The 72,089-nt window shown below is 33.5% G+C and overlaps 5 protein-coding genes and 1 long non-coding RNA gene across 10 annotated transcripts; 5 read left to right on the plus strand and 1 right to left on the minus strand.

The window, feature by feature from the left end:
* Window positions 1–2,402: 2,402 nt before the first annotated feature.
* LOC112767303 (glycerol-3-phosphate acyltransferase 5) lies at window positions 2,403–5,588 on the plus strand. Its single transcript, XM_025813176.3, has 2 exons — window positions 2,403–3,048; window positions 4,486–5,588. The coding sequence occupies exons 1-2, from the start codon at window positions 2,506–2,508 to the stop codon at window positions 5,398–5,400; spliced, it is 1,458 nt and encodes a 485-aa protein (XP_025668961.1). The 5' UTR covers window positions 2,403–2,505; the 3' UTR covers window positions 5,401–5,588.
* A 1,270-nt stretch (window positions 5,589–6,858) lies between these two features.
* LOC140181102 (uncharacterized) lies at window positions 6,859–9,289 on the plus strand. The gene is made up of 4 exons (XR_011875760.1): window positions 6,859–7,011; window positions 7,104–7,158; window positions 7,247–7,375; window positions 9,146–9,289. It is a non-coding gene; the product is annotated as an uncharacterized lncRNA (long non-coding RNA).
* Window positions 9,290–16,188: 6,899 nt separating this feature from the next.
* Window positions 16,189–20,162, minus strand: LOC112766705 (vesicle-associated protein 2-1-like). 4 transcript variants are annotated; one of them, XM_072222455.1, is made up of 14 exons: window positions 19,867–20,162; window positions 19,711–19,775; window positions 19,551–19,621; window positions 19,387–19,468; window positions 19,190–19,305; window positions 18,910–19,010; window positions 18,554–18,656; window positions 18,164–18,397; window positions 17,961–18,083; window positions 17,772–17,880; window positions 17,608–17,707; window positions 17,397–17,523; window positions 17,060–17,310; window positions 16,189–16,758 (listed from the first exon to the last, which is right to left on the minus strand). In XM_072222455.1, exons 1-6 carry the CDS (start codon window positions 19,962–19,964, stop codon window positions 18,978–18,980), a joined length of 465 nt encoding a protein of 154 aa, XP_072078556.1. In that variant the 5' UTR covers window positions 19,965–20,162; the 3' UTR covers window positions 16,189–16,758; window positions 17,060–17,310; window positions 17,397–17,523; window positions 17,608–17,707; window positions 17,772–17,880; window positions 17,961–18,083; window positions 18,164–18,397; window positions 18,554–18,656; window positions 18,910–18,977. The 4 variants fall into 4 exon arrangements, with proteins under 4 accessions (XP_072078556.1, XP_072078555.1, XP_072078554.1 ...); XM_072222454.1 differs by lacking the exon at window positions 17,608–17,707; XM_072222453.1 differs by lacking the exons at window positions 19,190–19,305; window positions 19,387–19,468; window positions 19,551–19,621; window positions 19,711–19,775; window positions 19,867–20,162 and having other exon boundaries at window positions 18,910–18,956.
* Window positions 20,163–35,979: 15,817 nt separating this feature from the next.
* Window positions 35,980–39,536, plus strand: LOC112767356 (E3 ubiquitin-protein ligase RDUF2-like). Of its 2 annotated transcripts, none has more exons than XM_072222456.1 (2): window positions 35,980–38,159; window positions 39,272–39,536. In XM_072222456.1, the coding sequence occupies exon 1, from the start codon at window positions 36,657–36,659 to the stop codon at window positions 38,073–38,075; it is 1,419 nt and encodes a 472-aa protein (XP_072078557.1). In that variant the 5' UTR covers window positions 35,980–36,656; the 3' UTR covers window positions 38,076–38,159; window positions 39,272–39,536. The 2 variants fall into 2 exon arrangements, with proteins under 2 accessions (XP_072078557.1, XP_029150211.1); XM_029294378.2 differs by lacking the exon at window positions 39,272–39,536 and adding an exon at window positions 38,841–39,248.
* Window positions 39,537–44,307: 4,771 nt separating this feature from the next.
* LOC112762850 (uncharacterized) lies at window positions 44,308–46,461 on the plus strand. Its single transcript, XM_025808676.1, has 3 exons — window positions 44,308–44,890; window positions 44,984–45,081; window positions 45,943–46,461. Exons 1-3 carry the CDS (start codon window positions 44,308–44,310, stop codon window positions 46,459–46,461), a joined length of 1,200 nt encoding a protein of 399 aa, XP_025664461.1.
* A 22,117-nt stretch (window positions 46,462–68,578) lies between these two features.
* On the plus strand, window positions 68,579–70,458 carry LOC112766466 (aspartic proteinase PCS1). The gene has a single exon (XM_025812363.2). It carries the CDS (start codon window positions 69,128–69,130, stop codon window positions 70,424–70,426), a length of 1,299 nt encoding a protein of 432 aa, XP_025668148.1. The 5' UTR covers window positions 68,579–69,127; the 3' UTR covers window positions 70,427–70,458.
* The last annotated feature ends 1,631 nt before the right edge of the window (window positions 70,459–72,089 follow it).

Here is a 72,089-nt window from a genome sequence, read left to right on the forward strand (position 1 = left end):
TTGCAGGATAAAATCATACCCGAGCACAATCATCCACCGTTTCGAGCTACTCCACAGGAGAACTCTGAATTAATTTATTCTCATAGAATTCGAGCAAAGTCAAAGAGTGAAGTAACTACAAGTGAAGGAAGCAAATTTTCAAGAACTTCAAATTCGAAGATGAAGAAGAAGAAAATTCTAGAAGGAAGATGTCACTAGGTGAGTATGTTGTCTTGTTGGAATCTTTGATGGTTACTAATTCTGGAAGATGATTTATTCGTTGCCTCTCTTCGAAGGTATGAAACATTATTTATGATAGTTAGACAAGTATAGGGTTCCTCTGTATCTCTGGTATTTCGATTTTTTGACTTCTGTAGAGTCGAGATTGTAATTATTTTGTTTGGGTTGATAAAATTGATGGAGGATAGCAAAGTTTGGCAAGATGTTTGATTAGAATACTCAATAAGTATAAATTTGGGGTTGCTAATCAAGATGTGACGATTGCTCCAATAGACTACGGGAAGAGGAATGTTAATATGGCCATGAAAGTTGAGAAAAAAATTAAAAGTGAAATCAAAGTTATGAAAGTATAGCTTGTGTCTGTGGTTATTTTTGTCAAACAAAACTAATCAATTATGGATATATAAAGAGTTATAATTACTTTTGTCAGCAAATCAATTTTTCATGGTTAGTTTTAGTGGTTTAATCATACTTTTATGTTAAAATAATTTGTGCACCCTCAAATGGGCTAAAGCCGTGTATATAATTAACTCAAATATTACACATCACATGCACTTTACCACCCTAAAAAAACATATATGGTTAATTATTTCCAAATTTGGTTTATAAGTAATATGTTAAATTTCGTACCATGCACAAAGAACAGACATTGATATACGTAGGACGATGAAAAGTAATGTATCTTAAATTAGCTTATTTTTTTTATACAAAAATACCATTGATCGGACAAGATACGTAGGCTTCACTCTTAAGTAATGTAACAAGTAAGTAACCAAAATACTCAAATATGTATGAGGCGCCAATTTTAGTTAGGTGTCCAAAACCAGCCGTTTACTACCAATATTATTACTTTTTAAGTTACTATTTATTATTATTGTTATTGTTATTGTTGGAGTTAAGTCATCAATCTCTGCCAACACACTCCCTAATAGTTCTCTTTTCTACGCTGGTAAATTTTTGAAAAATATAATTAATAAATTTCCTGATTTTAGATGGTATTATTATTATTATTATTATTATTATTATTATTATTATTATTATTATTATTATTATATATATGCCAAAAATAAATTTTGTTAATTGAAAATAATAAATTACAAGATAACCACTAAATTAAATTCAATTATATTATGTTCACATAAAAAAATATCATTCATATAATATATATATTAAAATATAAATACAAATTAAAAATATGATAATTTACATTAATAAAATAAATAGAGTTCAAAATTACAAAAATATCTTAAATTAGGATTGATTTCCTAAATATTTATATATAAATCAAATTAAATTGACTTAATTAACGCTATTTATATCGAATCAATTTGATTTGATTTATATAGAAATATTGGAGACAAAATGTATAACTAATTCTGATTTAAAATATTTGCATAATTTTAAAATTTATTTATTTTATTGGCACAAATTAATAGTGTTGATTTTTTGTGTAAAAATTATATTTTTTAAAATAAAAATATTATTTATACATAAAAATTAATCACTATATATTTGTATATAAATACATGCATAATTTAATTTATTTTTAATATATATTTTATATTTTAATATATTTTATACCAATAACTAATTTTAATACGCACCTAACATAATTATTCTTAAAATTCATAACATAACAAACAGAAAGTGAGATTCTCTAAGTTACAATGAACATTCAATTTTTAAATCTTAAAAAATGAGAAAGTAAAATTAAAATACACATTTGATGCTAAATAATGAATACGGAGAAAATCGTAAATTTTTTCTTGTTCATCTATGGAGATAAAACTTGAAAGTTGAAACTATATTTGAAGGTCAACTATATCAATTTATTTGACACTTCTTAATTATATTTTCATATAAAAATACTTTTATGCAAATATTTAGTGAGATAAAAATAAAAAGTCCAAATATAATAAATTAAAAGATACAATATATAATTAATAATATCACTTAATCTCATTCCTAAGGAAACTAAATTAATTACATTTACCAATAAAAAAATAAATGAGAGAGAGAGAGAGAGAAATGACAAGTGGAGTAGTATATGATGTGGCGACTAGAGTTAGTTGTAAAACTGATAAACTGCCTCATGCATAGTCCAAAGCATATTAAAGACTTTTCAATAATAATTTTTCAAATAATATAAATATTCGACCCCCTAACATATGTTCCCCAATCTTACAAGTACAAAACACTACAATTTTCCATTCAACAAGAACCCAAAAAACAAAAAACAAAACCTTAACAAAAAAAAAAATCATCAAAAATTCCAAAAATCCAATCATGGAATCTGTTGTATCCGAACTAGAAGGCACGCTTCTGAAGGACTCAGACACATTCTCATACTTCATGTTAGTAGCATTCGAAGCATCCGGTTTGTTCCGATTCGCCTTGTTGTTGATCCTATGGCCTCTGATTAGGTTAACGGACATTGTTGGCATGAAGGACATAGGTCTTAAAATAATGATCTTTGTGTCCTTAGCTGGGGTACCCAAGTCAGAGATCGAATCCGTGGCAAGGGCGGTGTTGCCAAAGTTCTACATGGATGACCTTCATATGAAGGCGTGGAGGTTGTTTAGTTCCTACGACAAAAGGGTGGTGGCAACGAAGATGCCGAGGATAATGGTGGAGAGGTTCGTGAAGGAGCATTTGCGCGCGGACGAGGTGGTTGGGACAGAGTTGTGTTTCAACAGGTTTGGTTATGCAACGGGCTCTGTTCTTGATGATACCATATCTCAAAGGGTTGCTCACATTTTTGGCCAACAAGGTGCACCTACTTTGGGTATGGCAAGGAGTAGCCATCATTCCTTCATGCAACTTTGCAAGGTAAATATTCAATAATTAATATCAAATTAAATAATATTTCACAAAATTTATGTTAAAATTAAAAAAAAGTCATGATATTTAAAAAAAATATAACATACTACACATCAAATTCAGTATAATTAACTATCAATGAGTGTTAAGAAGCCAGCAGATTTTGTAATTTATAGCCATCAATTAATTATTATTAGTATTTTTAATAGTGTAAGATTAAATCTAATGACGTAGAATTATTCACTTTTTTTTTTCTGGTTAAGTGTTGACAAAATTTTAATAAAAATTCTGACTTCTTAAATTTTCTCTTAACTATCTTACAGATCTGTCTTGTTAAAGATAAAATTGGACTTGATCTGATTTATTTCATCCATACTAACTAAATTTTTTTTATTTAATTTTTAAATTACTTTTGGACTAATTATTTTAATTTCTTCATTGGTATATCATTTTCATGATTAAAGTCATACAACATAAACAAAGTGAAAACCCTATGTGTGAGAATTTTTGTATGAAAAACTTAAAAATTGTAGTTCTCAGACAAAAGTTACGAAAAAAAAAGTTTTCTCATATGATTTTGAATTTCTATAGAGAAAAATAAACATACTAAACAAGGTCAATTTTGGTGAGATTGTCATATTTCACAACATTTCGTGTATATTGTTGTTATTCAACAACATATTAATTAATTAAGGACACAGTTATGAAAGACAAAGATGGAAATAAATTTGAACCTGCCCAAAGTAAGTAATTCATCATCAAGGATCTGTAAACAAATGTGAAAATAAGTAATACTAATTAAAAATACTAAAAATAAAAAATTTCAAAAAATTTTATAAATCTGTAATTTTTAATGCATTAATAATATGTTAAAGAGTAAAGTTTCTATTTTAATTTCTTTAATAAATATTTTTAAATTATTCTTTAGCTAAATTTTTAATTTAACTATATTATTATAATTTCAAAAATATTATATATCCACACAAAAAAATAACTTTTGTATAAATATATATTTAAAAAACTTATAAAGACCAATAATTTTTAATATTTTTTATTATTATTTGACCAGCATAAATATTAAATTGTCTTCTAATAAATAAAATTTTACTAATTTATGTGTGTAAATTTTAAAAAATATGGATATAAACTGTATTAATTCATATAAAATTCTGATAAATATAAATACAAACTATATACTTCTTATATATAAAATTTTTATAAATATAAATATTATTGCTGACCAAATACTTATCAAAAACAATATTTACTGTTGATATAATATTGCTTATACATATTTTATTTAATTGACTTTTAATATTTATTTTGTATTTTAACAAAATTTTTATACCAATAATTAATTTAATAGCTATTTCTTTTAGATTTAACATGGTGGTTATAATTAAGATAACTTTTATTTTTGTGACATAAAATTGAATTTAAATGCAGGAACAAATTGTTCCTCCCTTTGTAACAAGGCAGAAGCAGGAGCAGGAAGCGCTCCGGCCACTGCCGGTGATCTTCCACGACGGCCGTCTAGTAAAGCGGCCGACAGCATCGACCTCGCTACTAATCCTTCTATGGATGCCAATAGGCATTATACTTGCCATAATTCGCATCACCTTGGGGTTCACACTACCCTTTTGGGTGATACCCTACGTTTCAAGGCTCTTTGGAGGCAAGGTGGTAGTGAAGGGCACACCACCCCCTCCTCCGTTGAATGGCAACTCCGGCGTGCTATTCGTGTGCACTCACAGAACCCTAATGGACCCGGTGGTCCTCTCCTCCGTGCTCCACCGCCAAGTCCCCGCAGTCACCTATTCCATCTCTAGGTTAACAGAGATACTCTCTCCAATCCCAACGGTTAGGTTAACAAGAATAAGGAACGTAGATGCTGAGAAAATCAAAGAGCAATTATCAAAGGGTGATTTGGTTGTGTGTCCAGAAGGTACTACATGTCGCGAACCCTTCCTTCTAAGGTTCAGTGGGTTATTCGCTGAGTTAACTGATAGAATAGTCCCTGTGGCCATGAACTATAGGGTTGGATTCTTCCATGCAACCACTGCTAGGGGTTGGAAGGGTTTGGACCCCGTTTTCTTCTTCATGAACCCTAGGCCGGTTTATGAGGTCACTTTCTTGAACCAGTTGCCGGTTGAAGCTACTTGCTCCTCAGGTAAAAGTCCTCACGATGTGGCTAACTATGTTCAAAGGCTTTTGGCTTCAACTTTAGGGTTTGAGTGTACCAACTTTACAAGGAGAGACAAGTATCGGATCTTGGCTGGGAACGATGGTATTGTTTCTTATACTTCGTTTGCTGAACGAATGAACAAGTTGGTCAGAACTTTCAAGCCATTTTTACATTGAAAATTATTCTTCTTGTAGTTAATTAAAAATATATTTATTCAATTGTTTTATTCTGTAGTTAATTATGGTGTGTATTGAAAACCATAATTTTGTGTGTTTGTTTTTTGTCTTTTTTAGGTTTTCCATGTAATACGTTGATTGTTTTGTATATTCTTTTGGTTTTATTAATTAAATAAATTATTCAACAATGATATATGTCTTCACCATAATATGCAGTAGCTATTACTTTTATTACACACAGTATAAAATAGGTAAATTCTACGTATCCAATTCTCTCTAAAATAAAAAATAAGAACAAGTTTAACGATTTGGTCTCCAAACATTTCAAATTCACTTTTTTTTGATAAAAAAGGAATCAGTCATTGGAGAAGAGAAAAGAAAAGTCTCTATACATTTTGAGAAGAAAGAATTCCTCCGAAGAGTGTAAAATAATAATTTGTCACGTGATAAGTTATTATAAAAATAAATAATTATATAAAATAATATTTAATTAACTATATTAAATAATTATATATCTATTTAATTAATTATTTATATTAATAATTATTTATATTAAATCATAATTAATATAAATAATTATACTGAATCAATATTAAATATTGTTTATCTTGTGATATTGAATGATAATTAATTAAATTTGTTTACATAAAAAATAAATTTAAATTTTATATATTATAACATAATTTTTGGTTGAGTTGTTTATTTTTATCTATAAAATTTAAAATGTTAACTAAATTTAAGTTGTCTATTTTGAGTGTTGCATATTATATGTTATATATATAGATAATTTATTCATATTTTATCCATATTTTACCTTTTTATCGAAAATGTTACTTCAACATTTTTGTTATTTCTAACTCAATTTAGTGCATCGAGACATGACTCGTTTGGTGTTCCAAATTCGCAATATTCATATTTTGTCAATCCTGGTAGATTAGATGCTATCGACCTCAATAATGATGACATTGAAAATTATAGCAATATAGTATTCAACATTGGCAATGGAAAGAGGATGAGATATTGATCAGTACATGCTTGAATGTTTCAATTGACCTTATAGTTAGTACCAACCAAAAGGGTGAAACATTTTAGAATCGAATTCACAACTATTGTGTAGAATTTAGTACCAACATAAAAAGGGGGCAGTTGCATGTAAGAAACAATGGTATAAGATCAACAAGGCAGTTGCATAATTTGCTGGTTATTATTGTAAATCCCGTTAAATTAGTAAATAATTAGTTGATAAATTAATTTTTAATAAAGAATATTAGAAATGCAATTATAATATTAAATTAGGATAGAGTTCATCAAAACGAGAATTTTGACATTAATTTCGAAGAAATCGGTCAAAAATTGGGCCGAACGGACTAAACCAGGCCCAAACCGGACCGTGGGCCCAACCGGTTCAGCATTTAAATGAGCCTAAAGCTCATTTCCTTCACCAACATAGCAGAAACAGCAGCGTACTAGAGAGGAGAAGAGAAGGGCACGAAACCCCTGCGTCAACTCCCGAACGACGTAACTTCTCCGTTCGAGCTCTGATCGCCGCACCGTTTGCGGCCACTCGTCCACGGCGTGAAGCTCTATATTTCTACCGGAACAATTTCATTGGTAACTTGTTTAATCACTCTCAGCCTCCTCTTCCCCCAAATTTTCAAAAATTGAGTAGGAATGTTGAATTTTTTTGATTTTTAATGTTTTAGGATCCAATTAGCTTGAGGAAAACGTTCACTCTTGCTTATGTGAAGCTTGGGTAAGGTGAGGATACCATAATTCTATTTTAATTCCATTGAATTTGAGTTTTGAGTATTAAATTGGGTATATATATGTTATAAATGTGTATTAGGTTGTGAATAAATAATTGGAGTTTGAGATTGTGAATACCGAAACTTGGAGGAAGCTGTGCAGTTGAGGTTTTGGGGCTGTGATTGGTTTTAAATAAATTGCCTTGATCGTTACGTGGGAATCGGCCAAGGTATGGTTTAGGTTTCTTGCATTTAGTATATAATGTTCTGTGAAAACTTAGGCTAGATGACCGTAGGATAAGTTAGAACGTATGTGTATATATGGTTTAGTGTTTTGTTATTAAATATGGATTGATGTGGTGCTGATTAGTTGAATTGAAAAATTGTTAATAAGGGATTTGGGGACACAAATATGTAATTCATGAACTATGGTTTGGTTGTGAGATTTGGCATGTGTATATGCAATTATTGATGGTGGATTTGGCATGTGTATATGTGATTATTGTTGGTGTGAAGGGTGATTTTCATGGTGGTTATGGTGTTAAGGAAGAAGGATTTGTTGATGTTAGCATGTGTAGGTTATTGTGTTGGAAACATGGAAATTGTTTGAATGAGGAAAGAGGTTTTGCAAGTTTACCAAAGTTGGTTTTTGGCCGAACTTCGACGAGGCATAACTTAGCCTTCGGACCCTCAATTTGCTCCCAACTTGTTTTAAAGTAAAAATTGGGTTCGTGAAGTTTATGCCATTCGAAGAACAGGAGAAAAATATTTTAAATTGAAGAAGTTATGGTTGTTGGAAAATTGTATCTAAAAAATTGTCTTCTACTACCATTCTACAGCTTTTGCTACTGATTCTGTATTTTTAAAAGAATGTACGTCCACGCATACGCGTGACCCACACGCACGCGTGGCATGGGTTTTGGCGATGCGTACGCGACTGGTCCTATGCGTACATGAAAGGAGCCAACAAGCACGTCCACGCGTACGCGTGACTAGGGGACGCGTGCGCGAGCTGCAGTTTTATATTTCCACGCGCACACGTGAGCCACGCGTACAGGTGGCCCCTGTTCTAGCAAACATGATTTTTGAGTTTTAAAAACCTTATTTCAAATCTCTAAACTTCTATTTCCTTTCTTTTAATCATAAATAGTGGTATTAAACCTGACAATTAGATGAAGCTAGGAAATGGGGATAACTTGGCGGTGCAGTAAAGCTAAAAAGGAAAGTGATGAATTGATTATGAAATGTTACGGATGATTATGTATGATACTTGGTTTGATAATCAAATGAATGATCATGTATGATATTTAGCTGGAATGATTAAATGATCTGAGATATGAGATTTTCTGGATAAAGTACCGTGGCTTGCCACCACGTGTACCAGGTTGAAAACTCGATACTCTGTTGACCCTACGACATAAGGGTGACTGGGCACTTATAAATTCGCAGGAATGTTAACCCCCATTGAGCAATATTGATTATTTAAGAAAAGCTATGCATAGACTCTTGGGGATGCACTTCGAGGGACAGTCTAAGGTTTTCGGACTTGTCGGGTTGGCTAGATAACCGACAGATGAGCCTCATCAGCCAAAGGACAGGCATGCATCATTTGCATACTACTTTAATTACTTGTTTGTGCATTAACTGGGTGTGCTTAAATGTACTTGCCATGTTAATTGTATATTTGTTACCTGCAGTATTTGTAACCTTCTTGTGCTTACATTTATCTGTTTATTTGTCTGTGAAATGCTGACGGAGATGGAGGTATGGAGGAATGGCAGTATGAGACTTAGGTTTTAAGGATAAGTTAAGTTAGGCTTAGAAACTCTTAGAAAACTACCTTTTATAGCTTTTGTTTAATACTTTAAGCTCTATAATCTGAGTGTCGGCGTTTTAGGATTGCCTCTGGCATTCCTAGGACCTTATATATTATGTGTGTGGCACCTTTACCATACTGAGAACCTCTAGTTCTCACACCATACTATGTTGTTGTTTTTCAGATGCAGGTCGAGAGGCGTCTCGTTAGGCGTCTGGACTCTTGAAGCGAAGTGGTTACTGGTTATTTTGTTGTACAGTGATGTGTATATGTGTACTTAGCTTTCTCTCCGCATAACTTGTTCTTTTTTATCCTCCTAGAGGTTTATGGAGAGGCATGATTTTGTTTATGTATATTTGGATTTTGGATATGTATATGTATATATATATATATATATATATATATATATATATATATATATATATATATATATATATATATATATATATATATATATGCGTGTATATTCTCCGGCCAGTCTTGACTTCGCGGGCTGAGTTAGGAGCTTGCTATTCTGTATCTTTGGCTCTCTATTCCTACTTTTATTATCTTATAATTGACATTTAAAGTTTTCTTGACACGCAAGTTATTCCGTTTCTGGAGCGTTGCGCTTTTCATTTCGTGATTTTGTTTTACCCATTTTTCAAGGCTCCTAGTTTATTACATTCTTTCTACTATTATATGTATGTATTTTAATTTTTAGAAGTCGTAGCACCTCTCCACCTCTATTTTACATCCTAGGTGTAAAGCTCTGTGTGCTCGGGTGTTACAGTTGTGATCAAGCTAGTCGAAACATAAGGAGTGGTTTGAACACTGATGATATAAAGGAGTTGGCCTATAAACTTTATTTCACAAATTATGGTCAAAGTTTACTTTTGATCTGAGAGGCATTGGAATATGTTTCGTTTGGAACAAAAATAGAAAAGCCAACTACCTGCATAAAATAGAGGCTCAAAGAGAACCAATGTCAGTGCAATTTGAGCATACTCATCATCATCAAATTTAAAACACCGTTAGTTGAGAAAACCGGTGTGAACTCTCCCGTTCACCCACAAGGATCAAAGAAGAGCAAGAGAAAGGATAAGAGAAAAGCACAAATATCTGAAGATCTTAGCAAAAAAATCATCGATTGTTAAGAAACTATCTCTCATAGAAGATATTAAAAATCTTAGAAAAAAAAAACTAACAGATAGGGAAAAAGAAAGAGAAGAGGAGAGGGAACATAGAGAAAAGATTATGGTAATCAAAGAAAAGGATTTACAAATTCAAACGGCGACGAAAGAACAAGATTACAAACTTAGAAGTATATTAAAAAAATGGAGATAAATGCAAAAGGAGAAAAATGGAAAGAATGGCTAAGGAAAGAGAAAGAAAAATGGATATGTAAATACTTAATGCCGACATTATACGTCTACAATGAGTGAAAAACGACGAGCTCTTCATGAGATTGCATGTGAGAAATAATTAATAAGTGGTTTACTTAATAATTCCATGTATTCATAGAGTTAAGTAGTTTGTTTTATTTTTATTGTGTATTACCGTATGTGATGTAGTATATTTTATTCATTTGTGATGTAATTTTTAAAATATTAGTCAATGTTATGATGTCTTTATATATTGTTTATGATAATAACCATTGCAAAACTAGTCATTTTAAAATTATACGAGAAAAAAATTAGCCATTAAATTATTAATTTTTTAATATTAATATTTTTTAATATATTGTGTATTATTGTTATATATGAAGTTATTAATTTTTTTCGAATATTAATATTTTTAATAGTGAATTATTTTTGAATTTATAAATTTTAATAATATTATTGTAAAAAAAAGTAACTACATTAATTTTAATTATTTTAATTAATTAATTAAGAGATATCACAATTGGGACTAAAATTAGTTTATCCTAATGGAGAAGGGCGAGATGCTTTGAGTTCTTATTTATTGTTTATGACGCAAAAGTTGATGTAGAGTTACTTTTTATGACAAGTGGGCCATCACTCCAAGAAATATACTGAGTACCGTCGGATTCATCAAATAAATCTGCAGGTAAAAAGGTTACCGTCTGATTTACCATTGCCCTTGAGTTGACGGTATAAACGTCGCCGAAAAGTCGGAAATTGCTTATCGGCAGATTTTTTTCGTCCGACACTAATTATTGGCGAATTTTTCGTTGATTTTTTCAATGGATTTGGCGAGATTGTGTTGATGTCCGACGGTAACTTTGGCGCTATTTAACGTGTTTAGGCGCCAAGTTACCGTCAAATTTATTCGACGGTAATATTTTTATTATTTTTTTTATTTTTGGCACAATTAAGCCACAATTAGTAGACTCTTGTTAACAAAATTTTTGGCAGAAATTTAAAGTTAGCAAAAATCAACAAATTATTTTATTAAAAAATAAATGGTCTGAATACAATAAAATGTCACAAATGTAGAATACAATAAAGTAGACAAACAAAAATGCACAAAAGTATAAAACCCTAACACCTACAGATCTCGGTAATCTTCATCATTGTCGTCGGCATCGTGGTCCCCTTCTGAGGCGGCGGAGTAGGTGCTGCCGTCGGTGCCCCACCAGCAGCGTTGCCATTGGAACTAGCAGTACCGCTGCCTCCAGTGCACATCTACTGGCTGTACTCCTTCATCTGCTGTCGCAACCAATTAATCAAGCTACTCCAGCTTCTCCGTCAGGTCCGAACTGACGACAACGCGTGCAAGAAGCTTTCAATACCTCTGCTCAGACTGCTCTGCTTGCTGGCGAAGCTCCTGTGTTAGCTTCTACACCTTCTCTCTCTAGTCGACAACTTCCTAGGGATCAGCAGGAGTGGTGGCAGAGGCAGTGGCAGAGGAAGCCGCCAACACAGAAGAGCAGAGGCCACTGGCGAAGAACGACTCCAACCCAAAGCGGCGATTCTTATGGGGTTCAAAGTGTAATACCCTTACTATCAGAATGTCACGCTTCTAGCTGAGCCACTCTGATAGTAAGGGTGTTACATTATGGTATCAGAGCAGTCTTTCCTGAAGAGCTTGAGGAAATGGACTGACTAGGATTCATGGCATTCTCTGAGAGATCCCTCATGCTGGTGGTGGTGATGCTGAGGGTCGTTTCCTGATGTGATGATTTGATTGTTGATTTGATTATGTGTTGGGCCGAAGGCCGTGATTGTGTTTGGACTGGAGGCCGTAATTGGTTGGATCAGTAGTAAGTTTTGGTTAAAATGGTTCCTTAGTAAGCGGTGAAATGTATGAAATGTTATTTTGCGTGAAATTTTTATAAAAAAATATGAGCTTTAGATTTGGATAGTGAACTAATGACCACTGTGATTGAAAATAGTTTTACTTAAAACATCTTCTTATGACAATTCTTAAAAACCCTCTACTAAGAACCAGCGAGGATGATGTTCTCACCCCCTACAGACTTCCCTGAGGACAAGGAAGCTGATGAAGTTTTTGCTAAGTCCTTAGCTGTACTGTTTCTGTTTGTATATATATTAGTCATAGTTTTCCCTCGCCTTTGTTATTATAATTTTGTAAGAGAGATAGGAGTTGTATAGTTTGTATGTATATAATATGTATAAGTTACTTGTGTAAGAAGTTTTGTATATATGTATATGCATGATAGTAGTAAAAATTTAAAAGTATTTCCAGTTTTTCCAAGAAAACAGCGATACGGTTTCAAGTTAAATGCTCATATCTTATTATTAAATATATGAAAGTCGTCGTAATATTCTCGCTATCAGAGTGGCACAACTAGAAGCGTGATATTCTGATAGTAAGGGTGTTACACAAAGGCAGTCTCGCGCCAAACCCTATCAGGATCTAACACTGAAGTCTCAGATCCGGCTTCGTCGTCCCCACTAGGCGGCTGAGATTGCTGGGTCGCAACCTCCAACCTCTGTGTGTACTCCTCCTACGTCACATACGTTAGTTGTGATTAGGATAATAGTTAAATAATTGACTTTAAACCAAATAAAGTTAAAACTTAGGATTAATTTAAACTCACATAATGGGTCGCAGATCGCTCGTCAGTAAATCTCTCCTTGTTTGCCTTCAAAGTATGGGTATACTTAAAGGTCTCCGTCAGTGTCGCCTTACGATCCAATGACTTAGATTACAAATTAATATATCAACCAATAAAATAAACAATCAAATTAAACAATGACAGACAAATATATATGAACCAAAATACAGGAAATCAAAAAGTATGTTAAATCATCATCCTTGTTTATTATTATGATAATCTAAAATTCAACAACTAAGATCATCATCATATAATTCCCAAACTACTGACGATATATGGTTATAATAAATATCATCATCAAACTCAATAAATATTTCAAACGCTTAACATACTTATAGATAGATATACATAATATTGCTCACGATCTCACATTAACAACACCATATAACACCTAATAGATTAATGATATCTGAAATTAAACAAGTTAGAAGAAGATTAAACTACTAGAAATTAAAATTAAAAGAAGTAGATGAAGTAAGAAAAAGAACAATAAGAAGCTTTGAGTGACAAATACCCTTTATCTTTGGTCCTAGATATGAAGTATTGTTTTCTTTCTTGACTATTATTCTATTCTTCATCATCATCACCCCATCATTATCACAAAATTCAGTTAAATAATAGCAAACTTTGGTAAATGAATTCAGGTTAGGAAGTTGGGAAGCTATAATACAAATGCTAAATGTTTTGGGTAAAATACTTTCCTATTACAATTCCAAAGACACCAACCATCCTACATGCTTACAATCTAGTTTAACCATTCTAAATTAAAACAAATCAATATTTTTACATATTATAAACTAGTCAAGCCGTATCAGAATTAGTTCAACTATGAACCCATTTTGTATATTATTCAAACATTCTCTCATCATCAACCACACAAATCAACCAATTAAACTAACGAAATAGTTCTATCTCAGCTCAGCTCAGCTCAGTTCAGTTCATATAGGACTATATAAATATATATCAACAGAGCAAGGCTAACACCAAAGATCATATTCAAAATAAGAATGCTTATAAATCACTTACATGCTTATAAAATAAATGAAATTAAAAAAATAATTCAAGTAACTACTAAAACATTAAACAATGCCAAAATTTTTACTAGTCTGCTCTTCGTCTTTATAAAGGTCGCCGACTCACCCGTATATCTCGACGACCTGGGTGAAGTCCTGTTAGTGATGTTTGTTAGACGGTGACGCTTGAACCCCTTATTATCTCTAAAATAGGTCTCCAGTTCCTTCTTGATGTTTGGACGGATCCATGATGTTAGGTAGTCTTTTCCCTAACGAACGTCGCTAATCATCGGCTGAAGTCATTTAGCTGCTCGATAGTCGTAGATCTTTCTGATCATGAGATTTTGTTCTGCATCCCATATAAATTTCAACTGCACAAAGTGATTCACCAAGATTAGTTAGTCGGAATAAAATACAGTTCAAATACAGTTAATTAATTTAAACCAAATTGGGTTTTTACCGTCCATTTCTGAAACCATCACTCTTTGGTCTCAGTCGAGATCTGCGTGTAAGTCGACCACGGGTGTTCGTACATGGACTTAATGACCTCGGTGATCTCCTGTGTGCAAGTATTGGAGTTTGAGTAAACTTGTCACACAATAATAAACACATAGAAACACGAAAACTTAAAATAAACAAACTTAAGATTAAAAAATTAAACTCATGACTGCATGCCATCAGGCCAAATCCTCAGCCAGATGACAGGCGGTGGTGGAGGGATATTCTGCTGGGAGCACTGAAGGAATCACCCACCGCGGGCTCTGTCGACATTGTCGCTACATCTGCAGGGGGGCGTAGCAGAAGGAGGCACCCAGTTCGGGTTTAGGACCATGATGAATTGCTAGTCTACTGGACCCGCCTGTGACGTCACAGAGGTCAACGGGGTAGAGGGTGATGACTGGGTAGCCTTAGGGAATTCGATGGAAGCCTGCCCTTTACCACGACCACATGATCCACTCGACCTACCTCTGCTACCTGTTGTAATGTCTGTACAACAAATACATTAATAATATAATAAACACCAATAAATAATAACATAAGAATAAACTCAAGAAATAACAAATAATTCTAAAAGTGTTTTAGTTTAGTAAATTAACCAAAAAAAAAAAAAAAGAAATCACATAGTATTTTAGATTCAAAATAATTAAATTAGAATGAATAAATGTTTTGGTTAGTTTAGCAAACTAACAAGTGTTTATAGAGCAATAAAACACTAATTAGTAATTACAGAGGAGAAAATTTTTTTCATTAAAACCAAAATGAATATATACATATATAATATAACAGTATGTGTCAAAAGCTAACACATGTACATTAGTTTATATTAGTTCTATTGTAAATGCTATAAATATCTATCATAATACTAACTTAACAAAATCAAATAGCCCAAAAGCTATGGATAACAAAATAATTCAACAAATAACCCAAAACACCTAAAATAAGAATTTTAAAGAGGAACATATTCATGTCACAATTAACACAGATATCTATCAACCCTAAACATAATTCTAAGATTTTTAAAAATATAATTTTAATTTTTTAATTTCACTGAAAATCTTATAAAATTTTCGACAAAGTCTTCCCTTACACTACAAGAAACATCGTTAAAATCGACGGCCAAATCGACGGCTAAGCCGTCGATAATATTAAATATCGACGGCAAAATGGACGGCGGAGGTGGTCGCTATTAAGCTTGTCGATTTTTAAAAATTTTAATAAAATCGACGGTTTGCTTTGCCGTCGATAATAATGTAATAAAATCGACAGCGTTTTTGTCTATAATATGAGTTTTAAAATTCTACACTCTAACTAAAATCGACAATGTTGCCGTCGATATTATTATATAAAATCGACGCCATTTCTGTCGATATTTGATTCAATTAAAATCGACAACAGTTTCGTCTATAATATGCTTAATAAAATCGACAACATTGCCGTCGATATTTGATTCAATAAAATCGACACAGTTGCCGTCGATTTATTAATTTAGATACCGACAAATTCTTTGTCTGTATCTTGTTTGTTTTTGTCTATTTTAAATTTAAAAAGCGACAACTTTTCCGTCGATTTTAATAATTATATGTTTTAATTATTTTTTTTATTTGAAAAATAGTAAACAATTAATGCAAATAAACTTTTAAATATATAAATAAAATTTATACAGAATATTAGATAACAAGACAAATAAACTTTTAAATATAAAAAAAATTATACTGAATATTAGATAATGAGTTTACAAACTTATCAAAATAATAAATAATCCTCTAACATAAAGACTCAAGATAAGATAAATAACTAAACTTAGACTTATATTCGTTTAAATTGCAATCCCCTAATAATCCAAAATATTCAAAGTAAAGTAATTAAATAAGATTTTCGGTTGCCTTTGCTTCCCTTATACTAGACCATATAATTCATATAAGATAGATGATAGGAGTGAATCTTGTGTATTTCTTAGCTATGGCCTATGGCCCTCAACACAAGGGATACAAATGTTTAACTACAGCTAGAAAAACAATACTCAGCACACATATTTTCTTTAATTTGATGAGACTAACTTCCCTTTCAAGACATGTTTTAGTGCTAAATATTCTGACAAGGTCATTGCTAGCTCTTATTCACCAAATCCTTCTCTCATTATTCTCTCTAATGGTGCTAAACCAGTCTTAGATCATCCCTGAAATGTCTCATCACCATTGGGCACCTTGTTTGGATCACAAATTCATCTTCAGACTTCAAATAGTCCATCGTTTGTAGAATCTGCACCAATTCAAAATGAGATCTTAAACACTAAAATTTCCCAAAAGCATCTACTTAATCGAGATTGAGTAGCCAACAACTCAAAATTGTCATCTTATGACAACAAGGTTGAAGAATAGAATAAAATTGTCATCTACTTAATTAAATATTCAAAGTAAAAAATACTCCTCAAAATAGCCACGGTTTTCTTCGGAACCAAAGCAGCAAGTATATCGAAAATTCAAAATCACTTCAGAAAGCAACAACAACAACAACAGATGAAACGAAAGAAAAAGAAAGAAAGGAAAGGAATGGCGCCAACCTTGCAAATGAAATCCAGGGAATGAAAGTGGCGGGATTAGAACAGAACTAGAAATGCTGAGATCATAGCCTAGATGCTGCCAGTACATTCAACAGAACGATCCACTCCTCCATTGGTCATTTCAGCAATTAAGTAACTAAGGCAACAGCTCTGTTCTTGCAACAGCAATTAAACTCAGAAAACGTACAAATATAAGCGCTCACGTTTGTCTAGCGCTGTTCTTGCTATGCCTTTTTCTTGCAGTTGCTCACCTAATTCCCAGAATCATTAAAGCAAGAAAATTAAAGACAGTATTCAAAGAAACTAAATTTCTATAGAATGGCCCATAACATAATACCTCTTATTTTAGACTCAATATCTAGTTCTAAGCTTTGCTTCCTGTGAATATGCCTCAGAACAGGCAAGGCTTTATAGAGTAAGTAGTGCAGTCGATGTAATTTGACACTGGAATTTACCTCTCGGTCCTGTTAAAACAAAGAAGATAGTTACACAAGGACATAAGGTAAGCAAGTTTCAAAAGTTTCCAAATTTCATCATATGCCATCTACCCTAAGCACTGGAACCTCCCGCAAGCAGGCTTTGCAATTGAAATTGCCTGAACAGAATGGACATGCATTCTCAACTTACTTCCGGGTTTTACCTGGGTACCTAATTTAAGACGATCAGTGAGAGGCTGGAAACTCTAAAGTAGTAAAGGTAAAAGGCTATTCACCTTATATCAAAATGGGAAGATTATCAATTCCTTCAAGATGGCTGCATATAACAGTTTTCAAGGTAAAAGGCTTTGGAAATGCATTCTTTGGCATTCCATCTTCGTTATCCTATTCAATTAAATAATTAATTAATTAAGTAATATAATAATAATAATCAACTCAATTTAATTAATTAATTATATTCTCACCTTCAACCATTTGTTAGCTACGCTTTTATATCCAGTGGCAAACACAATTGCATCAAATTCCTTCTCCGTGTTGTTTCCAAATATCACTTTGTTCTCAATTCTCATTATATGAGAAGGAATAACCTGTTATATATGTTTTGTTGGTATAAGAAATTACATAAATTAATTAAAAAAATAATATTATTAATTATTTAAAAACATACCTTGATTGCACCGTCTTTAATCTTGGCAATGGTTCCAACATCAAGAATTGGAGACCTACTAGCAGCTTCCTTCAGATAGAATGGTCCCTTATTTGGACGACGAATTCCAAATTGAGAGAGATCACCAAATTTAATGTTTGCTACAAAAGTGATCACACTTTTCACAATATTTACTGGCAAATATTTCAGCATGCGCATACCTTGATGGATTAGTTCTTTGGTGACCACATGAACCTACAATTACAAAATCAAAATCACTAATTAAATTTTTATTTTACAATTATTTTGTGAATTTTTACTGTTGAAATTCAACATTATGGAAATTAATAAATAAATAAATCTGTTAGAAAGACATATAGACAGAAGACTAGTTGTCAAGGCATTCATAACTGTAGTGTTTTCTGTTGCACTTTGAGCAAAAGACAACTCCACGCTTATCATTCCTCTGGCACTGATGATACATCAAACTTCCACCCTCCTTGCTTTTGCTACCCTGAGGAGGCAACATTGTAGTGAAAATAAAAGTTAAGCCTTCATCATTAACATAAAAAATAATGATCGTGAAGATTAATAAATGTGAATTTTCTAAAAAATTAAAAAGCCTTCATCATTAACATCATTGTTACAGCAACAGCAACAATAACACAACAGCAACAGCAACAAAGACACAACAAATTACAAAAAAAAATAACTAAGGCAATAACAACTAAACAAGACAGCAAAGGATAAGAGAACAGAGGACCTACCGAAATGACACAGTGAAGCAACAGGCAAGACGGCGCGACGGGAGGTGTACTAACCTTTTAACAGCAGCTTACATCTGTTCAGCTCCTCTTAAGTTAGTCACCTGCAAGCATTAAACAAAACAGCAGTCCAAATAAACATCAAGCTGGAGAATAATTAATCTGAAAAAGCTTGAATGGAGAGAGCATAATAATGGGGAAATAAATGCAGAAATATATGCCAAATGTTTAGAAGAATAAATAATTAAAAATTTTGGAGAACCAAGTGCGAAAACTAATTAACCATATCAGAGGTGATGTCATCTTCAGTAGTTCCGAAGGGGACAAGTGTGCTCTGAATGAGAAATTTGTCTTTGCATTGCATATCAAGTGGTTCTGTTCGCTGAGCTTGCATAGTAACTGCATCATCCAACACAATACATGTATATAACACAATTATGCATATACAAGGGTTGTAGAACTACAAGAAGAAAAGAATACCAGTAAAATCACATGTGTCCTTTGGCTTGATGATGCCTAAGTTAGGTCTAACACAATATTTCTTTGGAGACGTTGTTTTCACCTGCACATTGATTCGAAGTTGAGGTTTTTTACTTTTGCATATTCATTCAAGATTGGTTTAGAAAAGAAAGAAACGAAAGTACCTTGAAATCAACATACTGATCGGACTTGTTTACAATGTGAACCTGGCACGAGCTTTGTTTCTTTAATTCAACTACACCGCAAAGAAGAAAGAAAGAAAGAATGTGAATTAAGGAAGAGTAGATATACAGAAGAAGCTGTTGGTGAAGAAGATGAACTTACATAGAAATCTGAGTTCGGGTGGTTGGATTTGAAGAAGCTCGGTGGCCGGCATGGCTCTGGTGTTTCTACAAATGATAAGAACAAAAAAAAAGAGCGTCAAGACTGAATTGAATGAATGTATGTAGAATTGAGCATTGCAAATGACGGTAACCGTACGTGGAATGGAACCCTAAGAAAAGAGAGATGGAAGATGAAGAAGAATTGACGAGGATGGTGTGATGTGTGTGCAGAGAGAGAGAGAGAATGGGATTCATATGAATGAATTATGAAATGAGTGAGAATGATAGAGGAACGACGGCAGCGAAGAATTACGGCGGCGCAACCGTGAATTTGGGGTAGAATAAGGGAGAATTGTGTTTCTGGTGATTGGGGAATTTGGGGATGAAATGGGAAATTGGGTTTCTCAAAGTTGGAGGCGGGAAGAGGACGCGGGTAATTGTGTTTTTAGTGATAAAAATCGACGGTATATTTGTCGATTTTAATTTATAATAAAAGCAACATCTTAAACGTCTATTTTATATTTTAAATTTATACCGTTTATTTGATTTTAGAAAGCGATCTAGACCGTTTAAATTTATCGACGGTAAACGTTGTCGATATTTTAAATAATAAAATCGACGCCGTGTTCGTCGATTTTAAAATAAAAGTATTTTCTACCCTTCGTTCGTCGATAGTGTGACGATAATAGAATTAAGGTTAATTCACCATAAAAATATCGACGAATTGGCCGTCGATTTTAATCTTTTATTTATAATTATTTTTTTTGACAATATCGACAGCAAGCCGTCGAAAAATATCGACGGCAGAAATAGCCGTCGATTTTTGGCGTCGAAAAAAACGCTTTTTCTTGTAGTGTTAAATTCAGATTTCTCCACCCTTGAAGGATTTCATCTAAACCAAATATCCATCAACCTTTCTTAACTTATTAATTTTTTCAATCATTATAAAGGTAACATACAAACAACTCAATCATTATTAATACAGTAAAATATTTTTCAAACAATTTCAACAGCAGGAATCAGCAAACAGCTAAATAATTCAATATTTTTTAGCAATCTCAGAACCTAATCTAACCTATTCTAACCTATCCTAACCATCTAAATTAACTAAAACAAAAAATTAAACTAACTAGACTCTACTAACTAATTAATTAACTTGAATTAACAGAATTTGAAATAAATAGAGTTCAAACAAAAAATCTTGAATGCAGAACAAGAAAAAACGGAGAAGAGGGGTGGAGGTGCAGTGACGGCAAAAGCAGAAGTGGCAGGGGCGTTGCAGCAGCGACGACGTTTGCGGCAGTGGCGGCTGAGGAGGTTGACGAAGAGGAGAGATGAGAAGGTTAGAGAGAGTGTGGGAGGGTGAGAGATTAGAGAGAGAGAGAGAGAGATGGGTGAGAGGTTAGAGAAAGAGAGTGAATTCGAAATGAAGGGGGAGAGGGTTCATGGTTCCAATTTAGGGCAGAGTTACCGTCAGATTTACCGGCAGATATTTTTGACGGTAACGCAGTGCGGATCACCAAGATGCAGCGTTCCATTAAATGTGTCATCGTCGAATTCTTCTGCTGGTAATTCCGACGCTAAATTTGGTGCCTATTTGTTGTGGTTTTCTGCCAAAAGTTAATTACCGGCAGTTTTACCGTCAGAAGCAGCTATCCGCCGGTAATTATTTGGCATGACTAATTCCACATCAAACCCGTCACTAAATCCGACGGTAAAGTTGCGCTAATGTGAGCTGTTAAATCCGACGGTACTCAGTGCATTTCTTGTAGTGCATATATAGAGACTGAGATGAGTTTTCTACTGGAGATACATAGACACATACATAAATACACAAAGATACATAGACATAAAGATACATAAATTTTGTAATGTGTTTGGTAATAATGTACAAGACACACATGTATAAACCAAATGCCAATTTTACCCTCTGTGTCTTATTGGTAATTTAAAAATAATTAAGGATAAAAATGTCAAATTTTGTGTCCTGTGCATTATGTCTCCGTGTCTCAGTTTTAAGAAGAAACACTAAATACATGTATTTTGTGTATATTTGTGTACCACCATATCCATTCAAATATGTGTTTCAACAAACAAATAATGGACGTGTTCCACCGTGTCTAACAATTAGTGTCCATGTCTCAACAAACAAACACAACCTAAATTACCCCTTTATGACATGTCTTGTTATTATCGGATGAAATACATTAGCTTATCATGATTAAACTCTTAATCTAACCTAAATTTTGTTTACCTAATCAATTAACTATGTTATAATTTTGAGAAAGTATTGGGAGACAATGATATTGCTGTTCAATGAAAATAAAAAAGAGATTAAAATAATATAATAATTAATTTAATTAATTTTTAAGTTACTCATTTTGAATTCAAATATTAGGGTCAGTTTTTCTTTTTCAACATTAACCCTAATTCTAATTTTCTTTCATCGCCGTTCTTCTTCTTTCTTCTCGGTGCCGGCATTCCTTCTTCCTTCCTCATGTTGCCACCCTCCACCGCACCGAGCCCCCCTCTCGCGTCGCCCTCCTTAATCGCGCCTCAGCAGGCGCATCCTCCCTCATGTCGCTCTCCACTATACTGCTGCGACACAAGCCATCGTAGGCGCGGTCGTTGAAGCTCGCCACTAGGAAGCTGTGCGAAGGCCTCCTCCTTGCTCGCCACTGGGATTGTTGCGATCCTGCTCCCCCGACTGACGCCCACCAACACAGTAATCTCTTTTTTGCAGTGCTGTTTCAATTTTTATGTTTTCGTGTCATTAATTTTCCAGGTTTGAATAAAGTGTGTTGGATATTTTGTATTTTTTTAAGGTTTTTTAGTTTCTTTTTCATGAGGTTGGATGTTTAATTTACTTATGCTGAAGACCAAAGCTTTTGGGATGTTATTGAAGAAGAGCCAAGGTCTTTGGGTCCTCTTGTTCTACTCTATAGAGTATGGTTGTGTGACACCTAGTGTTTAGATGTTCTTTCAGTTTGGAAACTGAGCACCATGGAAACTGAGCTCAGCACTGCAAGAAGGGTTTTGCAGCAGGAATTTTTGGCTCTTCTGCTAAGCCTAGATCAATCAGGGCTCAAGCTTCTTCTGGTTTTTCTTCTATTACCGATTCATGCCTTTGATTTGTTTGGTTTATTAGATATATTCTAAGATTTCTATAAAGTTAATCAATCATATGTGAACTATGAGGTGGTTGATTTTGATTTGCATATACACATGTATATTGGTTATACGTGATTTTCATTTCATACCTAGATTGCTAACTTGATATCTGATTTTGTTGTTGAATTGCAGCAAAGATTTATATTGCAATATAAAAGATGATTTGTTGGATAAATGGGCATATTTGACAATATAGAAATAGAAATTAATGCATCATAATCATGGATCAATCTATGGCTTTGATTTTGATTCATTATATTTATATATTTTTCACTATTTGAAGTTGCTATGTTATCATAGACAGTAGGCTGTCTAACATCTTCAAATTGAGACACAATTCTGCATTTTATTGTGCTGCTTTTGTTGAGTATTTATATTCTACGTTACAGGATGAAATATGTAAATCCATTTCTAAAATAGGTGGTATTGATGCAATACTCACATGTATAGAGGACAGTGGTGAGCAAGGCAACAAAGCTGTGGCCAAAGTGTGTTGCTCATTACTTTCGAAGGTATAAGTCGAAACCATTTCTCCTCAAAGGCACCTGGAGGAGAAAAAAAAGAGAAAAATAAGAGAGGGGGTGTTTCTATGCAAAATAATAGTTTTCATACTACCTATGGTTCTTTTGAGCCGAAGTTTATTTTGGTATTTATATTTTTATTTGTTAAAATGAAGCTACATCACTTGGAGCTAAGTCGGTTATAACCGTAATGTCCTTGCATATGTTACATGATTGCCATTTTCCACACTACACCCAACTTTGAAGATATTGTCAACTTTAGCAAAACATCTTTCTAAAGTTGAATGTAACATCATTCTTTTTTAATGTTGAAAGACTCACCTTGTATCTTAAATGTTTAATTAATCAGTTGGCAGGAAGTGATACAAATAAGAGTGAAATTGTTGGAAAAGGTGGGATAGATAAGCTAATCAAACTTTCTACCAGGTTTAATGATGACCCTTTTGTTTTGCAAGAGGTACAAACCTGCAATTTCTGTTGAGAGCTTGTGTAAAATTGTTCAAACTATTAATGACACTATTTTGTAGAGATTTAGTGAAAATTTCCTGGTTTAATGTAAATTGTGCTGCTCCAAATTGTTTTACTTATTTATTATGCTTAATTCTATGATTATGCTTCCGTAGCTTTATTAATCCAAACTCCAAAGGATGTGAATTAACTGATTCTACTGTTGCTTTTGAAATGTGGAAGGAAATACTGAAATTCAGATTTATTATGCAGATTCCTGTCTTCTGATAGATTTGATCCTTATGATTGCCAATATTTATAAAATCCAGTGCATGTCCTGCAGAAACTCTTACAAAAAAAAAGTTTCCTGATATACTTGGATTTGTACCATATCTTGCATCTCAAAGCATAATGGAAGTGGTGGAGAGGACAGGAGCTACCAGTGAAAATGCTATCATTTCTTCTTCAAGTCCAAGAGTTTTGAGAATTGGGGTGCTGTTTACTTTGAATTCTGTCATTGGAAGATCAGGATAAGCCACAGCCACCTATTGAGAATCCTTTTTCGGAGACCCTTAAGAGAACAAGGTCTGGAAATACTGCAGGATCAATGAGGGTGTTGAATGATGTGGGCGAGCTCAATAACAAGTTGTATAGGGATTGAGATACATCATATACTATACTTTAAGCCATTTAAATGAAGACGGATGTTCATTTTATTATAATTACGGATGGTTCTATCCATTCTAAAGTGGATGGTTATTTTTGGTATACTATTTGTAGTACAATTTATTACCCTGTTGTGTTAATGTAAACAAAAAATTAAAAGGAAAACTGAAATAGGCTGGATGTTCATTTTACTAGGTAGGCTGATGGTTATTTTCATTCTAATTTGGATGTTTAATTGATTTGTATTGAATTTAACATAATTTTGCCTGAAGAAGACTTTGTTAAAAGTATTGTGAGTATGGAGTCTATTATAAACTGAAATTTTACTAACACGCTTAATTCTGTTTAAGTTAGTCATTTTCTTAAAATTTAAATTAAAAAATTATAAAATATATGTCATTATTAGATTAAGTGTCTAATAAATGAACAAATTAATCGGTGTGTCTAATAGCAAGAATTCTTATTGTAATTGATTAATACAATAAGAATTCTTGCTGTTTATATTGCTCTTATTCATTGATTTTTCTTTTTCGCATCAATGATTGAGATAAATCATGTACTATACTGTAAGCCATTTAAATTAAGGCGGATGTTCATTTTACTATGATTGCGGATAGTTCTTTTCATTCTAAATGGATGATTATTTTGGGTATACTATTTGTATTATAATTTATGACCCTATTATGTTGATGTAAGCAAAAAATTAAAAGAGAAACTAAAATAGGTTGGATGTTTATTTTACTAGGTAGGCCAATGATTATTTTCATTGTAATTTGGATGTTCTATTTATTATTATGTTTCTTTTAGTAGAAAAAATAAATTAATAAAAAAGTTGTAACTGTATTCATAAACACGTGAGTAAGGGCAAATTAGGATTAGTGGTCACTGAACATAGCACGTAACTTCTTATTTGAGATCCTATAGGGAAATTGACTCTGCTTTTTAATTTCTCTAGCATTTTTATTTTTGGAACGCCGTGAATAGTTACTCACGCAATAGGTCCTATGAAATTGAATGTAAGATTCTTTTCAATTTATAACCAACTAAGGAAAATTATAATGACATGAGCAAAAAACCTTGTAATCATTCCAGCTGCTAATACAAAAAATTATAAGACCCATGCAGAGAAATGATGTCTTCAGCAAGAATTTAAGTGCTCTGAGAGACCGACTCGACCAATCATAAACATAACAATCAGAAAGATAAATCAGATTTATACAACATACCAACATGGCACACCGACACATCAAAGTCATCAGAGCACTGTTCTATGTCAATCCAGGAATGAATATCCGAGTTTGAAGTCCGTTCTAGAGACCATATATCCATTTTCTTACTAAAATACAAGACAAGCCTCAAACATCACCGTATCAAATAATATGAATGACGATCATATGTGATCTCAGCTTCAAACATTTATCAATATAAGACATCCTACCAACAGAAAAGTTCTTCAGTGCCGTTAAAAAGAAAAATAATTGGGTGACTGGGAGCCCAATCAGAGTCCACAATTAATCTTGCAATTTCTATTATTGATGCTGAAAAAGAGAAAATTAGATCAAGATTTATTATTCTCAAATGTAAAATTTCATATTCAATGAAGACTTCAAGTATAATCATTACCCACCAACACATGAACCACAATCACTAGCACCAGGGGAACTAAGGGGGCTATCAAAATATCCATTCACTAAAATTGACGGATCAGTATCTCTCGAATCTACAGATGAAATCCTGTAGTAAGATAGAAATGAAATCCATGTCAACCTTCCTTAAACAAAGACAAATAAAATACTACCTTGTTTTGACCACATGCAGTCCAAAAAATATGTACAATAAGTTATGGTATGGTAATGATTCACCAGAATTTTTCAAAAATCATATGTTCTCTGTTAAATGATTAAACTGAAATTTCCACTTTCAAAGACCTTAAGATTTCATATCATTGTTATCATTCTTCTAATAAACATCTTATGATGCCTCGGTACATCTTCTAGTTTGTATCAAGAATGATAGGTTAGCTTCCACCCTATCTCGGGTTCCATTCTGAAGTACAGAAAAGGGTCCATGTTCTGACTAAACAATCATGAAATCAGAAATCAAGCCACTAACCGTATAACATCGATGATGGTAGGTGTGATCGGGCAGACACACCAACGAGACCGTGAACCATCCAATGGCCACAAGGAGGGAGGACCCAGGCCGCCGGATAACGTAGGATGGCGAGCGCAAACGAGGTTGGGTGATGCAGGGCGGGTCGGCACAGGTGGGGGTTCCATATCACGCAAGGACGGAGCGGACGGGTGTTCAGCCGCGACCTTGCAAAGCAGTTGCTTCCAGCGCGGACGGTCGCACGCAATGGAGGCTCGTGTTAGGCGGCAATTCGGACGGGGATGCTCAGCCGTGACAGTGCGCAGTAGTTGCTGCCAGCAAGGGAGAACGGGCGTGATGGAGCACGGACGCAGTTTGCAGGTCACGCGGCGGCTGTGAAAATGGGATGTTCAGCTGCGACAGTGGAGGGTTTGTGTGTTGGCGTGACCTTCCATTCAAAAAAGGTGAATTGGAGAAAAATTAAAATTAGGGTTAAATCAAAACTGAACAGCCATTAGTGAAGTAGGGTAAAAAGGGATTAATCCTCATTTTTAACTCATATTGGGCCTAACAAACAGTCCATTGTAGCCATTGTATAGATACTTCATTGGCTCCCTATCAAGATTTTGCAAATTATAAAAATTATTGGAGAATGTTTGTTTTATAATTTTTTTCAAAAAGAAAGCAAGAGAAAAAATTTTAAGAATTTTAAATTTTTGGTGTCTTTTGAATTTATTTTTTTTCTTTTGAGATTTTTTTATTTTGTGATTGAAATTGACTAATAAATATATAATTTGAAAAAAAATAAAAAATTAAATTTTTAAATAATTTTATAATTTACAAAAAATTACATTATAATTAATTGATTAGAGTAATAAAATTTAAGTTAGCTTAAAATTAAAATTAACCATGATAAGTTAATTTACTTTATTTTATTTAATAATAAAAAATATGTTACAATTAATAATTTATTCTTTAATTTAGAGAAGATTGGATAGAATAAAATTATATTACGTATACGCTAAAATTAGTCATTAATATAAAATACATGCTGAAATATAAATATATATTAAAAATAAATTAAATTATGCATATATTTATACACAAATATATTCATGATTGATTTTAATAACTGAGTTTAGTGTACAATAAATAAATATATATATATATATATATATATATATATATATATATATATATATTATGATGTCATGCATATAAAATCATAACCAAGTCATACTTGTCATTTGGATTATTGGAAAATTGATGACTTAATTAAGACACATGTTTCTTTTATGATTCTAACATTTATTCATGGGATTTAAAAGTAAAACAAAAAATAAATTTTATTTTATTCTATTTCTACTTTTAGATAAATTAGATAAATTTTGTAGACAATAAAAAATTTTTTTAAAATGAATTGTATGATATTGTGTTAATATGTATGTATTTTTGTTTATTTTTGGACTTTAGTGAATCGTGTAAAATTTAGTTTTTCATATCTTTTTCAAAAAGAACGACACTTTTTTATTTTACATATTGGGAAGGAGTTGGTGTATAACAAGGTTATGGGTATCCATGGTGCTTCACGCAGATGTGACGGCTGCGATGAAGAAATCGGACGGACCGATTTCACCACGGTAATCGGACGGTCCGTTTTCGGGGCTGAGAGGGTACACAAATCGGACCGTCCGATTTGTGCTCCCAGCCAGGTGTCACGCATGCAAGTGTTCCCCACCAAGTTGTAGCAACACTTTGGTGATTGCTGAATGCTCCCTCCCCATTCTCTTTCACTTTCAGCAACACCAAACTTTCTTCTCCTCCAACCCCACCAGCTTCTTCCATGGCCCTCCATTCATAAAGTTTTAATGTAAAAAAAATTGGAGCACTCCTTGACAATGCCTAGAAGAAGAAGAATAATAAAAGATGTTAATCGTCCGGAGCTCCACATTGCTAATTATCTTGATCATTCTAACTTTGTAAGTTTTTATTTTATTTTAAAAATTTTTATTTTAATTAAAATAATAATTATTATTATGTTAGAGATTAATAATTTATTATGATGATAATGTTAGAAATTAGTGTAGTAATAGTATTTGAATATTTTAATCTGATTAAAATAATTTTAGGAAATAGTAGTAATGTTAGATTATAATGCAGAAATTAGGGAATTAGTGTAATAATATTATTTAGAAGGAAGAATTATAGTACATTATGATAATATAATAAATTAATTATTGTTATTAGTAAGATAATTAAAATAATGATAATAATAATAATACTGTTATTAAAAATGGAGATATGATAAATAAAATAATATTATCGAATTTATTGGAATAATAATAATAATAATAATAATAATAATAATAATAATAATAATAATAATAATAATAATAATAACTGATACTGATGGTTTAATTATTTTTATTAGAATACGGCACTAATAGATCAACGTGTGATAATGATAATGATAATAAATTATTTAATTAGTGTTAATTGTTAGTAATAAATAATTTTTTTGTAGTAATAATATTTATTTATGATTAAGCGTTCATAGGATACTAAAATAAATATTATGATTTAAAAATTATTAAATTAACTATTTTTGTTATAAGTATAACATAAATATTTAATAAAGGATTAAGGATTGATTTATTGTTGTATGTATGTTGTTAGAACATAATTGAATAGTTACTTGAGTATTAGTATATAATATAATAGTTATTTATTTAATAGTTATTTTTATTGGTTGTGGTTGTGGATACGTTTTACTAGTTATTTGGTAATGAAAGTTTGAGTTGATAAATTTAGTTTGTTAATTATTTAATATTATGTTTGTGTTTAGGGTTCTCGAATGTTGCAATGTGACCACTACATGCCGCCGGATCGGTACAATCCAATAGTGGAGGGGTATTTACGGGACACAGGCTTTTATCATGTTTCACAGATTAGAGTTGTCCAATGTCAGTCGGCATTGGTTAATGCTCTGGTCGAGAGATGGCGCCCTGAGACCCACACGTTCCACTTTCCGGTTGGTGAGTGTGCCATGAAACTGGAGGATGTAGCGTTAATTCTTGGTCTTCCAACAAATGGTTTGCCAGTTACGGGACCGACACTGAGCAGTTATGAGGCTTTAGAGGCTGAATGCTTGGATCAGTTTGGTGTTGCACCTATGAAGGCAGACTGCAAGGGAAGTTTCATCAAGTTGGTTTGGTTTCGATTATTGAAAGATCGATTAGTGTTGGTTGATGATATCCAGATTCAGAGGTACGTGAAGTGCCACATAATGTTATTGTTTGGGACCGTTATGTTTGGAGATAAGTCTGCAGCAGGGGTGCACTAGAAGTTTCTGCCGTTACTCCGTAACTTTGCCGGGATCATACAGTTCAATTGGGGATCGGCCTTCCTGGCACACCTGTATAGATCGTTGTGTAGAGCAACTCATGTCGACTGTAAGGAGATTGATGGTCCGCTGACACTGTTGCTTGCCTGGGCTTGGACCCGTCTACCATTCGTTGCGCCGATTCCAAGCAATCCTCAGATCTTTCCGATTGCAAATAGGTAAATTTAATTACTAAACGCTTTGAAATAGTGTATTTTAAATTGTATCCATAAATGTAAGTTAGCGAATCGCTTGATGTCAGGTGGCATAACTGGAAACGTGAGAATCGGCCTTACAGATTTCGTACCCTTGAGAACTATAGGAGAGAACTGGATGTTCTGCAAGAAGGACATGTTTTTTGTAATAAATAAGTAGTTCTTTTCGTTTAGCCATGTTATTATTCTGTGTGTAATCCTCGGTTACTTGCATAATGTGTGCAGTTTGTTTGGGAGCCTTATGCAATTGGAAGAACCGAGGCGGACGTGATTCCTCCTGACATTCGTCAGCATTCTGCTATTTGGAGTGCCACAGTTCCACTTATATCTTTTGAATGTATTGAGTGGCATGCATCTGATAGACTGAGGAGGCAATTTGGCTAGACTCAGGGCGTTCCTAATCAGGAGCGAGACCTAGGTGAAGCACACGGCGAAGTTCTGACAGGTCCGAAGAATCAGGATTGGTCTGGAACCCACTCATTCTGGGTTATGTATTGGACGAACCGGTATAGTCATGTTCTTGTCGATGACACGGTGCCCTCACAGCATCAAGCAGATATCTACTTGTATTGGTACCGAGGTACATATGGTGACAACTTGCATCTGTCACAGATCGAACCGCAAGAGAATCAGCACGGTGATCCTATGCATAATCAGGAGAACCAACAAGTACAATCACCGCCACCACCATCGCCACCGCAACCACTACCGCCCCCCTCACAAACACAGGCACAACAAGAGCCTGAGCAGTTCACTCCATACATTCCTGACACGCATTCTGCGGATTACTTGACTCCACCAGTATATCAGCAGTACTGGAGTGTCCCGCACCAAGAATCAGGTGAACAGGGTTTGTTCAGCCAGCTACTTGGTTTCATGGCTCCTGTGCCAGGTTACTCACATCCAGCTTACAGAGACATTCCCACCGACCAGATGGCCCAACCGAGTAGGATTGCTCCAGGTAGATTGTCATTGGATACGAGACCTCGACAGCTCACTTCCTCTGGTACTTCCGGAGGTAGACTTTCTGTTGACTCTAGTATGAGTGATGATGCCACGAGGGATATCATACAGAGCGGAATTGATCGTCGTGTTCCGATGAATCTCATTCTAGAGAGCTACTAGCCAGTTGATGAGGGCAATGATGATTTCCTGGTTGACCATCCACATGGGGATGAGGTTGCAGATGAGGATGAGGATGAGGACGACAATGAGGATGAGGCGGATGGTGAGGATGAGGATGATGCATCTGATGGTCCAGATGATGATTCAGCGCCTACTGCAGGTAAAACAATTTGTTGGTCATTGATTATTTGACTTGATTATTGATTATTCGAGTTGATTATTGAATTATTGATTATTCGACTTGATTATTGATTATTAATTATTCAAGTTGTTTGTTGAATTAGTTGGTTATTGATTATTTGAGTTGATTAGTTGATTTGATTAGTTGGTTATAAAATGTTTTCATAGGTACAACCACTTGCGAAAAAGGAAAAGGATACAACCTTAGAACTGACCCCCCTCGGCGGAGCGCTAGTCGGTATACCCCATCCGCTTTTAAGAAGGTTGCAAGGAAATGCAAGAAATTAGTCAAAGATGTAAAATGGGCGATGAGAAAATGATGTTGGACTTACTTATGTATCTTGTTGTGAACTTATTTATATAGCATGTGTTGGACTTATTTATGTATCATGTCTTGGACTTATTTATGTAGCATGTTGGACTTATTTATGTAGAATGTGTTGGACTTATTCATGGAAGTGGTTCAATTTAGTAGAATGTTTGAGATTTAGAAATGGTTGAGAACAGGTTTGAGAAATGTTTGGATGGGACCTGAATAGGGTGGCAAAGTCCGAGTTTTAGAGGAGATGCTGCCGAAATTTTATAAAATTGAAAGTTTTGTTTGAAGTAAATATTTAAAAAGATTTGGTTTTAAACATGATATATTTTGAGATTGATTTATTTAAAAGAAGGAATTATGTCTTAAACTGGAATTGTTAATCACGTCATACAATAACGTCACATAAACAAGTCAGACAATATATAAAATATTCAAAGTCATACACTAAATCGAGTGACCGATATGGCCGGTTCTCTATTGGGTGGTCGCACCCGGATTACTTGGACCACCACGTTGACGACATCTACTACAATTGTGGCCCTCGGCCACGCATTGCTTACATCGTCTAGGACCACGCAACATTCGAGTGTCCATCTCATTCAAGAAACGGGTCATCCTTGGCCGACCTTTGGATACCCGTCTAAGGAATGGATTACCTACGAATCGAGGTCCATGATAAACAGGCCATGTTGTTGGATTCCCGAGTGGCCTAAACCTAGCCCTGTACACTCGTCGAACCTGGTCCATCTTGTAGACATCATGTACATACAATTGCCAATCAAGACGTTGGTTTGCACAACAAGCAAACACATGTCGACACGGAAGCCGGTCAACTTGGAACTCACCACAGTCACACCGTTGTTGACGGAGGTCCACTGCATACTCCACACCACTAGGACACTCACGCACTTCGAATACCTCATTCTGTCGGTCAAAGCAACTAACTTGGATGTTACCTGCTGCCCACTGATTTGCATGCAGTTTGGAGGTTACAAGCTCAGAGAACACATGTCCTGCATTAATTTGAGCCTCAGCCTCGGCTCTTTTCCGGGTGAACCATTCATTAAGCTTGTAAAATGTTGCCTTAACAAGTGCAGTGATTGGAAGATTGCGAGCCCCTTTCAGTACCGAGTTGATGCATTCCACTAGATTGGTTGTCATATGACCCCATCGATACCCCCCATCAAATGCTAAAGCATACTGCTCACGCGGAATTCGATCCAACCAGTTGGTATAAGCCTCACCCCGCTCACGTAAACGCTGATAATAAAAAAGGACCCACCATAAAAAATGTTTATCATAATAACTGAGTTCAGGAGTAAATGTAATCATAAATATCATACCGATGTTGACGATAAGCTTCTGCAGATACGGAGCCTTGAATTTCCTCAGAAAGTTGGACTCTATGTGTTTGATGCAAAACATGTGGAATGCTCTGGGAGGAGACCAAGCTCCGTTACTACGAGCGATAGCAGACCTAATGGAATCGTGCCGATCGGAGATAAGGCCCACACCGTCACGTGTCACAACATGCTGTCGCAAGTTACTCAGAAAAAAGTGCCACGCCTCAGATGTCTCTCCCTCAACTATCGCAAATGCAATCGGCACGATGTTGTTGTTGCCATCCTGTTAGACTGCAACCAACAAACAACCCTTGTATTTTTCATACAAATGAGTTCCGTCTACCTGCACTATTGGCTTGCAATGTCTGAAGGCTCTAATACAAGGGTAATAACTCTAGAAGATTTGGTGTAGTACACGAATATTAGGAACCAAGTCATCTCCCTGGTACGCAGGCATTGTTTCAAAATAAACAACTGCGGATGGCTCCTTGTGACACATTTTGCTCACCCTGATCAGCCAATCACATCCTGCACCATACTGGGTGCATTTAGCATAGAATGTCGTCGGTTCTGACTCATGCACCCGATAGTCTACACCTCTGCGGATTGTATAATCTTTTATCGCCTTAATTACTGCCTCCCTAGAACTGAATTCCATTCCCACAGTAAATTCACCATCCGGCATAAGAGGAAGCTCTGCTGCAATAACGTCACAAATTTTAGAGTTGTCAGAACTAATAATCTAATAAACTAATATGCACAGAACAATGGAAAACGTACTTCTCAAAACCGAACCGGTGATCGAACCGGTTAGATCACTGGTTTAACTGATCTACCCGGTCCTATGTAATTAAAATATAAAGCATAGTAAAAAATTTTCACTAACAATTCAACAATTTTTGTTGCCTTCTGCGGTCTCACAATGGGACCGGACCGGTCTAAGATTCGGTTTACCAGTTTGTCGGACGAACCCGACAGTCCGATCAAACCGGTCTGTCAGTCGAATCGGTCGGTCCAGTCGAACCAGCAAGTCCGATCCTAATGCCCTGTCCGGCCGGACCGGCCTGTCTGGCCGGTCCGGTCCAGATGCCAGTCCGGTAGAACCGGCCGGTCCGATCGAACCTGCCGAGCCAGTCTAATTTTATCAACACCGACGGAAAATACTACATTTCTCAGCCTACATGTTCACTTCATAATTAAACATTAAACAATTACTAATTACATGCTATATTTTGCCTATTTACCCTTGTCTTAACTATTTGTCCTAAACTCAAAACTCATGCACAAATCATACTATCACAAATCTTAATTTAAATTAATGGCGCACCTGCATTTACATATTGAGGAAACTCCGGTGCATGCATGGCCTCCAAATCCAACGACCGCATGAAACTCGGCTCCACAAACGGCTGCTGATTTGCTAGTGCATTTGTCACATCCGCCACATCTGCCACCATAGCCTCGTCAGCTTGATCTTCGTCTACACCCGGATCAACGACCTCGTAGTTACTTTCGAACTCTTCTTCACTATCAATGTTGTAATCTTCCAATTCAATATCTCGGTCCGCTGCAGATTGCTCGAACTCGATATACAATTCGATAAACGATATTCGCAACCGACTTTCAAGATATACTGAAAACATTTCTTGCATGCTCGCTTCGTCGGTCACGTATTTCGTTTGAAATTGCACGAACTCACCAAAGACAGATATAGGATATCTGTACAGAATACACGACACTCTCCTAGATATTTGAGAATCCATCTTCTCACAAATGACACCTTTTAATTCTTCAAATGACTGTGTGAATGGAATAATAATATCTAACGAATTATCACACACAAATTTTCACTCCTTCTGATGTTTGTAATAAAATATGGCCATGATAATACACTTTTAATCTTACTCTATCATCCATGATAATAGAGAAGAAGAGATCTACAAATAAAGAAGAAGAAGAGATCTGTAGAAAAGAGATTTAGAGAGTTGTAGCACCGAAGAAGAAGAATGAAATGAGCTGCTCAGATTGGGTGGGTATATATATATATATATATATCACACTCAAATCGGACCATCCGACCGCATGCATGGCCATTCGAAATTTTTAGAACTAAAAAATCGGACGGTCTTACTAGACAGCCCGCCCAAAAAATTTTTGAAACCCAGAAATCGCTGGGTCCGATTTGGGTGCTCTACAATTTTTTTGAATGCAGCCCTCAAATCGGTAGGTCCGATTTCCTTGGGCAAAAAATAAAAACCCTCCGCATGCTACAAATCGCATGGTCCGACTTCCATGCATGCAACATCACCACGCACAAATCGGACGGTCCGATTTGTGCCCCCTTACCCCTGCAAGAAATCGGACCGTCCAATTTCCTTTCGTCAGCTAATCGTCGTCACACACTTGTTAAACACCTCTGAACTCCATAAACGGGCGTTACACCAAACCTTGGATCATATCCAAAAAAATTAGCCAAAGAATGAAGTTCAATTTTTTATATCATTTCATTTCATAATATCAAAAAACAAAACAAACATTAGTTTGACTCAAATATCCTCACCCACTCTCTCTCCCAAACCGGGTCTTTATCTTATATATGAGAAAAAAGAGTTAAAAGTGATCCATCTTTTGTTCTGCTTTTCTGTAATTGGAGTAGTGTCAATGTGTCATGTTTATTATGAATTGGAATTGATGGTGGATGGTTGTTGATTTTATCAACTTTTTATGTTTTTATAACATAACTTTGAAACAAAAAATATTTGAAGAAAAGAATGTTTACTCTGTATTTAGAAAAGATCCAAGCATAATAAATGAGAATTAGATTAAAAAGAAAGGAGAAAATAAATCTGTTAAACAGAAATAGACAAAAATCCAAAAGAAAAGATATAAAAATGCCTTCCATTAATCCATTCTCGCTTCACCAGTTGCAACCTTGTTGTCCTATTTTGAGTCAAACCCAAAAACAGAGCTCTGCTGCCACCACCCACTTACAACCCACGCGCCGGCTTCACTCTGTCGCAACTAGTAACAGGAAAAAGCAACCACCCACAACCAACGAGATCATGCCACGTGTCGCATAACCCACAACGTCGTTGCACGATGCTGTTTCGCTGTTCCCTTCTTCCCCTCTCGCAAACCAAACAACACGAAAACTGTCATCCCATTCTTTCTCTCTTCCCCAGGATGTCCAACAACGAACCCCAACTTTCTCTCTCTAATTCCGTCTCTCTCTCCTCCATCGAAAAAACAAAAAAAACAAAGAAGCCGAACACATTGATGAATTATTAAGTCTCTGAATTCTCATATCAACAACCTTTTCTTCTTTTCAGAGATTCGCCTTTCAATTCCGATAATAAGAAAAAAGAAAAAGAGCATCGGATCTGACTTGATCAACTCTGGGTTGTAATTTGTAAGCAGTTATCGGTATTAGAGAGTAATACTAATACTAATACTAATACGTATACGTATTTTCATACGATAGCCGTAGATGTCTTCGCATTGGTGTTACAGGTGCAATAAATTTGTGAGGGTATGGAGGCAGGACATTGTGATATGTCCAGATTGCGATAGCGGTTTCGTCGAAGAGGTAGATCCTAACACACGCACCGTTTACGCCGATGGCAACCGCAGCCGACGGTTGCCGGCGGCAGCGATGTACATGATAGGCCACCATCAACGTCACCAGCGTCATAATTCCATTGAAAATAACGCCGTCGCCACCACTACAAACGATAATAGCAATAATAATAACAACAACAATGTCGGCTTGTCGCGGCAAAATCAACGGCGACACTGCCGGAACACCAATGGCGGTGGCGGAGGAACAGGCGGTGACAGGTCGCCGATCAATCCGGTCATTATGCTCCGGGGCGGCGAGCAATCCGAGGGAACCAGCAGACGCAGGGGGTTCGAGCTTTTCTATGACGACGGCGCCGGTGCCGGTCTCCGCCCCTTGCCGCCGAGCATGTCGGAATTTCTCCTCGGAACAGGCTTCGATAGGGTTTTGGAGCAGTTCTCACATTTCGAAAGGCACGAGCGACACCTTCACCACCACAACCAGCAGCCTCCTCCGGCGTCAAAATCCGCCGTAGAAGGCTTGCCGGAGGTGGAGATCACCGAGAACAACCTCGCGGCAGAGCCACATTGCGCAGTTTGCAAGGAAGCCTTCGAGATCGGAACAAAAGCTAAAGAAATGCCGTGCAAGCACATATACCACTCGGACTGCATCTTGCCGTGGCTCGCCCTTCGAAACTCCTGCCCGGTTTGCCGCCACGAGTTACCCACAGAACAAAACAATAACGGTCACGTGCAGAACGCGGCCACCAACGACAGCGCACGTGCCGATCAAGAAGACAACAATAACAACAACAATAACAATGATAACGGCAATAATAACAATGTGGGGCTAACAATATGGCGGTTACCGGGTGGCGGTTTTGCGGTTGGGAGGTTAACCGGTGCAGGAAGAGGAGGATCAGAGAGGGAGAATCTTCTTCCTGCTGTGTACACAGAAATGGATGGAGGAGGGTTTGATAGTAATAACAACAATAATAATAATGGTGGCGGTGGTGGTGGTGAGAGGAGGAGGGTTTCTTGGGCGGTTTCAACTACTTCAAGAGAGAGAGAAAGTGGTGGTGGGTTGAGGAGAATGATGAATAGTTTCTTTGGTTGCTTCAGACGTGGTAATCATGGTGCTCTTCATCATCATCATTCTTTTCCTTCTTCTTCTCGGAATGGTGATTATCCTAGGCAGTATTCATCATCATCACCTTCAAATAGAAATAGAACTATGACAAATAATGGCACGGCACCTTCCGCTGTCAATTTCGATTTGGATCACTCTCCATTGCGTCAACGCAGGACTTGGTCTATGGATGTAAACAGTGGTGGTTCTAGAGCATGGTGATGTTGATCCATGGACCATGATGATCAAGATTTTGAAGGATGCATGAATCAACTTTGCTTATTGTGGGAAGACGAAGATTTTAAGGTCAGAGAAAGAAACAGAAATGATATTTGCATTGTATAACTCTCTTGTACACTCTTTTCTAAATGATATAAATGATCGACCTTTTTTTATTTGACTTTTTATTGATCACTTTTAATACTAAAATTATAAAATTAAAAAATGTACAAGAGAGATATACACAAAGATAATACATATAATATTTCTAAAAAAATATTTACATGTTTTTTGCACAAAAAAAACATATATTGTCACTCATTTTTTGTTTACATTGTTTGGAAGTTAGATGACAAGGACCAAAAATACATATTAAAGAGAAATGATGTGCATCAATTTTTTTTTATATTTTTTTGTAAATTTTTTTTTAGAATAAATGACCATTTATAGACAAAAGGTACTTTTGTTAAAGGACATTTTATGTGAGTACAAATTTAGTTTCGATCTAATGTGAGTATATTATATATCAGTGTTTTCATCTTTTATGGAAACAAATAGTTATTTATTCTTTTTTTTCTATAATCTAGAAACAGAGTTCTTTTTATTAATCACTTTTAAAAATAAAAAATATGCAAAAGAAATATATAAAAAAATAATGCATATAGCATTTCTCTTATTAAATGTATTTGGTATTTGAATTTGAGTATGCAATGCAATGACAAGTGCTTTGTGAATTAATTGTGAGAGCTGTGTTGTGGTGTTGGATAGATTGGTGAATTGAGTGCTGCTATACAATTGAAGAAGCAGCTAATATTACAAGAGGAAGGGATGCAAGGGCAAGAGAGCATAAGTTCTTTTTCATGCTAGCTAGTTTAATGATGATCATGATGGACTCAAACAGCTTCTACATATTGATAATATATCTTTCTTTTTCTTTTTCTTTTTTTTTCATGTGTAAAGTTTGTTGATTAGCTTCATCAGTCTTATTGTCTTTCAAGTTAGTGACGTTTATTGTCATTGTATTTCTGAAGGAAAACCCTTATTATAAGTTCAAATGATCAATTGCATAGTTAGCTAGCTAGCAGCTTACTGCCATAAATTGATTTTATGATGGTTTAATATTTGGTGTTGATCACCACATTCTATATGGATATCATTTTCATTTTTTTCTCCTTATATTTTAAAATATTATATTTCAGGAGTGAGTTTGCTTTTCGGTTTTTCCAGCCAAATGCAAAGGAGTCCTCGTAGCGCCAGAGTAGAAGATTCGAATCTGTGTTCGATCTTGTGAGATACGTTCGTCTCATTCCTCTCGGGCACACGTGTCTTCCTTTTTTTTGGGGTCCTATGTTTGTTTAATATATCCATCATGCCATTTATTTTTAGGGTCATAAATCTTTTTGTAAGAACCCAAGAGGATTTTGGACATCCCATGATTTTTAACAACTAGCCCATGAATTAACCTTTCTAATAATCTAAGACAATAAGATTTAGGACTGATCCATTTAAAAAGAACAAGCGAGAACCCATTGACTTCAGTACCAAAAAAGATTATTGACTTTATAGTTTATTCTATCCGTTCTTGCCATTGGTTTTACCGCTTTATTTTGTACGTGGTTGTCAATGTTTAATCAAGTTTCATGGAAGTTTATAATCGAAAATGAATCATATAATAAATAATTTGAGGGAACCAACTTGGGTTGGTCGAGTGGTCAGCTCACTCGTCTGCTTAAACAAGTGTCGGGAGTTCGAACTCCGCTTTGTGCATACAGCAACTCATTGGCCAGTGACAGACCCTTAAATGAAGCTCAGATCTGCAATGAATTAATCATTGACTTGTCGAGTTAAAAAATACCATAAAAAAAAAGTTCCCAAAATTTTATTTGAAAATAGTATTAGGGTTAGAGTTAGAAGATGAATATGTGAAGTTGAATGTGCTTTATGATATGACTTTGTAGTACATAGAATTTGTGTTGATGGTATATTTTGTGAGAATTTTTTATTTAAATTATTTAAATATTTTATTTATTGAAATATGCAATATATAAAATATTTATATTTTTACATCGTAATTACATATTTTGGATACATTGGGTAGAAGATAAATAAATATAAAAATTGAAATTGGACATCCAAAATATATAACAATTTAAAAAAAGATATCACACATGTACTCGTGATATGTTATATTTGCATATATTATCTGATTTGATTTTATTTTTTATTTTATCTAATATTATTTAAATAATTTAAAATTTTAAAATTACATTCATCTAAATTTTAAATTATTTGAATAAATTAGATGAAAAACAAAAATAAAATTCAAATAATATAACACAATTTAAAACATTATATTGACATATTAAGTTTTGAGTTAGTTTTACACATATCTTAAATGCATTTCAAATTTTAAATTATTATCTTTTTTAATTTTAAAACTTTGACTTAAAAATTTTATAATTTTAAATTATTTAAATAAAATTAGATAAATTAAAAAAAAATAAAATCAAATAAGATCATAACATATCTTGAGTGCATTAGAATAAATATTTTTTTTATTTTACTTTAGGTGCACCCGATATATATATATTTTTTTAAGGCGTTACACATATCAGATGTATAATATTAATTTGTGTGCTTATTTATTTTCTATTATGTGTAGCCAAGATATGTAATGGCAATGTAAAAATAAAAAATACATTCAGTGATACGTATATTATTGATATTTATTTTATTTATAAATAAAAAGAATCCTATTTTATGGCTAGTTGGGAAAATGATAAGATACCTTCATGTATGTGGATTAGAATATTGTGATCGAGCAAGGAATCAAGATGGCCAACAAAAAAAAACAAAGGTTTAGTTATTCGGTTGATTTTATAATTTTATTAAATTTGTAATTATATTTTTATATTTTTTTTAATTGGGTTTTTATAATATTTTTAATTTTAAAATTAAATTATTTTTATGTCAAAAATGTTAAAATTAATAAAATATTTTTCACAAAAAAATGTGTAATAAAAAATCTAATTAGATTCTTAATTGTGGGTACCTTCAATTTGTTAAAAAATATTCCGTTAATTTTAATATATTTTACACTTATAAAGACTTAATTACAAAAATAAAAGTAGTGTAACGACTCAATTAAAAAGAAAAAAAACATAAGAACCTAATTACAAATTTTGTAAAACTATAAAGACCAATAAAATAAGTAAACTAATAATAAATAAATATTTATACTATTTATCACACGGGCCCAAAGAATATTGAATTAAGTCATTTGTGAAACAACTTAGAGTTTAGAGTAAATAGTCATTTCTGACCTTAAAAGATCAAGGCGTTGACAATATTGACCATGACTAATTTAAATTAACTTTGTAATCATGAAAGATTTGTCCTGTTTGATATTTCTAATCAAACGTCAATTTTTCAAATTTGCCGTTAGTTTGGCTTCCTACGTAGCTGTTTATTATCCAATGTGTCATTATCTTATTTTAATTTAATAATAAAATACTATTTTACTAAACTAATCACTCATCAGAGTCTCTTGGTACCAAATTGAAACCCCAAGGGTTTCGCGTGCAGAGTAAAGGTTCTTCATCAATAGTGATGTTGATTCTCCTCTAACCCAACGGACGTCGTCGCTCGTTACCGGCGTTCATCGTTTGTGAGCGTCGTCGGTGTAGTCGCTGTCGCAGAGGTCCTTTGTGTCGTGCATTCAGAGCTTATGCGTTCCCGTCTCAGTCGTCGTTATCGCGATAACGTGCCCTCAAAGTACTCGTCGTCGCCTTTCCGTCGTCACCCTCATTGCCTATGTTCCGATTAGTGCCTGCTTCTACTCTTTCTTTTTTCCATTATTGTTTTCGTTTTTTAGGTTAGGACAAATGCTATCATTGCAGAATTTCCAATTTACTAATGATTTTCTTTGAAAATGTTATAAAGATTTTACTAAATAGGTTATTGCTGATTGTTGGTGATTGCCTTAAGTTATTAATTTCAATACTTTATTCATTGTTAATTTAGTAATTGTTGTTTGTTATTAATTCCTAACTTGAATGTTCTTGATTGATAGCTGTTAGTTTAAGAAGACTCACTGTACTTTGCTTTTCTCTATATGTAATGGTGGCCAGTGAAATATGAGGGTAGGGCAATTTTATGGGTTAGCATAGCTATGAATATAATTGAAGTATTGAATAGAACTGAATTATTTGTATATATAGTTTATATTGTATTCACTTGAAATAATTTTCAAGCACAGTTATGATTTATGCACCGTGAGGATTATATATACTATAGGTGTAGTAACTTAATTTTTAGAGTAGGAATTTCTTCAATTTCGATTTCCCATAGTGTCTGATGGCCAAGACATCATTGGTCCACACTCACCACTCCCCATTCATCATCCTTACTTTCCGTTGTCTCATCTCAATCTCAATATTGCAGCTTCTTTTAAAATTATATCTTTCATTTATATGCTTGTGACTATGAATATCTTAGACATATAAGACAGTTCCATTAGTAACCCAAGAAATTTCAACAAATTTATATTCTCATAGATATTATATATATTTAGCAGATAAGATTAATTATTTTAACAGTTAGATATAAACCATGATGACTTATTGCATTGCCTTTAATGCCAATGCTTAGCAACATAGTACTTCCCACTTCAACTTCTTGTTTTCTCTTTGTTCATTTTAAATACACATGCTTTTCATATTCTAGGAGTATTAACTTGAAATGTCTAATTTCTAATGATCTTTATTATGATAGCGATTATGTTTGTTGAAGTTCTTTTCTTGGTATAAATTTGCATGTTAATTATTTTATTTTATTTTATTTTAATTGAATATTTGGTTTAAGGTTTTAAGCAATTAATAATGTTAGTTTTAGTATGAGTTTTAATATTGTATGATATTTAGGTAGATGGCAGCAACAACTCATATAACTCTATTCATACACCACGGTGAAAGGTCTGTAAGATACAGTGATGAAAATGTAGAATATGTTGGAGGTGATGTTAATGAAGTTAGAAGGGTTAACATTGACACACTAAACAACTTCTTCACCAAGAATCTCCTAAGAGATATTGGATATAGTCTTGTGAATGAGTGCTATTGGCTGAGACCTGGTAAGGAGTTTAAAAATGGGTTGAAGTTACTGTGGACTAACATTGATATAGTTGAGATGTATGAAGCTGCCATAAATCATAATAAGTGAATAGATGTATTTACTGAGCATCCAATTAGTCTTCCTGTGCTAGCCGAAGATGATGAAGAGCATTTAAATAAAGATAATGTTGTTGTTGTGGAGCTTAGGAATGTCATTGCAGAGGAGATGAATAGCAAAGTAGAAGAGAAAATTGAGGAGAGTGGACAAGTTAAGAATGTGGCCCAAGTTACGGTGAACAAAAAACTCACTCACAGCCCATTAAATCTCACTCCCAGCACACTGAATCTCAATCCTATCCCACTAAATCTCACTCCCAACCCATTAAACATCAAATCCAGCTCATTAAATCTCAATCCTAGTCCACTAAATCTCGCTCCCAGCCCATTAAACTTCAACTCCAGCCCACTAAATCTCACTCCCAGCCCATTAAACCTCACTTCCAGCCTACTGAATATCACTCTTAGCCCATTAGATTCTTCTATCACCCTAACCCAAACTCTGAAGAATCCACTGCAGCACACACCCAAGTATCATCCCCATTAGAAGGCAAAACCCGCTCACTCTATATACCTCCTAGCAGTGAACCAAGCTCAAGCAAAACTTCTGACCCGAAATCTTAGAAAAAAAAACAAATACATCTAGTGGGACGAATGAGCTACTCACACAATATGTGCCTAAACCAATAGTTGAACAGTAACACCAAGCAAGGTCCGCATCAAGTTCAGCCTCAGTTCCTCAACCCCAATCCCAGGTTGAAACATAGAGTAGTCCAACTGAAGAAGTGGATAAGAGTAAGAGAAAAGTCAAAAATGTTAGAAGGCCTGCTCCTACAGGTCAAACATTCATTCAAAATTCGGATCCAACAAAAGCTCCCTGCATTTTCTTGCCTATTGATGAAGAAGAATATTCATCAAATGATCCTGGATATCACTGCTATAAATCTGAATGTTGCGATAGCATATGCAGTGATGAAGAAGATACACAGCCAGCAGCATACCCACAAGAAAATGCAGATGCTCCAGTTCAATAAGTGCGTTTGGATGTCAGAATGGAGTTTGAAAGAATGGCATTATTCAAGAAAGCAGTAAGAAAGTACAACATCGCCATTGGACGAAGCATTTTCTTTCCCAGATTTGATCCAAAGCGATCAAAAGCCATATGTTACAACGAGAATTGTCCATGGCAGATTTATTGTGTACAAAAAACTCATCCCCTAAGCTATCAAGTGAAGACCTTTGTTGATCAACACACTTGTGCAAGAAACAACAAATGCAAATCAGCTAATGAAAAGTGGGTAGTGGATGAACTAGAGAAGAAGATGAGAACTCATCCAGCATTGACGGTGAAAGAGGCTGAGCAATTCTTCAGAGAAGAGTATGATGTAAATGTAAATGAGAGAAAGATCTACCGGTGTATAGTCAAAGCTAGGGAGAGAATTGAGGGTTCGGAGAAGGCACAATATTCATTGCTTCGAGACTATGGAGATGAGATTTTAAGGTGTAATCCTAGTTCAACTGTCATTATTGAGACAACGCCGATGCCTACTTCAGACAACCTTTTTAAGAGAATATATATTTGTCTTCATGCTTGCAAGAAGAATTTCTTGGGTGGATTTCGACCATTTATCTGCTTGGATCGGACGTTTCGTAAAGGGTAGTACGAGGGGCAACTGTTGACGGCAATTGGGCAAGATACTAACAACCACATCTACCCGATAGCGTATGCAATTGTTACTGCAGAAGCAAAAATCAGCTGGAAATGGTTTCTTCAGCTGTTACAAGAGAATCTTGGTGATGGTACATCACATGGATTTAGTTTCATGAGTGATCAACAAAAGGTAACATGTGCATTTATTAGCTGTTGAGAGTGATTATCCCATTTCAATAAATTTAGAATGAATTAATGATTTTCTAGCTCTTAAAGGCATTGCGTTTCGTAACTGTGATTAGCCTCTTTGGCATTAATATGATTATCATGAAGTGCTTTTTGTTTATTAGAAAACTACACATAATTATAAACCTTATTACCTGTTTAGTATCATACATTCTCTGATAATCATGTATGCATGCACTGTGTAATTATCTAAGTTTATAATTGACTCTTATGCCATCATTTATCCATTAACATGATTAATTGGAAATAAAAGATTTCTTCTAATATGTGCACATAATTTCTTAGGATATCATTTAATCCAATAAAGATATGCCATCAATCACCATCCAATTGAGAGTACACTGATGGAAGAACTGATAATTTCATAACTTGAAAAATACAAAAAAAAAAAAACAGAATTAAAATTTGATAACCTCAAGAAAAGTGTAAATAAGTAAGCTTATTGAAATGGTACAAGACTTGATAAACTTTAACATATTTATATTCATTATATGCTTGATCTGAAATTCGGTGATGAATAGCAATAAGATATTTACATGCTTTATAAGATTGTATGGTTTTTGGTTTTGTGTAGCTATAACACATTTATATGATTGTATTGTATGTTGGTATTATAATATATAGCTGTAACATATTTGAGTTGTGCTGGGTATTGTAGGGTCTTATTCCTGCTCTATAGGAAGTTATGCCAGGATCACATCATAGATTTTGTTATAGGCATATGTGGCAGAATTTTGCTAAGAAATGGAATGGTCTTGACTTTAAAGGGGCATTGTTCAGCTGTGCAAAAGTCATGATTCTCTAGGAATTCGATGCTGCCATGGACAGAGTTAAGAGGATGAACCCTCATGCATGTGAATATCTTAGGCGAATTGAACCTTGTCAATGGAGTCGATCACATTTTAGCGAGTGGCTGAAGAGCAATAACATCACAAACAATAATGTCGAGGTGTTCAACGGTTGCATAAAAAAGATAAGGGAAAAGCCAATTATCACCATGCTAGAAGAGATTAGATGTTACATTATGCGCATCTTGGCCAGGAACAAGAAGGCACTGGTAGGGTATATGGGCAAGATTACTCCAGTTCAGCAAAGTAGATTGGAAGTCGAGAAGAGGTATAGCAATCGTTGGAGGCCTTTCCCAACGGGTGATTTAGCTGGTAACATATTTGAGGTTCAATGCTTGCCGATTAAGGTCAGTGTAGACTTGGGCAAGAAAACTTGTAGTTGTAGATTTTGGCAATTAAATGATCTCCCCTGTCGACATGCTTGTGCTGCTCTGGCATATCAGAATAGAAGACCCGAGGAATACGCAAATAATTAGCTCACTGTTGGAGCATACAACAAAACATATGAGTTCCTGATTCAACCTGTTCTTAGCAAGGAGTTTTGGGAAAAGCATGGCTATGTAAATATTTTTCCTCCAGCATACAAGAGGCCGAGTGGAAGATCAACAGAGAAGAGAAAGAAAAGGAGTGATGCACCAGAACTACAACCAAATCCTCACAGAGTCAAGCAAAAATATGGACAAATAGTTTGCAAATATTGTCTTATTGTATGATTGTTTACAATTAGTGTCATTTCGATACCATGTTATATTTGTATCCTTACTTGTTTCTTGCTTCTTCATGCTGGACATAATAGTAGAACATGTCAAAAAAAGAAGGACGACATGGCTGCAGCTGAAGAAGCAGGACCAACAGCAGTCCGAGACGCAGGACTAACAGCAGTCGTAGATGCAGCACCAGCATCACCAGCCACACCTGTTGCAGTGCCATCTATGGTGATTCTGATAATTCCATAGTTATAACTGTTAATGTAATTATTTTCTCATAGTTAACGCAATTATTTTCTCTCTAAACAGGTGATACCAAACCTGCTCCATTTATTCCTCCTGAATCCAACCAACCTCCAATTCAACCGGCACCTATAAGACCACCACCAATCAGACCTTCAATGCAGAATATGCCCTCCATATAGCAAGAGGCTAACCAAAAGGAAGAATACCAAGAGACCTCCTCTAACTCTATTCAACGACATGAGACCTCCTTCAATAAGCAACCCCTCAAGTAGGCCTATTGTTAGCCAAGAAATCATGCATGGTGTTAGTGCTGGAACATCTACCGGATTCATGTAATTTATGCTGACTCCAAGACTTGGAGCACCAACAACTGGACTCTCTAGTGGCAGTAGCAATTCCACACCTAGTTAGGACCTAAGATTGATTGAATTAAGGAACTTTTGTTGTAGTGTTTAGATATAGCTGTTACATAGACCATGTGCACTTCAATCTTTTTGGGAACTTAGTTATAGTGTTTTGGTTTAGAGTTACATTGACCATGGTTTGTTTTGTTACTTAATTCTCATCAAACAACCAACTATGATGAATTAGCATGAACTTACATGTCTACTATGTTAATAGGAGATGATTACATATTTGGTTTTGTCCCACATTGATTTGGTTCAAGAATTTTCATTTAGTAATTATCACCATTCATATATATTGCTATGTCAAGGTTAGATTAGAGTTTGTGATCTGAAATATAAGCAGCTATGTCAAATTTCGAATGTCTAAAGGTTACTTTTGTCAAATTTTCATTCATTTAGTTCACAAATTTTTATTAACTGTTAATCGTCACAACTCATATATTGTTATGTCAAAGTTAAATCAGTGTTTGTGATCTGAAATATAACTAACTATGTTAAATTTTGAATTTTTAAGTGATTACTTTTGTCAAATTCTCAATTTTCTGTGGTTAGATATGTCAACACATATATACTTATGTAACTTATCAGGTTACTTTTGTCAAAAAATATTTTGAACAACCAGAAACTGGTTCAACGCCACATTCCCCTTCCATTCCAATTCAACATCAACCTAGGAAAAGAACATGATCAAATCAAACCTCAATTCTACATTTTAAATGCTAGGAACATGATTAAAAGGAAGCACAACACAAATCCTATAACAATTGACAAAATTCATACCTTAATTTATATCATTTCTCCCTTAATCTTTCTTATCTTCATAACTACTTTTATAATAAACACAGAAGAAGAAGCATAATAAACATAATCTTATCATAATCGCAGAAGAAGCATGATAAATGCAGAAGAAGAAGAAGCATGATAGCTATCATAATAAATTCATATTGTACTTTCATAACTACATTCTCAACCTTTCATAACTAGGGTTTTAGATTTTCAAAAAATTGACACACTTATAAAGAAGAAGCAGATAGGGTTATTATGGTAAAATTAGAGATAATGCCACGTTGAAAAGCCAAGTTAGAAGGGTATTTGCCACGTAGGAAGCCAAACTAACAGCAAATTTAAAAAATTGACGTTTGGTTAGAAATATCAAACAAGGCAAATCTTTCATGGTTACAAATTTAATTTAAATTAGTCATGGTTAATATTATCGGCGCCTTAATCTCTTATGGTCAGAAATGGTTATTTACTCTAGAGTTTAACACATTGTTTGGATCAAAGGAGTTTGAAGAGAAAGAAAATGTAGAGAAAAATAGATGGAAAAGTAAATTGTTTTTTGTTTGGATGAGAAAAGAAATTGAGTGAAAAAGAAAAAAAATATTGTGGGACTCACATAAAACTTTTCTCTTCAAAGATGAGAAGAAAATTGATGAAAAATGTGTAAATAAAGATAAAATTACAAATTTATCCTTTGCAATTACATTAATCAATTGTAATTTATATATAATATAGATAAATGTATTAATGTAATTTTATTTTGTTATAATTTTCTCTCTTTTTACTTTTTCTTTCATCCAAACAAAAGAATATTTTTCCTTTATTTTCTTTTCATTCATTTTCTCTTCGTTCAAACAACAACAAAAAATTTACTTTTCCTTTTATATTTTTCCTCTCATATTCTTTTCTTCTATTTCTTTCCTCTCATTTTCCATCTTATATCCAAACAATAAGAGCATGGTATTGAAATAGTTGTTGTTATAGAGATAGAAGACGAGTGAATGTTTTTGATATTTTTTATTTTGTGAAAAAAAAAAAGTTCAACGCACTAAAGTGGAGCGACTCAAAGAAATATCACACATACAATAAAGTAAAAGGGATACATATACGACCAATTCATTGTCATCTTCGGTATTGTCATCAGCAACCAAATGGATCATCACCACACCACTCCTTGTAGTTCAAAAACATTCTCATTTTAATATCTTCGACGCTACCTTCTTTATTCTTAAAAATTTTCACATTGCGTTTCAGCCAGATATTCTAAATTATTGCAAAAAAATCAATCAACCACTTTTTCTGCTCATGTTTTTTGTCAGATACTTTTGTCCAACTCTCAAACAGTTATTTGATCATATCCAAAACATCCCAAGTTCTATCAAAGTATGTCAACCACGCACACCACACATCTCAAGTAAACTCACATAAAAAAAATAAATGATAAACAAATTCTACATCTTTTTTACACAGAACACAAGTATTATCATTTTGACGAATGACTTCTAATCTACTCAATCTTTTTTTAGTATTTACCCTTCCCACTAAGACAAACCATGCAAAAAGCTCAATTCTTGGAGGCACCAACTCTCTCCAAATTGTACTAGTAAAATTATAACTTGTGACTTCTTCTGAAATAATCTTTATCTGTAACATCTGTACAAAAAAATTAGTAAAAAAATATATTTTTTATTAAATTTTCATACCACTCTATCTTTTCTACCAGTTAATAATTTAATTGACCTTAACTTTTTATGAAGTTAGTAAAAAAAATATCTTTTTTTATTAACTCCACGCCATTCTGTTCTTGAAAATTGTAGTATATATAGAGATTACTAGGCCAAGTTAGCTCCCTAGTTCCTAGTGCTCACACCTAGAAAGTGGCAAGATTAAAGTGGATAGAAGATAGGGAACTATTAATCATCTCTTAGGTATAGTCAATTTTGAAGTATAAGTATGCTACCCTTTAGACTGAATCTTGAGAAAGAGAGTGTTTATATCAATTAGCTGTTTCAAACTCGTGCGTGAGTGTGTCACACTCTGCATGTTTTGATTGAGAAGTTTCTATCAACCATTCAGCTTCTTCATGTTCTTCAGAAGCAACTTTCTTATTCAATTAAATTTATTTAAGTGTTGCTGTGTTGGTAAAGAGTGGTATTTCATCTCCCAAAGTGACAAATTCGATTTTAGGTAGACAAAGAAAAAATAGCTAGAACTTACCTTAATTAGCATTAATTAATTATCGCAACAATTAATGAATGTTAAATAAGGTAAATTATGGATGTTTTTGGCTGATTTTCTTTAGTTACCAAATATTTCCGTTATAAATATTTCAATAAATATATTTAAAGAACATAAAAAAATATGATCTTAATAAGATAATCAATGTCAAACTTTTATACCCTAGAAATATCATTTAAACAATAGCACCTTAAACGTGGGATTGTAACCTTTTTCACCCATGAAAGAACAACTCATATGAGTACAAAACATATCAACCAATTTCTTCCATCATTAATTAAAAAGAAAGACGCGTTCTTTCATTTTCTATCAAGAGGTGGAAAGGAAATAAAAATCATCTTAGACCAAACCCCTTGCCCCTTTTTAAGCTTCCAATTTCTTGATTGAACCAATATTATTAGTGTCATTATATGAAAAATTTCAAACCAAAGGACCAGAATAGGGGCAATTCTATTTGAAGTTTGATTTCTAATTAGCTTGGGTGGTCCCTATGCTCAATTAATCTTAAGGTGGATCGATGCCGTAGCTGTAATGAATTTGAATAGCAAAAACGGACAAGATCAACATAACTAATCAGCTACTTATATTGTTCTTTTCATATGATGACAGCTATACAGAGTTTTAACAAGTGATAAATTTTTCCTGATTTAATTTCTGAATATTATTATATTATCAACTATGAAACCATTTATATATCTTATCGAACAGGCCAGGAAATTATATTTCAGCGTAAGATAAATTAGACACATATCTTATTTATGTTTTAAGACACACATATATATATATATATATATATATATATATATAATAAAGCATGTGTTGAACGAAAATATTTGATTTCGAAAAACAAATAGCCGAAGTACAATGAATTTTTATTTCGAGAAATGGAGTTCGTATTGAGATGAGTTTGTCGAAGGATAAAGAACAGAAGCTAGTCGATGTACTTAGTCAAAGAGTAAAAGTTGTTTGAAGTTGATTTTGATATTTACCTACGATTGTATAAAAGAGCGGGAACGATTGCTTGAAAGTTAGCACATACGGAAGTTACTTTTGAATTTAATTGGTCAAGAATTTCAATAAATAGATGAAAGATATCAATGAAGAAGGAGTTGGAACTTTGCTTCAGAAAAACACTCAAACACACTCATATCCCAGCAACTTTCAAAATTTGCGTTTGAGTCATTTTTTGTAGGATTCCTTCCATGTCTTTCCTTTTCAATTACATTTTCTGTAATTTTTATTTTTCTTGCAATTTTATGTCTTTATCTTTCAAGTACATTTATCTTTTTTTTTTAAGTTTAGTACTTTATTTCTTCAATTTCAAAGTCCTTTGATCCTGTCGAAGGCGATTTACAGCTTTTATTTAAATTGAATGCATGCAATTTATTTCAAATTCAATCAATTTATTTTTAAAATTTATTTTGTTAATTTTTTAGATTTTCTTTTATTTTTGCTCGATAAAAAAATCCTTTGATGCATACACATTATAAAAATTGGTACTCACATAGAAATAAATTTAGTTCTCAAACCACTAAATATCAAATTACTCTTAATTTGTTAAAAATCGATAAAATAATATGTTAGATATATAATTATTTACGTGTTACTATGTGATGATAACATTTTAGAAAATGTTATTCATCATAATGCATAGTTTCAATGCAAAAATGTCATCGGTTTGTGTAGGACGAGAACAATAAGTGCAAGGACGACAAAGGCCTTGATAAATGTTGGATGTTGAGATCCATGAAGAATATTAAAGAGGTGGCAAAATGATGTAGGACGTTTCCAAATTTAAAAGAAAAAAACACGGCCAAAACCCCCCTCACATAATTCACATTTCATCAAGACTAAAAAAAATTATTACATCAAGGAGACATATGTTATATATAAACACACTGTCTAGATTATATAGGTATATAAAAATTAATTATGCAATGTGTATACAAAAAAATCAGTCACTAAAATAATTATTATATATATAGAATATAAATTAAAATACTAAGATTGTGAAAACTAAATCGATTAATGAACCAATCAAATGACTGATTTAATCGTTTAGTAGTTTAAATGAAATCTAATTGAAATTTAACTGATTTAATTAAATATAAATAAAATTATTAAAAATATAATATATAATTTTAAATATCTAAATTCAATGATTTATATACTAATAAAATTTTAAATTTAATTTTTTAATTTTATCTAATAACTTATCTAAAATTTATAATTAAAAGTTTACAAATAGTTCAAACATAGTGACAAATACACTAGTTAACTCAGAAAACAGTAAATAAAAAAGTAAAATGGCAAGAAAATAAGTTAATAACTAAGAAAGCTCTTAGCAATGATTGAGAATTGGAATTCCTATCATTATTATCATTGTCAACTGTGACAGTAATTACAACTTGCTCTCACTTAGTTAACCTCTAACAAGTTAGCAAATCAACTCGAGTTCACAAGTCTTAATCAGAGACTAGAGTTAGTGAAGCTCAAGCTAACTAGCAACTTTTAATCACCAACCAACAAGAGACTTTGACAATTCAAGAGTCTCCAATTTACTCAATCCAAGCTAAGAATACAAAAATATAATTTAAAATTTAACCAAACATTTTATCAAACACTTGAAAGGCATAAAATAAAAACATAGAAAACTAACAAGGAATATTAAATCCAAACAACCAATTGCAAACATCAATGACTAACAATTAAAGAGAGTAACAATAAATATGAAAAACATAAATTGCATTAAAAGAAATCAAATATAACAAGAGCTCATAAACATAAAAATGGCGAAAAAGGAAAATTGACAAAAGAAAAAGATGAACTAAAGTGCTTAAACAAATAAAAGTAAGACAAAAACTAAATTAAACGAAGATTGAACCTGAACCTAAAGAGAAATTGAAAGAAGGAACCCTAAACCTAGAAAACTACATCTAAAACCTAAAATTGTGTGAATGAAAGTGTGAATGAATGATTCCCCCCATCAAACTCCACTCTGCAGTCTTTAATAAGTGTTTTTGGGCCTGAAACTGGGTACAAAATAGTCTAGAAATCGCCCCCAGCATTTTCTGTTTAATGCAACACGTGACGCTCTGTCACGCGTACGCATCGTTGAACAAATTCTTGGTCACGCGTACGCGTCATCCACGCGTACGCGTCATCCACGCGTACGCGTCGCCCATGCGTGCACGTCGCTACATTTCTTGTATTCCTTCCACTTTTGCATGCTTCTTTTCCATCCTTTGAGCCATTCCTGCCCTGGAAAACTTGAAATCACTTAACACACATATCTCGGCATCGAATGGTAATAAGAGAGGATTAAAATTAGCAAATTTAAGGCCAAATAAGTATGTTTTTAATCATAACACAAAATTAAGAAAGAGAATGTAAAACATGCGAATTATATGAATAAGTATGAGAATAATAGATAAAATTTACTCAATTCAACCTAAAATATACCACAAAATAGCGGTGCATTATGCATCTTTTGAACTGACTAAATAATCAATTTTCGATTAATCTAGTCGAATCAGTTGCTCTGGTTCAATTTTCAAAATATTATAAAATATATATTAAAAATAAGATAAATTTTATATGTATTTATATATAAATATACCATAACTTTATTTTAGTTTGCGCGAAACATTTTACATACTTTATCATGCTACAATAATTATTGTAGTGTGTGCGTCATGCCTTTGCATGTGTGTTGCATGTGTGCATCGTATTTTTTAAAACAAAAATATTTGGGGTCATATTTTGGAAATTATAGGTAGCTATAATTTTTTGTTTTTTTTTTTATTCATTAATTAGCGCAGGAATAAATGTATAATATTAGTGAAAGAAATAATTCCATAAGAGAGGAATTTTGTTGAACATTAGAACTTTAAGAATAAATGTTTTTTTTTTACCTCTAATCATTTATTCAAAAAATAAAATATTTTTTATAATTCAAAAAATTTTAATTCGTCTGATTATTTAAATAATTAGTTTAAATAATTTCTGTTATTGGACTAAACGACTTTTATTATTAGACTAAATAATCCCTAACACATCAGTAATTTATCATTTATAAAAACAATTTAAATTAAATCAGTTACTTAGATTATTCGACACCATTAAAAATTTTTAAATTAGAAAAGATGTTTTATCTTTCGAATAAATGGTTAAAAATCAGAAAGAATATTTACTCAAAATTTAATATACTTAAACATAAAATATAGAAGTAACAATTATTTCAAAACAACTAGTAAGCAAAATCTCAAATCAATATTTTGGCATGAGAATTTTGTTAGGATTTGGTTGAATTAGTCTCACATTGCTTAGGATAGCAAATGGAGTGGGTAGCCTAAGCTATAAATATGAGGCTAAGTTCTCCATTTGTTTTTGCACCAGTCAGAAACACTTTAAGCTTGTATTTGATTTTTCTTTTCCTCTGTACTCTTTGATTAGAGAGTGTTGTGAGGTGTAGTTAGATATTTGCTTTGAGAGAGTGTGGGTGTACTGGGATGCCGGTGTTAGAGAGAAAGAAGTCTATGTGTTGTAACAATTTTCACATAGTGATATTCTCTGATTGTCATTTGACAACGGCCGTGGTTTTTTCTCCGGTAATTGGAGTTTCCACATTAAATTCTTGTGTTGTGATTGTGTCTATTTTATTTCTCTGTCAAAGGTGTTTTCTCAAGGGGGAATGGTGTCTTATTCCCAACAAGTGGTATCAGAGCTTCGGTTCGGTGGGATTGAATTTTGTCCTGTGACTTGAGGTTGATCTTTGGTTGCTGTTGTTGTTGCTGGAAGGTAGTGTGACACTGTGAGAGTGCAGTTTGGAAAGGTTCTGACTAAGAAAAGACTTGGTATTTAAGTGTGTCCATTGTGACCCACCTCTCTTTCCTGGGGACCCTTCCTAGTGCACGGTCTACAGTTGAGTTATACTATTCCAGTATACGGTTGCAACAATGTCAGGATATTCAAATGCTGTGAAGCTTGAAATAGAGAAATTTGATGGAAGAATCAATTTTGCCTTGTGGCAAATACAAGTCAAGGATGTGTTGATACAATCAGGTTTGCACAAGGCGTTGAAGGAGAAGATCTCTGGTTGCTCTCTCTATGAGAGAAGATGATGTTCTCTAGAAGACAAGAAGTATCCTCATGGTATTGCCGCACTGCCATGGATAAGGATAAGTTGTGGCAATGGGATCCACAATTGCACACAGGCATTGGTTGGCATTGAGATGCAAGGTGTGTGGCGGAGTTAGGTCGATGGCTGAAGAACTTCCAGGAAAAGCCAATTTGGAAGTTGCACCATGAATTTTCAGTAAGGTTTCGATCTGTACCAAGGCGAAATGCTTGGAATGGTCTAATTCCAAGTGAGTATATTTTCATGGTAGAGTATGATAGCTCTCTGAACTATGATTGTCGGTATAGACAATGGCAGCAAAGAATTGTTGGTGTTGACAATGGAAGCTGAAGATGTGTGACTATTTCAATCAAGGTGGAGATTGTTAGGATTTGGTTGAATTAGTCCTACATTGCTTAGGATAGCAAATGGAGTGGGTGGCCTAGGCTATAAATATGAGGCTAAGTTCTTCATTTGTTTTTGCACCAGTCAGAAACACTTTAAGCTTATATCTGATTTTTCTTTTTCTCTGTACTCTTTGATTAGAGAGTGTTGTGAGGTGTAGTTAGATATTTGCTTTGAGAGAGTGTGTGTGTACTGGGATGCCGGTGTTAGAGAGAAAGAAGTCTATGTGTTGTAACAATTTTCACATAGTGATATTCTCTGATTGTCATTTGACAAGCCGTGATTTTTTCTCCGGTAATTATAATTTTCACGTTAAATTCTTGTGTTGTAATTATATCTATTTTATTTCTCTGTCAAAAGTGTTTTCTCAAGGAAAAATGATGTCTTATTCCCAACAGATTTTGCAAAGAATGGCTTGAACTACTAATCACTAAGCATGCACATGTAAACATTAATTGTCACCAATAATCCCCAACTACTAATTGAATTAGCTAGGGACTATATATATCCTTAGCCAATCAAAATCAAACCCAAAGTCTAAACAAGTTGGAAAGTTTCCTAATGTGCTCAGTGGTCACTATAGAGCTTATAGCATGTATACATAGCTAGTCAACATGGCTGCTCTTAATGATCACACTAAACAAGATAAGCGCGTTGACAAATTTCAAACCATTATTTATTGTTATGTACTTACATTATAGGTCAGTAGGTACTTCAATTTAAGTCCAAATCAACTACTGTAATTATAATTAAACAAATAAATAGCAATTAGTAGTTGTCAACGACTCAACGATATATATAATAAACAAACAAACTTTCTTAATTTTTCACTGTATAGTTTTTGGTAGTTTCTGTGCTCATCCCGGTGTTCCTCTTAATAGTCACACTTGTGTTTTTCCTTTTTCATTTTTTTGATGCTTTTTTTTTTACCTTGAATTTCACAAATTTGCCTTTTTCCCAAAGAAAGTGTCGGTAGCATCCAACAACCCTGCCTCCTTATTTTAGCTCACTTTCCTAAATTAATCACATTTTTTGGGTCGTGAAATTAATCTCATCTTGAAGCATATCGTTATGTGTTCGATCGAAAAAAAAAAAACAAAAACAAATAGTTCGATCGAAAAGAATTAATTAAAGCTTTTAATCTCATATATATTTGATTGATTGATTCACGCGGAAAAGAATCTGATATAAAAGAAGGCATTTAGCAATAGTTAATCTTTGATGATACGTAACTATCAAATAGTAACAAAACATATTCCAATTCCAAGTATTGGCATGTGCTATTCATGTTATACATCTTGCCGACGACTTTTAATTAAAAGAGAACCAACAAATGAGCTTCAATTCACGCATTCACTATTAATATAAACTTGATTTGTGAAACTAGAATGCACATTGATTTTTGTTTCTTGATGAATTCTATGAATCTAGAATGCAATGCACTTTGGCATATACCGTGCGTAAAAGTTGACGGAGTAAGCTTTGGAACAATCACTCTCATAATCTTGTGCAGTCAAATAATTAAGCGTTCCTTATTTCTTTCAAGATCATGTCTCTCACTTTAATGAAATTTTATTGGTTTATTCTTAGTGTACAAGGGAAAAAAAATAAATACTTCATCCGTTTTAAAATACAATAAAACTTTAAGTTCAAGCAAAATATTTAACCAAGTCTAACAAAGTTATTATAACAATTTTTTAAATTACGGACCTCCTCCTTTTCCTTTTTTTTCTCCTTCTCCTCCTCCTTCTCTTTCTTCTTCTTCTTAATTCGCGCACGCGGGTTGTTCTTCTTCTCTTCTTCTTCTCCTCCTCCTTCTCTTCTTCTTTTTCCAAATTCGCGCATGCAGGTTCTTCTCTTCTTCGTTATCGTTATCGTCATCACTAATAATACCAATATTTTGCAAACATCTTTATTAGTTCTGATTTTCTCTACTGCCATCATTAAATAATTTCGGTTCATTTCTTAATTTATTTCGATCCATTTGTGTGTTAATTGAGGTTCATTTGATGCTGTTGATAAGTATTGACCAAAACTTCTATTCCTTAAGTAATTTTAGTTTATTTCTTAATTTAATTGAGGTTCATTTAGATCCAAAAATGAATTCGATGTGTTTTTATTAATGATTGAGTCTTTTTAACTGTTTGTTTAAATTCGAATGAATTGCAGTTCATTTATGTGCTAATTGAGGTTCACTTGATGCTGCTGATAAGTATTGACCAAATTTTTTATTTCTTAAGTAATTTCGGTTTAATTATTAGCTTAATTGAGGTTCATTTAGATCCAGAAATGAATTTGATGTATTTTTGTTGATGATTGGATTTTTTTGACTGCTTGTTCAAATCTGAACTAATTGAATGGAATAGAGTTAAATCTAATGCAATTAAATAAAGTGATAATGAATAATTTCATCATTCTTTGCTAAAAAATTTGGTCAATACTTATCAGCAGCACCAAGTGAACCTCAATTAACACAAACACAGCGAATTCATTTCTGGATCCAAATGAACCTCAAATAAACTAAGAAATGAACCGAAATTACTTAAGAAATAAAAAATTTGGTCAATACTTATCAACAACATTAGGTGAACCTCAATTAACACACAAATAAACTAAAATTGTAGGTTCCTGTAATAACATGAATCCTTCTGAGATGATTTGTAATCAGCTTGTACCTGCAAGAAGGAATCCTTAGAAGGATATTTGTCAACTACAAATCAGGGAGCCACAAGTGAGAGAGATGACCAGAGGCTTGGCTATGGAATTAGAGGATGGTAGGATAATCCACTTCTGGGAGGATTGCTGGTTACCTTGTGGTGTTCCGAAAATTACTTTTCCAAGACTTTTCTCGGTCTCAAATCTTCAAGGATCTGTCATAGGGGATTGGTGGGTTCTGAGATGGGTTAGAGTGGATTTGGAATTTCCAGTGGCGACGAGAGTTATTTAAATGGGAGCTAGAACTAGTAAACCAGCTTCATGCGGTTCTACAATCACTGAAACTGACAACTGACAGAGAGGACAGAGTGATCTAAAAATTTGATAAAAAAAAATGTGTTTATTTTACTAACTTATTTGTGCAGGTATTGCAGGCAGAGGTATTTTTCGCGGATATCACAAGCTATAGCTTCACTAGTACTATTTGGAGAGAATTCGTCCCACTAAGGTTGAGTTGTTTACTTGATTTGCACTGGTTGGTAGGGTGAATACAAGGAAAAGACTGTGTAGATTAGGTGTTATTGGCCAGAATGATAACATATATGTATTTTATGTCATAAATCTGTTGAAATTGCTTTTTACTTGTTCATTGGTTGTGAGCTCATTTGGCAGGTGTGGTGTGTTTGGTTGTTCGCTCTTAAAAGGATATGGACTATTCCAGGTACGCTCAAGCAACACTATGAAAGTTGGATGGATATATCAGCGAGAAAGATGGAATGAAAGCGGTGGTTGGTTAGTTTTTTTGCGGTTATCTGGACAATTTGACTAGAAAGAAATGATAGAATCTTCAAAAATCAAAGTTCAAGTGTGGTGGATATTATTAACAGATCCTCTACAAGTTTCGATGAGTGGATTGGTGGTGAACCCTAGGGTTGTTAATGGCAATGCCGGAGATGGCTAGAAGTTGTTATTTTTAGCGTTATAAGTTTTTGTTTCTTTTCTTTTGCTCTTCCTTGTTGTGTTGAGCTTTTTTACTTCCAAAAAAAAAAATACACACACACAAATAAATCGAAATTAATTCACAAATGAACCAAAATAAACTAAAAATGAACCAAAATTATTTAATGATGGTATCAGAAAAAATCAGAACCAATAAAGATATTAGCAAAATGTTGGTGTTGTTGGTGATGACGATAACGAAAGAAGAAGAAGAAAAACCTACTTGCGTGAATTTGAAAGAAGAAAAAGAAGGAAGAGGAGAAGGAGAAAACGGAGAAGGAGAAAGAGAAGGAGAAGACGAAAACGAAAAAAAATATGTTTTTGCGTTATTGAAACGCACGTATGTACATGCTGGTGTGATAAAAATAGTTTTTATTGAGTTTGGGCCAACTTGATTAAATTTAGTTGCTAAAAATATTTGGATGTGTAACTGAATTGTTTAAAATAAGTATTTTTTATATATAATACAAATTTTTAATGTATTAAATACTAAACCTTAAATTCGATTGTATTTTTAATATATTAAAATTAATTTTTTAATTTTTTTGTATAATTACCTAAAATATTAAAAGATGGTTTAAAAAAAAACTAATACGAGAATGATACATAAGAATGACAATAAAAGAATGATGACGGTATAATCTCTACTCTTTATCTCGCATCTTAAATTTTTTTCACATCGCAATTCTCATTTTTTCTCACAAAAAAATATTCCTTTTCATTTCCATCTTTTATGAAGAAATACAGTCTATAGAATTCTCATAGGGATTATTCATTCAAATAAAAACTACATTAAATCATATAATAAAAACAATAAATGTTAAATATTCAAATCTTAAATTAAATATATAATATAATTCTAAAACAAAAAATATTGTAAATTTTGAATTTAATTTCTGTTTGAAGTGCTTTCTAATCTTCAAGCATTAGTATTATGAATTAGTTGTATTATGAATTAGTTATAAAGTTGAACTAATTTTCTAATTTTGTTATTCTATTATTTTCTGTTTTTTTTAGTAGTACCTACAACATTTATATTTTTTGTGTGTTTGTTTTTGCTTGAATATCATTAAATTGATAGAAAAATATTTTTTAATGTATTTAATAAATTATTAATAGTAAAAATAAAAATATTAAAAAAATAAAAATATCTCTTTTAAAAAATTTATAATTTATATCTTTTTTAATAGATTTTTAAAAAAAAATTTTACATAATAAATAAATAAATAAATATTTTTATATTATTATATCTAAGTCTAATTAATAAATAAAAAGATCTTTTTGTATAAAATATCTAAACATAAAATTATCTTTTATTTTTTTTAAAATTTTTTTAAAAAGAAATAACCCAAAAAAATATTCTTTTTTAGAAACTTATCAAAACAAGCCTTATAAATAATGTAATTTCCCACCTTCAAATCACAATGCTATTATCTCAATGAATGAAGTTCAGTTTGTGTTACAAGCTTTACTCTCTATTTATAATTTCTGCATCAATGTATGAACTAATCTTCATGCTCTCAATTATTGATTCATACTCAATTGTTATTGTAGAATTTAGAGCTTAATATTTTACTTTTCATATATTATTTCTTTTTTTCCCTTCCATGTTTTTTTTTGTGTATCTTTCTTTTCATGAATTTTGTTTTACTTCTTTTACTTGGTGTTCAATCATGCCAATCACTTTATCAGAATCTTTAATTAACTAAAAAACTCATTTATCCAGTTTTTGATAAATTGAATGACAACAATTATAATATATGAAAACATCAAATGTTGCTTACAATTCAGAACTTAAGTCTTGAAGATTACTTTTACCAAATCAAAATTCTACAATATAAAAAAGAAACTACCAAGAAGAGAAACTAAAATTGAAGCTTTCAAATAATGGAGACTTAATTATCTCACTTTATTAACCCAAATTCTTGCATCACTTACCAAGTCGTTCAAGAATAATATTCTTTATTATCAATTTCATAAAATTTGAGAAACACTCAATAATTATTTCTTTGAACCTTCAACTACAAGAATTTAAAGCTTAAAGCTCAATTGAAATCAATAAAAAAAAATTGGCTTAGTACCAAATTATCTTTCAAAAATTCAAGATCTGGTTGATTCCTTACACTCTATTGGATATCAAATTTAATAAGATGACCATATCTTAGCAATTTTTTATGGCTTATCAAAGGAGTATATAATCTTTAATACTTCTGTATTATTAAAATTATCCACTTACAAAGTGTGTGAAGTTGAGTCCTTTCTCAAAACTTATGATGACATGTTGGAAAGATATAAAAAATCACAAAGTGGCATTTTCATGACAAATCTTGCACAAACACAATCATAGTTTAACTTTCAATCTGATAGAAGTTCTTTGTCTCGAAGAGAAATAGGTAAAAGGTTTGAAAGAGGAGGTCGCTTTACTAATCAAGGTAATCGACCTCAGCGCCAACTTTGTGTCGCCAAGGTCATGTGATTCAAACTTGTTTCTATATATTTGATCCTAATTTTCAAGCCTATGGTAATAGTTTACAATCACAAAATTCTATGTTTGCCTACTCCAATATCCAACCACTGTTACCATCATCTCAATTTCATTAAACCCGAACCTACTTTTTCAATCTTCATAACTATCAAGAATCTATATGGTACCTAGACTCAGGAGCAAGTCACCATATGTGACTAGATTCACTCTATTACTAAGTTCAACCTCTTTAACTCCAAATTTTAATCAATTATTTGTAGATAATGGCCAAAGTACAAAATTTTCACTTTTAGCATTCTATCATCATCATAGAACTCTCCTACATATCATAATAGACCTTCTCGACCTCTAACTCCTATAGAAACACCAAATTTACCCTCATCACCTACTTGCCTTGACACTCAAGATCCTGATGATACCCCTTCTGATACTAGTTTTAGACAGGATTCTCCTATTCCAATTTCAAGCCTTTAAATATGTTTATCTTTTAAAAATTTTACAAATACTACTAATACTACATTTTACAATACTCATAATATGTTGAGAAGATAAAAAATTAGAAATAAAAAATTTCGGGCTTTAGCTACTACTTTAGAAGAACTTTATGATTTAATTAATAACACTCTAAAAAATATTATGTAAGCTCTTTAGTGTTCACACTAGAAGAGTGCTATAGATACTAAAATTCAAGCTTTAACCAAATGTAAAATTTGGGATCTAGTTGACTTACCAAACGATAAAATTGTTATAGGATTTAAATGAATTTTTGCTATAAAAAATGATTCTTTAGGCAACATAATTAGATACAAAGTCAGGGTAGTTGCAAAGAAATTTTTGCAGGTTGAAGGCATCAACTACAATTAAATATATAGTTCAGTTGTGAGGTCAACTACAATCAGAATTATGATTACTATTACTCTATTTCTTGGATGGACCTTAAGGTAATTCGATTTTGATAATGCCTTTCTTAATGATATTTTTGAAGAAAAGATATACATATTCCTACTAGCAGGTTATCAATTTGAAATAAATCACAGATTTGTAAATTAAACAAAGTAATCTATAGATTGAAGCAAGCTCCAAGAGCTTGGTTCAATATATTTACTGCAACACTGTTACAATTTGATTCTACTAGAACTAAATAAGATATTTTATTGTTTGTCAAATATATTACTAAATCTACAACTTTTCTTTTAGCTTATATAGATGATATTATTGTTATTGGTAGTGAGAGTGGCGAAATACATAAACTTATCTATGACTTAAATAAAATCTTTCCACTTAGATCTTAGCAAACTTAGTTATTTTTTTGGATTAGAATTTTACTATATGACAGATGGATCTATCATAGTCTCTCAATATAAGTATGCTAGAGAATTGTTTAAAAAGCTAAGATGGACACTGTAAATTCAATGCCAATCTGTAATGGTCTCAATTTTGAAGCTCACATCCAATAGTGCTGAGCATTTTTAGAACCCAACACGGTATAGAAAAATTGTAAGATGTTTTTAATATTTGACTATCTCTAGACTAGATATTACTTTTTTAGTTAACAAGGTCTCTCAATACATGGATTCAGCAATAATTGAGCATTGAAAAGCTATGAAAAGAATCTTAAGATATGTATAGGTATAGTATCAGTAGGTATTATTAGATTTCAAAAATGAACTAACTTAAGACTACTTGCATTTACAGATTTAGATTGGACAAGAAATTTGGAGGACAAAAAATCGATCACTAATTATTATGTATACTTAGAAAACAATTTTGTGCCATGAAAAAGCAATAAGCATACCAAGATTAACTGTAATAGCATTGAAGCAGAATATAAAAGCATGACAACAACTCAATCATAATTGATTTCTATTCAACAACTTCTAAAGGAACTTAGAGTTCAACAACCAATAGCACCTAATATATACTATGATAATCAAAGCACTTGTTCATTGGTTGTTAACCCAATACTCCATACAAGATGCAAACATATGAAAATTGACTTTCATTATCTCAAGAAAATGGTGAATCAAAAAGAGTTTTATATCCTCTATATATCTTTCATAGAATAGATAGGAAACATCTTTCTCCCAAATCTCTCTCATCACCTTTATTTCACAAATTTAGAGACAAAATTAGGGTCGTTCTTCAATCCACTGCTAAGTTTGAAGGAGACTATAAGTGAATATAAGTGAACGATTAGTTGTAAAATCTAGTCAAACCGTAATTAATTAAATAATAAATTAAATAGGAGCGAATATGGTTAGAAAAATTAGCAATCGAAATTTGATAATTTAAGTATGAAATATTTGGATTCAGTGAATTTTCTGAGTTGGAAAACATAAGTTTCTGCGTAAAAATGTGCACTGAAATTTTGACCGGCAGTACCGGCTGAAATCTGTCTGGTACTGTAGTTGGAAAAAATTGATTATATGTAAATAAGGTTAAGAAATTAGGATTTATAATTAGGACAAGTAGAAATATTTAAAATGCAATTTAAAGCTCTAATCTTGAAGGTTTTGGCCTAAAGTTGGGCCAATGGACTAAATCAAGTGAATTGGACCCAACCCCAGCATATATAAGCCTTAACTTAAAGTCATTCAGCCACCACAACCCTCATTTAGTGTGGTTGTTGCTGAAATGAAAAGAGAGAGATGAGAAGAGAGAAACCCTAACTCTCTTTGATCTTCAAATCACCATAACTTTCTCTCCAGAACTCCGATTGACGAGCCATTTGCGGCCACGCGTTGCTCTTCTCTTCTTCTTCTTCGAGTTTATCTAAGTTTTTTAGTAAGTATCTAACTCTCCTCTGTCCAGTTTTGATTTTTCTCTTATATTTCGAATTTGGTTTGGATTTTGAGAAAATCTTGTGATTTTGGTTGTTTAAGAGTGCTCTAGTATGAGCCATTGGTGATATTCATCACAAAATTTTGTGGGTTAAGGTAAGAAACCCTCTAACCCTTGTGATTTATCATTTTTATGAACCCTAGGTTGATGTATGTATGTGAAATTGATTATGTTAGAGTATTGGGTGATTTTGGTGCACAATTGGAAGATTGATATTGCTTGTGGGGCCTTGGTGAGGCTTGGAGTTAAGGGTTAGAGAAGATTCTCAAGAAAAAGCTCAATTATTTTGGCTACAAGAGGTACGGTTTAAGTTTTATTTAAGTACCGTGTGGTGTGATGAGAATTCCTTGGCTAAATACCCCTAGGATAAGTTTGGATTGTGTAAATGGTTGGTACTATTATGCATAGTTGATATGTAATGTGAATGAATGATTGGGTTGAGAATTGTGTGAATTTGTATATTTGGTGTGTTGAGAATTTGATGAATTGGATAATGAATGTTGGTTTGTGGAATATGCATTTAAATTGTGAATTTGGGTCAGAGACCGTGAATCTTGGGCTGGAGGCCAGAAAGAGGTAAAGAAGGTAAGTTGATGTATGTATTGTGTGATGATATAAGAGATTGGATGAATTTTAGATATTGAATGTGTGAATAATTGGTTTGGTTATTGAATAATAAGGTTTGAGAAATTGAGGTGTGGAATTTGATAGTTATGGGTGAAATTGTATAGATGAGGTAGGTTTGGTTTTGGTTGAGTATAATTATGTGAATGTGGTTAGGTTGTGGTCATTTGGATGAGTGAAAATGAATTTGGCTTGTGAACATTGGAAAGATTGGTGATTTCTATTTTTGGATAAAAATTGACTTTTGACCAACTTTGGCTGTCCATAACTCGGTCCATGGAGTTTGGAATCCTTTAAAGTTGAATTTTTATGAAAGTTTATTCAACGATCTTTCCAACGGTTCAGAAATGGTTGAAAAAAGAATATTGTAGAAGAAGTTATGTGTGTTGGAAATTTGGGGTTTGAAAATGTAATTCTGCAGCTTTTTAACTAAGTAAAAATTTTGAATATCGTGCTTCCACGCGCACGCGTGGCCGACGCGCACGCGTGGCCGACGCGCACGCGTCAATCTCGATTTTTACTCACTCACGCGTGCGCCTGGCCGACGCGTATGCGTCGCTGCACTAATACAAATGCCCCGTAGAAAATCCAGAGAGTTGCGCTGGAATTGTGCTGGTTTTGTGCGAGGAGCACAAAACGCAACCACGCGTACGCGTGGCTGACGCACACGCGTCATATTACTTTTCTGCCATCCACGCGTGCGCATGGGCGACCACGCACGCGTCACTTTGTTTCTCTGAATTCCACACGTGCACGTGGGCGACGCGCACGCGTGACCCCTTTTTTCAGCAAAAGTTGATTTTTGAGTTTTAAAGCCGATTTTCAGACTTCTAAGCCTCCACTTTTTACCCTTTAAGTCCTAATTTTTTATAGTATGCCTAGTAATGAAAAGAAACTAGAACATGTGATGACTTGTGAATGAAGTAAAGTGAGAATCAACGATGAATGATGAGTAATGATGATTGTATGAGTTCCTGAGGATGATGGTGAAAGTACTTTGTATAGTATGGACAGAATGGCTATGATAAGAATTGAATTATGGTTGAGTATGCATATGTATATGATCAATGATTAAATGTAGAAAATGAATAATGATGAAAAATGTTGAATGTGATGTGTGACCCCGGGTAGTAGGCAGTGGTATTATCCACTTGCTCCGGGTATAAGATGGGAGAGGGGGATTATGATAAATGAGTTTAATTATGGAGTTATGAATGAATATGTATTTGTGATACCTGGGTAATAGAAAGGGTCGCGGTTTGTCCCGCTTGCTTCGGGTCATTGTTTGAGATTGGTAATAATAAAGAGTGATTATGAAAGAATGTGGTAAATGAATAATGATGAGAAATTTGAATGTGAGTATGCTTGTGTTTTCTCTCTGGTTGTAATGGTGACAAGGCACATATACCCTCTAATGGTGACAGGGCACATATACCCTCTAATGATATTAATGCGCAACAGAGAGACTGTGCCCGGGTAAGCTACCGAACACGTCAGGTTGGCTTGATAACCGACAGATGATATCATCATCAGCCATAGGACATGCATACATCATTTGCATATGTTTGAATTATTTGGGTTTGCCTATTTGTTTGGATTGCTATATCATATATGCTATGTTACCTGACTATATGCTATCTGTTCTACTTGTACCTTAATTGTGTATTACTTGTCTGTATTGATTGTGTTTGTACAACTGAGAGGTCCCTCATGCTGGTGTCGGTGGACGTTGAGGGCTGTTCTTGATGAGATGAGTTGATGATGTAATTGAATAATGATGATGATTATTGAATGAGGTAATTTGAGCTCCCTGGGTAGACGTAGTGAAGTGATTTCACTTGCTCCAGATGAGAATATGAGGTAACGATATAGAATTGATGTGACAGGATGGCTGGGGATGGTTTCGTTTATAATTCTGATTGTGAATCGTCGGAGAATTAGAAAGTTGGAAAGCATGAGGAATATAAACCAGATTTAGCATTCCCTTATGACAGTTGCCTATTTATGGATTAGCGAGAACATAGGATGAATATTTGGTGAAAGAAAGTTTAGGATGCTTAGTGAGTTTTTGTTACAATGCATTGTATTTATTTGGCACTTTTACCGTACTGGAAACCCATGGGTCGGGGGTTCTCATTCCGTATATCTCTTGTTTTTCAGATACAGGTCCAGGTGCTCAGAAATGAGTTGTGGTTCATATGAGAGATGGCGAAGATCTTTATATTCTCTACTTTATATTTTGCTTAGAATCTCTCAACCTTTATTTTGAAAAGCTTATATTATATATTGAACTCTTTTGAACTTGCCTATAGAGGCTCTTATGTTTCTTTTGGGAGAGATTAGGAGATTCTGTTGTCAACTACTGTTATACTGTACCATAGCCGGCCTAAACTTCGCGGGTCACAACTAGTGGCTATTTACTTATGTTATATATCTATATACTGTCCTTCTCTTATTCTCCTTAATGCCTTTATTTGTATAACGCTTTCGACTTCACGCTTTATTTTTTAGTTGTCGATGCGTGAGTGATACGACTTTGCGATTTTATTTTTACTCTTTTCAGGCTTCTCAATTAATACCTCTTTCTATTTTACTTATAATTATGTAATAAAAATCCACCTTAAAGATCGTATCATTATAATATCATTGACTTATGACTCGAGTATAAGGATTTGAATATTAGGGTGATACATTAGTTATAAAGTTAAACTAACTTCTTAATTCTATTATTTTATAATTTTGTTTTTTTATTGGTACCTACAACACTTGTATCTTCTAAATATAATGTAACTTCCCAATTCTAAGACACAATGCTATTATCTCAATGAATAAAATTCAGTTTAATTTTCTTGTGTTATAAACTTTATTCTCTGTTTATAATTTCTACATCAATACATGAACTAACCTTCAAACTCTTAATTCTTGATTTATACTCAATTTTTATCAAGTATATTCATGAGAGAAATATGTGACTATTATTTAAATCTTATTATGTCACAATTTTTTTTATTTTACTATTTTAGTTTATATATATATATATATATATATATATATATATTCGCATAGTCTTATACTTATTTCCATTTTCGAATATCTCATGTAAACTCAAGTTTATATATCTGATTAAAATAGACAAAAGAATAAAATTCGTAAATATCAAAATACATTTAAAAAATTGATTTTTATAGATAAAAATATGTTTCAAACCTTATAATTTCACTAATATTATAATATTTTTATTCATAAAAAATATTATTTAAATATATTTTGATATTTATGATATTTTGTATGTATTTGTATTCATTTCAAAACTCTTAAATTAACATAGAAGATGCATGACCCTGCATTCAAAGTTGAAACAAAATATCCCTGGTTTCCGCGGAATGTGATGACATGGATTCTCTGGTACAATCCAGCTAGCAATACATCATCAGAAGAATCTTTATAACCCAAAAAACTGCACCACTGACGGTACAATAATCCAACAGAGACCCATCCTCTCCGGCCTCCACCATTTATGCCTCTTTAATTTCCATCCAAACAAAAACATTTTAATCATCAGAGAGGACCTAACAATAAAAACCAATCTACCAAGTACCAACCAACACCACACTAATAATAACACTAACTCAATTCATGGCCTCTTCTACACCTCTTCTCCTTCAAACTCTAATAATTTCCATCACTCTTCTCCAATTCCAAACAAGTAATCAACAACAACCGCTCCTCCTACTTCCGCTGAAACAACAAACACAACAACCTTCTTCAAATTCTCGAAAGCTCTCATTCCAACACAACGTCACCTTAACGGTCACATTAACCGTCGGCACGCCCCCACAGAACGTTACCATGGTCCTCGACACAGGCAGCGAACTCTCTTGGCTCCACTGCAACCCCGTAAACAACAACACCTTCAACTTCTTCAACTCTTCTCTCTCTTCTTCCTATGTTCCAACCCCATGCAGTTCTTCCATATGCAAGATTCGAACTCAAGACCTACCCATTCCGGTCTCCTGCGACTCCACCACCAGCAAACTCTGCCACGTCATCGTCTCCTACGCCGACTCCACCTCCACCGAGGGCACACTCGCCGCCGACACCTTCTCCATCGGAGCCACCCCACAACCCAACACTCTCTTCGGCTGCATGGAATCTGGGTACACCACAAACCCAAACGAGGATTCAAAATCCACAGGTCTTTTAGGCATGAACCAAGGTTCACTCTCCTTCGTAACCCAACTTGGCCTTCCCAAATTCTCTTACTGCATCTCCGTCGGCGAAGGCTCCTCCGGCATCCTCCTCTTCGGAGCCACCACCGCGTTTCCCTGGCTTGGCCCTCTCCAATACACACCTCTCGTCAAAACCACAACCTCCTTGCCGTACTTCGACCGCGTCGCTTACACCGTACAGCTCGAGGGGATTAAGGTTTCGGACAAGCTTCTTCAACTTCCCAAGTCCATTTTTGTTCCCGATCACACCGGAGCGGGTCAAACAATGGTGGATTCGGGTACCCAATTCACGTTCCTTCTTGGGTCGGTTTATACGGCGCTAAAGAATGAATTTTTGAATCAAACGAAGGGGAAGAGTATGTTGAAGGTGGTTGAGGATCCGAACTTTGTGTTCCAGGGAGCCATGGACTTGTGTTACAGTGTTGTGGGTGGTGGTGGGGGTGTGGCGGCAGAGGTGCCGGCGGTGACAATGGTGTTTTCGGGGGCGGAAATGAGGGTTTCCGGTGAAAGGTTGCTGTATAAGGTGAATGAATCGATGTATTGCTTCACGTTTGGGAACTCGGATATGTTGGGGATTGAGGCTTATGTGATTGGGCATCATCATCAGCAGAACGTGTGGATGGAGTTTGATTTGGTCAACGCTCGAGTTGGATTTGCTGACACTAAGTGTGACCTTGCTAGTCAACGACTTTCCCCTGCTTCTTAACATTTTTACATACCAAATACTTTTCTATCTAATTAACCCTCGCATTACATTGTTTTTTACTTTTCCTTCTTTTTATTATTATTTTTAACTTAGTTTTTGAAGTATAACATTGTTAGAAAGATTTAGTGCGGCAACTAAGGTGACCACATGATTAGCGTTTTAGTTAAGAAAAAGTATAGGAAATTAATTTTTAATAGATAATATTAATAAATGTTTTATTGTAAAATTATTTTTTAATTTTTATTTTAAAAGAAATTATAATTAAAATTTAAAATATATAATTTAATATTTATAATTTAAAATTAAAAAATGACTGAGTTAGTTGAAAAAATTAATCCCTTGATTATACTCTTTAGTTAATATGTACACCCTCTGTATCTATAAAGTAAATAAAACATTTTTTCTCATGTTTTATACTTTTATTTAACTAATAACTTGTGTTTGTTGAGAAAAAAGGTTTGCTTATAAGATTTAAAGGCTTATCTCCAGGTAACCTGGGAGTTGGGACATAAAATATCATAGTTAGTGGTGGCTAATTTTTTTTTATATTGGTTAAATATATGTAATATATTGTTATTAGAAAATTAGGTGTTTTTTTTTCATATGGTGTTTTATTCAAATCGGACGGTCCGATTTGTTTGATGAAAAAAATAAATTACAAATCGGAGGGTCCGATTTGCTTGAAGAAAAAATTAAACTCCAAATCGGATGGTACGATTTGTATTTTTTATTTTTTTATTTGTTAAAATAAAAATCGGACGATCCGATTTTAACATTAAATTTTTTTCTTTCGAAATCACAAATCGAACCGTCCGATTTATGTCATCCCATATCCAAATAAAACACCTCTCAACTCACACCATATTATCATACATGTTCTTTTTTTCCACACAAAAAATCAAAAGCGGTTAGTGGTCAAGCAAAAGGACAAAAACATTTAAAAGAAAAAAAAAAAGAAGAAAAGAAAACTAATCATGGTTATTGACCTTTCTTAGATGTGTGGCAGTAGTAGTACTGGTTATATCCTCATATCTAACCCAAAAAAAAAAAAATATCCTTTCAACAACCTTGATTGAAAAGTAAATTCGATTAGTAAAAATAAAAATGATTATATCATAGTAATTTACTATTTAACTTGATATATTTTTATGGGATCTAAGAACTTCAAAGATAATCAATTTGTCAATCATTAACAACGAATTATAGTTATCAACTTAGCATAGTTTTTTTATTTCTTTTTTTTTTTCAATTAAAAAAGTCTATGATGGAGTAGTATTTAATTGAGATTTATTTTAAAATTTGTCATTAACTAATAAATTAATTACTAAACCAACTTAACTTGATTTTCTTTTGTTAATTTAATTAAATTGATTATCGTTACTTCCAATGGCCGCTTTTTAATTTGATTATGGAGGTAAAGTTGGTACTGAACTTGGATATGGAAAAGAGTGGTGCTTAACATTGGTGTGGTGTCAGGCACAACTCGGATCCAAGAATTTCTTGAACTTAATTCAAAAAGTAAATTAACAGAGAAAATGGACCATCCGATTTCATGTAAATCATCAAAAAAAAATTTGATCATAAAAAAATCGCAGAGTCCGATTTACTTTATGTGAATTTCAGATCCTCCCTTCATGCAAAACGGACCCTTCGATTTGCTTCC

Source organism: Arachis hypogaea, chromosome 17 (assembly GCF_003086295.3).
Source record: "Arachis hypogaea cultivar Tifrunner chromosome 17, arahy.Tifrunner.gnm2.J5K5, whole genome shotgun sequence".
Lineage (NCBI taxonomy): Eukaryota > Viridiplantae > Streptophyta > Magnoliopsida > Fabales > Fabaceae > Arachis > Arachis hypogaea.

What these genes read in the sequence shown, in the direction of transcription:
- LOC112766466 (XM_025812363.2), top strand. Translation starts at nt 69,128, where the DNA reads ATGGCCTCTTCTACACCTCTTCTCCTTCAAACTCTAATAATTTCCATC.
- LOC112762850 (XM_025808676.1), top strand. Translation starts at nt 44,308, where the DNA reads ATGGCATTATTCAAGAAAGCAGTAAGAAAGTACAACATCGCCATTGGA. An exon ending in CTGCTTGGATCGGACGTTTC is followed by an intron (nt 44,891 to 44,983) that starts GTAAAGGGTAGT and finishes TTGTTACTGCAG; the next exon opens with AAGCAAAAATCAGCTGGAAA. An exon ending in TCATGAGTGATCAACAAAAG is followed by an intron (nt 45,082 to 45,942) that starts GTAACATGTGCA and finishes ATGATTCTCTAG; the next exon opens with GAATTCGATGCTGCCATGGA.
- LOC112767356 (XM_072222456.1), top strand. Translation starts at nt 36,657, where the DNA reads ATGTCTTCGCATTGGTGTTACAGGTGCAATAAATTTGTGAGGGTATGG.
- LOC112767303 (XM_025813176.3), top strand. Translation starts at nt 2,506, where the DNA reads ATGGAATCTGTTGTATCCGAACTAGAAGGCACGCTTCTGAAGGACTCA. An exon ending in CCTTCATGCAACTTTGCAAG is followed by an intron (nt 3,049 to 4,485) that starts GTAAATATTCAA and finishes ATTTAAATGCAG; the next exon opens with GAACAAATTGTTCCTCCCTT.
- LOC112766705 (XM_072222452.1), bottom strand. Translation starts at nt 18,604, where the DNA reads ATGATAAGCGTGGAGTTGTCTTTTGCTCAAAGTGCAACAGAAAACACT. An exon ending in TTAAAGACGGTGCAATCAAG is followed by an intron (nt 18,084 to 18,163) that starts GTATGTTTTTAA and finishes CATATATAACAG; the next exon opens with GTTATTCCTTCTCATATAAT. An exon ending in TAGCTAACAAATGGTTGAAG is followed by an intron (nt 17,881 to 17,960) that starts GTGAGAATATAA and finishes TTAATTGAATAG; the next exon opens with GATAACGAAGATGGAATGCC.